Source organism: Dermacentor variabilis, chromosome 5 (assembly GCF_050947875.1).
Source record: "Dermacentor variabilis isolate Ectoservices chromosome 5, ASM5094787v1, whole genome shotgun sequence".
Taxonomy (NCBI): Eukaryota; Metazoa; Arthropoda; class Arachnida; order Ixodida; family Ixodidae; genus Dermacentor; species Dermacentor variabilis.
Genome location: NC_134572.1, coordinates 91,627,894 through 91,699,982, shown reverse-complemented (window position 1 = coordinate 91,699,982; position 72,089 = coordinate 91,627,894). Strand labels below are relative to the sequence as shown.

At 44.3% G+C, this 72,089-nt stretch overlaps 1 protein-coding gene across 1 annotated transcript; it reads right to left on the bottom strand.

Annotated features, from left to right (window-relative positions):
* Nucleotides 1-20,748: 20,748 nt before the first annotated feature.
* LOC142581925 (uncharacterized) lies at nt 20,749-54,633 on the bottom strand. Its single transcript, XM_075691366.1, has 6 exons — nt 54,465-54,633; nt 54,294-54,379; nt 29,123-29,500; nt 28,220-28,546; nt 21,719-21,828; nt 20,749-21,227 (listed from the first exon to the last, which is right to left on the bottom strand). Exons 1-5 carry the CDS (start codon nt 54,491-54,493, stop codon nt 21,743-21,745), a joined length of 906 nt encoding a protein of 301 aa, XP_075547481.1. The 5' UTR covers nt 54,494-54,633; the 3' UTR covers nt 20,749-21,227; nt 21,719-21,742.
* Nucleotides 54,634-72,089: the final 17,456 nt, after the last annotated feature.

Sequence of the window (72,089 nt, the reverse complement as noted above, 5' to 3'; positions counted from 1 at the left end):
GAAGCGCCCGCGTTGTCGTTGTTATTGTGCAGGCAATACCCAGACGCAGACGGTAAGCAGGTGTGTTGGCACTCCTGCTGGTGTTTGGAGCATGCCAAATTCAGTAAAGGGATCAGTATAAGAATTGACATCCTTAGTCTTATGGATTCCACCTAACCGCGTCCTTGTATTGTATTAGGCCCACATGTCTGTAAAATGCAGCGCAGTTATGATCCAGTTATAGGGAGTGCGGTGTTCATATGCGCTTTATTGCTCGTTTTGCAACTGCATCAGATGCGCGATATCTGGGTAAACTACCGTCTCCCAGTGTCCAGCCAAAGAAAACTGTATTCTTCAGCCCAGTCGCTTTAGTAAACTTTTTGAATGTATCGTGCACTATTTTTTTGTTTATAAAACTTGCGTGTAACTCATACACGGTGCAAGTGCGGTGCTGGAACCACTAAATACAAACCTTCGTGCTATTCCTATTTTTGAACCACCTTGCATCGTGGCGAACCGGACGCTCTTCTGGTCGAATTCACTGCTGTTCAACTGCTTCATTTCTCTTTCTTTTTCTTTCTTTTTTTCCGTTGACTCACAAATAAGTACCAAGACAAACAAACCATTAGTACGTGCGCAAAAGAACTGTGTGTGATTAATCGGGGCACGGCCTAGAGCAGGTTATTTTCGCGTTCCCATCAATCAAGAGAGCAACGGCGGAAATGGCCGACAGATAAAAAAAACCTCACAAACATCTAACCTTGATGCAACCAGCAAATCAAGCACACAGTCACGTGCTCACGCATCCACGTATACAGGCCCACGCACAAAATTGTAGCTAGAACTCTTTCGAACAGAAATGATCCATGATGGCAGGGCGGAACTTAATAAGCGATAAGTAAAGGAGAAAGGAAGAATTGTGGAGGGATAACAAAAGAAAAAAAATATTGCGGCGCAGAAAGGAACAGCGCTGTTGCAGGTTGGACAAGCTGCGAAACAAACGCAGAAACGCAGCGTGTAGCGTCACCTACGGTGGCATCGGACGCAGACGAACGTCCATCCATCTCCGTCGTACCTCCGAGGAAACAAGGACGGCGGAGACCTGCGGATGCTGAGAGTAATGTTTCAAACAAAAAAAAAAAACAAACAAACATAAAGAATTTTCTGCAGCCTGGTACAGTCTGATCGAGCGGATCACGCGCGCACGCGATTCATGGGCGCAAATTCATCACCCCCGATCACCGAGCACCTGAAAACGAGTCTAAATATAGACAGCCGGGATCGACAGATAACGGCGCGTCTTTGATTTATATCCAGGGTGGTCAAGGCCCAATTTCTTGTTATTTCTATGTGCCCTTCTTGGCGACTCTTAGTAGCTTTCTCATCCGTTATATCGCTCAAAACATTTGCTTCCTTTCTGCTGTTTCTTTCCATGAACGCGCTTTACCGGTATTCTTCTTGCTTGCCAATCAGCGGCACTCTCCGGTAAACTTTGCATTGTCTCGAGTTTTTTCTTCTATAGGTACTCTTCCGTTCTGCATCGTACCATCGATCCTTTCAACCTCCCGCAAAGTCATTCTCCGCCTCGGGCGATGATGCCGCTGCCGAGAAAAAGCACTCAGCTTGGAGCTCCTCAGATTATGCATATTATTATGAGCCGATCCATCAGGCAAACTTGGCGCCACTGCGCCTATTTTGGATGCAGAGGTGTTCCATGCCTCCGGCACGGCGCGTGCGCGAGGGAACGAGAAGCGGTGTTATGAGCGATGGGGCCGTCGAAGAGATCATCGACTCTCGTTGGCACGCGCAGGCAGTTAACAGGGGAAAAAAAGGACAGGCGAGGGAAGCAGGTGTGTGCCTTGTGCTCAAGCTTCCTTCGGATGCCTCGGGCAACAACAAATTTTGGAACCTCCCGACAGCGCCAGCAATGGTAAATCACTAGCGAAAAGTTCCAGCCTGTTTATTAGCGCAGCCAACTGTCAAGCAGGTCATATACCTATTTGCTATTTATACTTGACAAAAAAATGCGTAACCGAACCATGCTGTGGTGGCCACTGGATCCGCAAGAATTGTTTTAGGAATTTCAGTTTCGTTTTCAATTGTTTAAGAGGTGTCGGCGTCGGTGTCTGCGGTGTCAAGTTGAAGTAATCGTATAATACACCATACACACGTTGTTTTGCTAACGTACCTCTTCTGGCGAGGAAGGTGCTTTTAATGTGCTTCCAAGAGGAAAAAATTTGCCCGTTCAAAGACTTTCAACTCCAACTTCCTAATGATATGCGGATCACAGGTATGCCTTCGTCTCTTATTATTGACATCAAATGCTCACGGTAACCACTATTTCTCAATAAAGGCAGCCCTCATAGGTGATCACTCTAGTCAGCACAGTAATTAGCTTCCAACCCTAGATGTCCTCCGTTGCCCGCTACAGCCTTTTTGAAGTCGATGATGATAGCTATGGAGGCTTTTTGGTATGGCATATCTTATTTTCTTTTAGCGCAAGCTAAACAAGGACAACACGACAGTGTGTCAGATGTGCCTTTCTGTTGTCCTTGTTCAGCTTGCGCTACAACAAAATGAGGTATACCTTTTAGAATCCACTTTATTAACGCTGTTCAGATACACAATGAAACAATTATATGAGTCCGGAAAAGTCACAGTGGCTTGCCTCCAGAATTGTGCACGCTGTCGCCGTCTCGCTTCCGGCTCTAGTGGCAATGCTCATTTTTAATGTCTGTTTTGTGAATAGGGATTAAAGAAATATAATCAATAGAAGCTAACAATATAAACACCGAGAAATAAGATTTATTCAACAGAAAAGGAGTTTCTAAAATAGGCTAAAGTGCGACAACGAATGAAAAACATTCGTATACACTAAAACAAATAACAACCTGTTCGATGTTTTCTAGCTTTCACTACCACGGCAGAAAGTAAGTTTCCTCGGGACGCTGTGTCCATTTCCTTTTTCTTCTCCTTTACAAGAGCCTTAAATTTTCGGCATCCTGCATACCTGTACATGTTACAGAAAAAAAAGAATCCGATTACGATCTCAATATCTTTTTTAAATATAATTGAAGCCCACGATTATAGGCGAAATGCCTGGGGCGGCCAGTCGGCGCAGTAATTTTACGTGCATTTGCAGGCTACTTTCATGCTCGGAAAAACACTTTTATGTAGCACGTATTGAGTAATAGAGAGCTGTATCAGGAGTTTTTCATGTCACTCTACAATTTTATCATTGACACTTTCATCTAATTATAATGTTTGAGAAGTTTATAAGTAATTAGGGCTAATTATCTAATTAGGCGCAATGAGAAAAAATAATTTGAGTGTCTCTAAACGACGACAAAGAACATGAACTGGGTTCTGTCCAGCTACGCGGCATTCAGATATTTTAAACTCTGGCTAAACTTCGCTGGGGCACTCTGCATATCAGACACATAAAAAAACGGTTTTAACAGCCAAGAACTTTGTCTTTTTATAGAAGCTGTTGACTACACTAAGTGAACAAGGGTAATTGAGAAACAGATCTTACAGCTTATGAAGGCCGCTTTTGAATGCCACATAAAAGCGCCTCCAGGAAAGAGAGCTTTATTATAACAGAAGGTCGGAGAGATGGGTCTTCCAAGAGACGTGTGGAAATCTGCGAGCCAGCCATGCTGCAGTTTGCATGCGGTGAGAAGGAGCCAACCCAGGTACCTTGTAGGTGTGAATATTATGACGCGAGCGTCAATCGCATTTTGTGTCAGCACCGTTACAGCTGCAAGGAGCGGCAAGATCGGCGACCGTCCATGCGGGCACGCAAGCCAATGCCATCGACTGCGCAATTTGCTTCAGCAGTGCAAGGCCACACAGTGCTGGTGCTACGCAGTGTGGTCGATGCTCACGGGACGTTAAAAAATGCAAAGGTGTACATGTTATCACCCCTTTGGACAATGTAGCTACAAACAGATTGAAGCATTCAAAGTTACGTCGCTTCTTATAGCTTGTTTCGTGAAAGATGTAACAGATTACATGCAAATGTATCATAAAAACATAATCGAATCACAGTGAGCATTACCGAGTAAATAAAGTGATCGGTAAATTACAAAATTAGCAAAAACACCAAATTATCATTTTGATTGCAAGTGATTAATTACATGTAATGTGTTCCGCACAAGTTTGATATCCTATTGGTGGTCGTTTTTATAAGGTTACACTGTGTATTTGAATAGGTTAGCACTAGCGAGGTTACAGTCACCTTTATGTGTGTCATTACATGCTGGTCTGTTTTCCGTTACTTGCAAGATTCACTCGATATACGTGGAAGATCGTAAGCGTAAAGAAACAATGGCGTATTGTTCGCAGTAGCAGATTACAGTTTATTTTATAGGAATAATATGAATAATAGTTGTACAGACTTTCTGAGACCTGTACAAATTCAGGAATGGTATTTCAATACAATTTCGATTGAAGAGGTTTTTAAGGAATAAACAATACTTGCGAAGTATAAGAAATTGGTTTCGTAATACTTATGGGTTTCCTAATTAACGTATTGAAGCGCTCTGAAGCTCTTTATGAAAGTGCGCAGTCCACATGTGGGCTACATAGAAACGAATGACTGCTCAGGGTCCTAATGTTTTCTAAGGTATGTCAGATAGCCGCGCCTAGTTTGACGCATCATGGAAATAGACCATAGTAGTGACAACTAAATAATCCGTCGGCGAGAACCATATAGTTCGATCTCATGTATAAAAGAACCAAATATGATGCTTCATTTATTTAGATGCAGCATGGAAAGGTGGAAACTATATGGATTTTTCTAAATGTTGGCGTGGATACGTTTAGAAGACGCACATCCGCTCACGGTACACACTGCGCTCTATTTGGTTCAGCTCGGTTGCCTCCTCGCCACACGTTTCGATACAGTAGCTTGCAGTTTTAGTTTCGGAGTCAGCTTTCACTGCTCATAATTAGGCCATTTTTATTGCTCGTCTTTAGATATGTAGATCACATTCCGAGTGTAACATGCCAAGCGTTATAAGGCGACACCACGTCGTTTTAGAAATAATTAGTTAAAATATTTTCCTCTTTGCTTGCGGGATGGGGATACAAATGAAGAATAACTCGAAAGGTATACATATAGCTTCCTGCACAGAAGTTCACAGCGAGCTGTTTGAGCGATCTCTGCAACTTCACAATCGATAAAGCGTGCTTCTATACATGCTTAGAAATTGCGTAGTTGAACTTGCATCACAACAAAAAATAATATGAGATGCTAAAAAATTCTGGCTACTTCATCCAATCACTATTTATGAGTCGCAACCATAACATGCCTACCTGAAATATTCTTCGAACGACAGTATTGTTTAAAGTACAATGCTTGGGTTCCAGTAGACTACCGAGTGTAGTTGGATTGGCCGCAATGAGTGAAAATCATGTGCTGGAGGTAGGGCTGTAAACGATTTGTGGACTTTACAACTAGCACTTGATGGTAAGGCAGACAGTGAGAAACAAGTCTAAAATTATGGGTGCATTAGCAGAATATGCGCACACCATTGCAAAAAAGAATATATATTGCATATGGCATCACATTCCACGATTTACACCTGGATGACGCCTTGTGAATGAAGAGGGACGTATGGAATACTGCAACACATCGTTGGTGGCTCACTTAGCGTCGTACTTGTTACCCTAGTGGCACCACACGCACTGTTATTTTACTGTAATGTTCTTAGGACCATGGAGATGTCAATTTCGGAGAACCAGCCCAAAAAGGACTGACTGAAGTATTTCAGGGACTGTTTCAGAATAAAGCATTACTCGTTTATACTAGGAATAACGTTTCATCCGTCCATTTAAGAAAACTATGTAACGATCCATGTAACACTGATGTCTTCATTTTTTCGATGGAATGACAAAACACTCTTTTCTCGTCATAAGTCACGTTAAAAATTCTTTAGAAACTGATACGACGGAAGACTAAGTAGACTGGAATTAGTCCGACTATTGTAGGATTCTGCTATATTCTAGCTTCGTCTGCAAAAAGCAACATTTTCTTGATGAGTACACGGTCTGTGCAACTGCGAAGTAAGCCATTTAAAGAGGGTATCCAACTTGACTGTAACATGATGCCATGAGAAAAAGAAAGAACGCAATCAAAACAAAAGAAGTACGTTTACCTAAACAAGACCAAGAAATCAAACTTTAAAGCACCGTGAAAACTCCGACTCAGTTTATTTACCGTGCATTTGGTGGAATCCTTCCTCCCCCCCAAACACAGCAAATACATCACACTATATGCCTTCGTTGGGAAAGAAAATATACAACACAAGCAAGGAGGAAGCGGATAGACAGTTTTTGTGCGGAAATGGGTTGCAGAGGCAGACCCAAGACAAAGTCAGTGACGCCATCCGGAAACCGCGATATGTGCGGGTGGATAAACAAAGCGGGCCCGGCCGACTAGAACAGGAAATACAAGTGGCAAGTAGGAATCAAAATAAACAACAGTGCCGCCACCGAGAGACTCAGAAGCCAAGAGGAGTGAAGTGGCAACAGGAAACGACGAGGTTAGTGGCAAAAAAAACGAAGCAGCAGTGAAAATTGCTTCAGGGATGGATGTGACATCAGTACAGAAAATGTCAGTGGCTGTGATTCCAACGCAAGAGGCGCAGGTGGAAATTAGAGGCCCCAGCAGAAACTTCTAACCATATGGTTAACTTGCGCAAGTGACATAAACATGGATGACGCGATGTTCACATCTTTGTACAAGTTCATAATACATACCTATGTATACCATGCTAAAGCGCAGCTCTTTTATTGCACACTGGATGCGTTAGATGCAGGTGATACATGTTAACTCACACAAGCAGAAATAGCTTAAGAGAGACGTTCCCCAGGGAGATATTCTTCGCAGATTTTGCGCTAAATGTGTTAATTTGCAAGCAAAAACCAATGTTGTGGGTTTAAACAACGCTCTCACATTGGTCTTCTTTACAGTTAATGTCGTCTGCTTGAAGCCGCACTGCGCCACATGTCAGCAATAGATTGTAGAGATACATCCAGTAAAGTTGAAGCAGAAGTTATAGCTTTCAAGTGGCCTCTACTGTAGTGTTAAGTCACAGTTCAGTCATACACATGCGCCGTAAGCTGTCATCGTGTTGGGAGAATCCTGCTGAAGCAGCGATCTCCACTCTCCGATTTCTCGACTTCTTACCTAATGTTATGATTGGTTTAGGATTCGATTGACGCTTACAATGTTCAATGTTGTTTGTTCAACTTTGTCATGTCATCCATATTTCTTTTACGCTGAAGGGCCGGTAATAGGGTGTTATTTAAGGGTAGGGGAAGGGGATAAACAATATTAAAAAGAATATATTATGAGACGACTACAATATTTACCGGTACGTCAACCCTTTCGCAGGCATTGTAATATGAAGCGAGTAGAAGAAGGCAGTAAATTTTAGTCTTAAAATTCACCGGACAGTGGAAATCACGGACATCCACAACAGTAGTCAATAATTTTGCAGAGACTTTACCAGAAGGGGCAAAAATTGCTTTGTCCAGAGAAAGAGAGAGAGAGAGAAATAGAAGATAGGAAAGGCACGGATATTAACCTGACGCATGTCGGGTTTGCTACCCTGCACTGGAGAAAGGGGTATGGGGATGAAGAGAGAGCACAGTTTCGCACGGAGTGGAGGGTTCGCACCGAGTCTACACATGGTTCCCAAGGCCTGTCCAGTTGAGGTACTTGAAGAGTGCTTTCGTGGCCTTCTGTGCCATCGACGCGAACGGCCAGGGTACAGAGATCTTCATTACGGAACATGGTCTAGAATCCAGCTGGTTTAGTGCTGTCCGGAGAACTTCGCGCTCGACGTCGTATTGGGGACATATACATAGGATGTGTTTAATCGTTTCTGTAGTACGTATCCCCCATTCTAATGCGGAACGAGTAGGCCTTCGTAAATGACATCCGGAGCCAGAGGCGGCACAGAACTGTCGCTTGAGAGCGGGAAATTTTTGATGGCACTTGTAGCTTTAGGGATGGATCCAGCCTATGAAGATGACACTTCGGGACGTTGGGAGAAGGTCAGTATTTGTTGGTCATAGCTTTAGCCACAATATGAACCTGTCTTGCAGCGTTGGTTCTTGATAAGGGGATTCGTACTGGTTGGGCATCAAGATGGGCAGACCGGGCGGCTTCGTCGGCGATGACATTAACAGCAATACCGATATGTCCAGGCAGCCACTGGAATATAATTTCATGCCCTTTAGTGATAGCTCGATGGTGATCTCTTATTTCATATGTCAGCTGCTCACGATTCCTATGATATATGGCAAAATGCAGACTCTGAAGTGCCGCCTTAGAGTCGCAAAAATGACGCATTTCTGAGGTGTATCTTGCAGGAAATATTTGACAGCAGCACGCAGGGCAGCGAGCTCTGCCGCCGTTGATGTTCTCATGTGGGACAGTTTGAATTTCATCGTGGTTTTCGTAGCCGCAATGGCAATGGCACCTGAAGACCTGAAGACAGTCAGTATAGATGTGTATTCGGTCCCCGTACGTCTCATTGAATAGCAGCGTCATCTGTTTCAGACCTGTTGTTGGGTGATCGGCCTTCTTCTTTACACCCGGAATACTTATCTGCAGCTGAGGCTGTTGGAGACACCACAATGTTAATGAAGGCCTTGTTAATGAAGGCTAGCGTAACTTCAAGCAGAGTGTAAGAAAATGTGTACAAAACAATGCCCTCCTCCTGGGCTCCTAAAACGAAAGATAAAGAAAGCTGCTTAGAGAAATATGGTACGAGGACGGCCGCTGAATTTAAGAAAGGAAATCGGTGGATCCCTTCCACTGTGGGAATTGTTGTTGTGAGAAATATTGTATAGGCAGCTGGCTATCTGTCATTGCTTGGCATTCCATAAAATTTTACCGGGTGAATCAACACGTTTGTACCCGCCGTGGTTGCTCAGTGGCTATGGTGTTGGGCTGCTGAGCACGAGGTCGCGGGATCGAATCCCGGCCACGGCGGCCGCATTTCGATGGGGGCGAAATGCGAAAACACCCGTGTGCTTAGATTTAGGTGCACGTTAAAGAACCCCAGGTGGTCAAATTTTCCGGAGTCCTCCACTACGGCGTGCCTCATAATCAGAAAGTGGTTTTGGCACGTAAAACCCCAGATATTATTATTCAACACGTTTGTGAGATTTAGGACTGATAATAATTGTGCGAGACGGGGAACTGACAACACACAGAAGAGGAACACGAGGAAACCTTGAGCGCAACCTACCAACTGTTTTGTTAAAACGTGAGGCTTTACAATATATGCCTGGCTGCAAAAAAAAAAAAAATTCAAGCAATACTCCTATGGAAGTTGACTAAGCATACGTATATGTAAGTATTGTGCAACTTGCTCATCTGCAAGCAGCAGCATTAGCAATGTCGTGAAACTTATGAAACCAAAACCCGCCGTGGTTGCTCAGTGGCTATGGTGTTGGGCTGCTGAGCACGAGGTCGCGGGATCGAATCCCGGCCACGGCGGCCGCATTTCGATGGGGGCGAAATGCGAAAACACCCGTGTGCTTAGATTTAGGTGCACGTTAAAGAACCCCAGGTGGTCAAAATTTCCGGAGTCCTCCACTACGGCGTGCCTCATAATCAGAAAGTGGTTTTGGCACGTAAAACCCCAAATATTATTATTATTATGAAACCAAAGTATAAACAACAGCACTGCGGAGATACGAACTGCTGCCGATGGCGGCGCAAGATGAACTGGTGACGCAAGAAAACTACTGCAGGAGGCAGCGCCATGTGTGCTGATGACGTTCCGATCCTTATAGGCCGCTATCGCTCTTTTGGGCCTTATCCATCCGCGTCGAACCATCATAACTCGTGATCAACCGTACTCTCGTGGCTGCTGTGTATGGCGCGGCCGCAGGGGCCCTATCTTGAAAGCGATCTGCGATGTGGACAGGGTGCACCGAGTGCTGACAGCTTCGTATGCGCTGTGTTCTCGCCGCTTAGTTCACGTTGAAGATAAAGGAAGCACGAAGGTTATTTCGCTCCCTGCTGCAGACGCTACCTTGAAAGCAATTGTCTTACGTGATGGACGTACGGACAGGTTTCCTTATTGTGTAGACATAAAAATGCTTGCGCATTTAAAAGATGTTTGCACGCTGCAGTGATATGGTCGTATCACTCACACATGTATTATTTCTAATCTAAGTATAATAGGCTTCCAAGACTAACATTCGCCGTCTCGTGCTATTCGTATCATTCCTGAATAATGAACCGAACAGGCCGGGAATATCCTCTTTGCGTTTATGGAAATTGAGAAGCTGTGTGCATGTGCGACCGTATGTGCGGGGGACGACACCAGCAAGGCGACAATCGACCGCGTTAGTCCCATTCGTATCACGGCAGCGGCATGATTTCTACTCTGGCCATTCGATGCGAATTTATACATGGCGATTGTTGGGTTCTACGTTTGTTCCGAAGAGGCGTTAGCGAGGGAAATTAGGATAGCGACTTGGTCTTCGATTAATTGTTATACAATCATGTATACCTGTGTTTATGATACGTCGTATATTAAAACGGCGATGAAATTTGTACTCCTGCCAAGGATAGGTAGAGCGTGATATACCTGTGCTTACGGAGCCGATACAACTTCATGGGAAACTGCGGGATTGAATCGCACAATTTCTGCGTACTGTGGCTGCGACGAGGAGAGTGCTGAAGCATGTGGGCCGGTGCCGGAGCCAGTGCAGACTACATAACAAAGCACTCAAGACGCGAGCTGTCACGACGACAGAAAGCCAGAAAGTGGCACGGGACGCACGCGCCAAAAGCCTAAAAGTACGCGTGCAAAAGTGGACTATTTCCCATAACAACACACTGAACTCGATTCTTGTCGGTAGACAAAGAGGACGGCGTCCCCTATGACGTATCCTGGGTCCCCACAGCCCCTAGAAAACAAGGGCGCGTGTGCGTCAGGCCGAATGTAACGCGCGATCTTCCAGAGAGAAGTTATTGAAAGCTTTGCACACATCCTTGAGGCCTACGAAGTGCAACCTGAGCCGCCACACTAGCTTGCTGTGTTATATGAGCTTGTGTGTTTGAGGAAGCTTTAACTACCGTTCTTTTTATTTATTCATATGTTTCGCCTTTAATCAAACTTGTATGAATAGGAACGTCGCAGTCATTCTGTATATATCATCCAAAAGTCACACGCGCCATCAAAAAGAAGAAAAAAGAAAACACGGCCTAGTGGTTAGAACGTTGTAACTGCCGTGCTTGATGGCAGAGCTTAGATCGCACTGTCGGTCATGCACATCTTATTGCAATGCAGCGAGACTTGAAGACCTACCCACATACCTTACTTACTTACCTATCAAGCTACGTACCAACCTGCAAAGTGCTTGGAATAAGGTAAAGAATGCTTCGCAATACAACGATATAGTGGGACCGAGAAAAAGGGGTTCCAGGTACAGCAATGCATTGGTCAAATCAGAGTGAGAGCTTTGCATACGGAGCAGAGGCTGCCGGGCGCGGGACAGCATGGAGAAACTTCACGCCGGGTTTCCGTCTTGGGCTGAGATTTGTCAAGCGAGAAAAAATTGTCGACTAAGCTGTAAGATGTCCGCTCTTCAATGGCTTCCCGGTTTCGTCGGTCGTGGATTCTATTGGTTTCGTTGAGGCAGTCTTGATGTCATTCAAGACCGTGTCTCGGGGGATACCTTTCACGTGGAAAGACGGACATACTACCATTCTCTCAGTCCACCCGCAGTAGAGGTTTTGCTCACTTGCTTTTTCGCCTCATCCTTTCATTGCTTTAGACGTATTATCTGTGTATTTTTTCACCCCAAACAATTTTTTTATCGTGCTCTTTATTGCTTTCCCGATGCTTTTCATTGTCTTTTTGCAGCCTCCCAATCATCTCCACATACGCAGCCGGTGCGCATGAGTATCATGCAATGGTGCTCGCTTTCCTCGGACTTTCAGCGTCGTTGTAACAGACCAATACAGTTCTCCCCTCGCAGCACGGCTTTCTTATCGCGAGCACCAGTGATGGTCGGCAAAAAATAATACATCTCTTTTTTTTTTGAGCAGTAGCCGACGTGTTTGGCGTGCTAAACGACAGCGCGAACCTGAGAAGCGAATTGACATTCACGACATATGTGCTCTGCGCAGTTGCGACATGCCCGTTTTCTTTATTTTTTGCCGCAATGACCACAAGAGAAAGGGAGAAGCCGTCACCTTTGGTATAGCTTCCTGATTTATGGCCGGAAATATATAGCCTCGCGGTCTCTTCGGGCGATCACGAGACGAGTCGGAAGGCACGTCGGTGGGCTCCTGTCTTTTGTCTCGCTATAGCTTGCTGTTGTTCTTTTCAAGTACTTTTCTGTTTGCTTTTCTCTAGCCATGCAAGATTACCGGTAGGATGACACTACTGTGTCGTTCTGATATTTTTTATTTGCTGTAACGTCATCAAGTGGTAGTACTTCGAACTTTTCCATTTTGGCTTTTTGATATTGTTAGAATTTGCAAATCTCTGTCAGGTAAATATTGTTTTTGGTTTGAGTTCATAGTGTGAACTACATACAGGGCGTGTCAGCCAACTTTAGGCAGAGTTTAAAAATACGCCGGTGCGCTCTAAGACGACGCTACCAAATGCATGTTTCTCACTTTTGTACGTAGTGTGTTACGCTATGTTTTGTATTTTGCTCAATAAGATAGTTAGTCAAGATTAATTAACCAACTTTTGAAGGAGCAAAGTTAGGGAGAAAATTCCCATTAGAATGTTGCAGAGCGCATTGCAGAACGTCCGCTTAGGCAGTTTGTAACTTTCTATCTATTAAGTATAAGCGTTGTTCAGCTTATTGCGGATTCCCGCGAAATATAAGAAATCACCCCGTGGCATACTCACTTGCGCACCGTGCCTGCAGCGCTCGCAAACTGTCCGCGTACAAACGAACATAGCATCTAGCAGGACGTGCTGCCTCTTAAAAGACGAGAGAGTGACAAAGGCGTTGGTTGTGCGATTTACGCCATCGATGTGCTTCCCTCGTGGCGGTTCATGATAGCGATAAGCAGATGCAGCGGCATCACACCCGGCTAAATGCTATGTTCGTTTGTGCACGGAACGCTTGGGAGCAGTGCAATCACGACGCGCAAGCGGGCATGTCACGCGGTGTTTTTCTTTTAAACGAGAAGAAAAGGGGTTAACCGAGGGGCCCTATTTTTATTAAGCATACCATAAGAGGCCCAACAAACATTGACACCAAGAACAACAGAGGCGAAATTACTTGTGCTTACTGAATGAATTAAGGAAATGATATATTAATGGAAATGAAAGTGGACCAAAAAACTTGCCGCAGGTGGGGCGTTAGGTTTCGGCGTTTCCGCGTCCGTAGATCTTGTAGCAGTGGCTGTCTGGAAGGCGTTTTGTAACCATTCTTGTATGAAGTTAGCACAAAACGTGCTACCTGTCACCTTGACGATTTTCGCATTTGCCATTTTTCTCCTTATGGCATTATGATTATGACTGTTTGGTCACTGTCCTACGTGGCAAGCTGTTGATGCCACGTATAGGTGTCGTTCTTGCATCGGTCTACGTGAAGTCTAGTGTAGTGTGTCCTTGCCTGTAGAAACAGATGTGTGAATGGGTCCCGCCCTCATTTAGAAGCTGCATGCCGCAATCGTACGTGTACATTATCAGTGAGCGCATTCTTAATGGGCGCCTTCGTGCACACACTTGAAGGGTGCCTTCGTTAGTACGGGAATTGGCTGCGCAACATGCAACATGCCTACCGTCGTCGTGGTGCCGTCGTCAACACGCCATCACCTTCAACGACGCTTCTTCACCCCATTGTCATGCCTTAGTCATATAGCCACCGTAGTTACTTAGTCGCGAGGGCGAAATTGCGTGTCAACGATGTTCTCGAGGGATCAAATTCCGGCAACGGAGGCCAAATTTCGATGGGGGCGAGCTACAAAAACGCCCGTGTACTGTGCGTTGGGTGCCCGTCCAAGAGTAGCATCCAAGAGGAGCGTAGTAGTTTAAACGAGTACACTACAAAACATCACTTAAACTGAGATGGCGTGGAAAAAACGGCACCTTGAGACCCCAAAGCGTTTCGCCGAGGTAGAGATCGTTAGTGAAAACGACTAGGCCACACCACGGCCTAAGGCTTAAACATCCGCGTTACGCACTCATAGCCACCCCGTTAGTTTTTTTTTTTTCTGTGGCTTTCACCGCACTACAACGCCTTTAAAACGAATAGCTTTCATTGGCTCTTGCGTCCGCTTTTGTGGTGGCCGGTGGTCAGTGGGGGTTAGACGTTCACAGCCGATAAGGCGCCATCTGCAAGGGCGCGTGCTGCTACGCAACCGAGTTGCTGGGTGCGTAAGTCGCCGAACGCCAGTGTCATAGCTATTTGAGATACACCTGCTGCCGTGCGAGATCTCTGGCGCGTGTGAACGATATTTTTCCATTGGGGATCCCAAAAACATGCATTGGTGGAGCACTCGAGAAGGTCAGGTCTCTCTCCTGCGGCGGCTACGGCAGATGAATACGGCAGTGGGAAAGGAGGATGACAGATTCCTTTCGATCCGGCGCTCCCGCCGTTCGAGCCTAAGCCCATAGGACGAATGAGCTTGCTCGTATAGCCACTTATAGTATCCTTACGCGTGCTCTGGTAAGTGGCTATATTCTTTACAGAAATGTGCTACGAAGTACAGAAAAAACAATATCTAAATATTCCCACTGCAAGACATATAAACCTTCAAGGGCATCATTCCTTTAATAATGCTAGTAGCTTCCGATAAACGATCGGCTTATTTTCTTAGACTGACGATCATCGTCGATGCTTACTACACTCTTTCGTTAAGCTTTACTATTTCGCCGAAACATGTATCCTATATAGCAACCAGTTGCTTTACATGACACAGGGACATCCAGTTGCAGCCTGCGCTCAGATTACGCCGTTCGCGTGGGTGATCAGCCCATTTCCCTTCGAGGCGGCAGCGATGACAGCGGAAGGGCCATTTGGCGAGCGATGAGGAGAAGAAGAGAGGGGCGAGGCTGCTTTCAGAGACTCGGGGGGTCACAGCCTATGCCTATGCGCCTCGGGGATGGCCCATATCGACCCCGTCAGAAGGCAAGAAACAATGGCGCGTGGACATAAATGACTTACTCCGGGTCGTTACGCGATATTTGGAGGAACGGGGGACATATAGGAGAGCTTGTCTCGCGCGCCATATTAACGGAGTTATGTGAAGACGTAACACACGTGCTGATGGAATCAGGGGATAAAAAAAATCCCCTGTGAATCGAAAATTTATATCGGCTGCGCCGTTTCCTATAGGCGCATCAGCTGCTAGTACTTTTATGTCTCGTGCAATGGCTGCTGCGCAGTGCAGGTTAATGTTCCTTTTGGGGCATTGACCCGTAGGCGCGAAGGAGAAAAGGGCTGCTTCTATGATAATGTAAAAAAAGAAGTATATAACATATCGTTTGCTAACTGAAAGCAGAAATCACTCCTCTGATTTTACACTGCTACTATCACTCGATATAAACGCGCCTCGAGATATTTCTCCAGGGGCGTTTTCTATTTGTGCCGCTACAACCGTTTACCGAGGCTGTGGCTTTTCATAAGCATGTGTTCATGTATTTCCTGCGGGGCAGTTGCTAGGGCTACAATTACCATTAGCGTTCTTCATCTATTGGCCTCTGTTGGGAACGGTTACCTTGGGTTTTGTATCTAACTCGCAGTTCTCTCGCAAGGGCCTCTGTGCGATTCTTCCCCTTTCCCACTTCCCAGGTGCAGGGTAGCCTAGCGGGCTCAGCCTGGTTACGCTCCGTACCTTTCCCTTATGACTCAGGTCTCTCTCTCTCTCTCTCTCTCTTGGTGGAACGTAGAATATATTGGATGCAATAAAATATAACCACCCGCCGTGGTTGCTCAGTGGCTATGGTGTTAGGCTGCTGAGCACGAGGTCGCGGGATCGAATCCCGGCCACGGCGGCCGCATTTCGATGGGGGCGAAAACACCCGTGTACTTAGATTTAGGTGCACGGTAAAGAACCCCAGGTGGTCGAAATTTCCGGAGTCCTCCACTACGGCGCGCCTCATAATCAGAAAGTGGTTTTGGCACGTAAAACCCCATAATTTAATTTAATTTTAATAAATTTTAATTTAACTTCTAGCTTGCGTATTTTACATCATCGCCTTATACTTCATTTTTCTCATGAATTCATTATCAGCAGCTGACTCCCAAATTTTCTTTGAAAAAGTTGCTATATCATTTTAAGGAGGAAGATCAGAGGCAGCGTCCTAAACGTACGGTTCAAACCAGCCGTTTAAACGTAATTCAATTTTGCTGTAGGCGGAAGGGGGGGGGGTAGTATCACCTGATTATTTTGACATTACCACGACGTTATTAGCATCTTTTTCCTATAAACCTTCAAGGCAGATGGTTGCTCAGGAGCTCCTCATTTTTCTGAACTCATTTCATTATGTCTTCAAAATTGTTTTCCTGGCTCAGCGTGAAGTTTACAGCGATATTTCCTCGCCTTATAATGATCATTCTAACTTACAAGAAAAGTGTACTTTAAGCGCGTTTTTATTGCTTTATTGACCGGTCTAGTTTCATCTCAGAAAAAAAATCGTATGCAATTGGCAATGTGTGTTACTTCACCGCACTGCTGAAGTGACTGACGTCTATAATGCATCGAGTACAATATATTTTGCGGAAGCAGATTCGCTAGACGAACATTTTAGAGGCATCTTGCATAAGTGCAAATACATACAGTGTCCCTTCTCCTGTTCTTAACCTTTTTGTTCGTTCGTCCACCTCAAATGGGTACGGGAAATACAGCGCAACTGTTTGCACTGTGTTACAGACACCAGATGGTCATGAAAAAGACAAAATCACCCTTTGTCACGAGAGCTTCGTGTCCTTGCCTCTGAAACGAAATAACCGCGCACGAGAGAGAAGTCCGAGCGCTACGACAAAGAGCTCAATAAGGAGAAGTTAAAAGGTGTACAGGAGGTACTTACGATTCCATGTGTTCCACATTCTGTGTTACATGGGTATTTAGCCAAAGCGGGAACTAAACTGTCTGGTACACTCTGCATAATGAAAATAGCTTAGAGGTGGGGGATACCTTGTCTTGCTGATATGATACTAACACGTGTACTCATTTATTCTTTTCTTGGGGATTGTATTTCACCCGCTAACAAATTAAACTTATTGCTAACAAATTAAACTTATCGCTCAGCGCAAGACAGGTCTGCATTATTTGCGACATACTTGAAGGTTATCATTGATTCTATGTCTTGGGTATCGGTTGTGTCGTGTTCCTGTTGTGCACCTAACCTTGTTTAATGTGATTATAGCATTTCTTTTTTTTTTGGGGGGGGGGGGATGCACCCGGGGTCAGCGATTATGCTGGAACCTTGCACTAACCATGTATAAACGCCGATGCGCTTGACCCGCAGATCAAAATTTTGACGATCGCCAACTTTACTCGCCCCTGTCATAGTGCCTGTGTGCTATTTCTTTCTGGGCAGAATTTCGCCCTTTAAAAAGTTAGTTACGTGTTCACAGTTGTCGCAACTGCGTCCTCCAGCGTCACTGCAACGTGACAATGTGGATATTGTTTTCATGTAGCTCATACCTTTATGCAAATACTATCATTTTAAGTAATAACATTGTTTTGTGCACTACTGTCGATAGGGAAATAATGTAACCGGCACAGACAGCCAGAAATTCTTGAACAAGGATAATTAATAATGGAAACGAGCGCAGATTATCCGAAAAGCCGGCGTTCTTGGGGCACGCAAGTAAATAACTTTTTTCTGGACTTTCACATGTACTGATATATTTGACGCTATAGTTCTACATTTCATATCAATATTAAGGAATTGACTCAGAGGCAGCAAGCCTGAAGCTAACTTCAAGTCCGCCTCACCACCTTTATAATGTTTTATTTCCGAAAACACAACAATTATTTATGACCACGAAAAGCTATTTAATATGTCGAAATTCAGCACAGTATGGTAATATTCATTTTTTTTTCTTAACGTATGCAACAAGGTATGATTTTTCATTGATGATCACTAACTGCGCACCTTATCATACTTGTGATTATTACGCAACTTACTATCAATGACGTGTGCCTATTCACCATGGGCACAAAAGCCCCATTGTGCTCCTTGAAGGTGACCGTCAGTGAACATTCCTCTGCTAGTGTGTTCAGACTTGCGGCCTATTTATTATTTTCTTTTCTGCCATTTTTATCATCTAGCTATCCTCGTTTACCCTTCCACAAAGCCAACTTGCCACGGTATTGCTTAACATCGCTGCCTTTCCTACCTTTTAATCTTTCTCTCTTTTTCTCTCACTGTTAATATTTTTAACGCTGATTCCGAAATCTAAAGGCTGAAGACAAGGACCCCATGAAATACTAGGCAAATAAATTTTGCATTGCTTACTATGCCAATGTTCAGCGTGACTTGTTTCGAGTTGTATAAATGTGTCTTAGTTATTCTGCAAAATACTGGTAACTTAGTTGCTTAAAGTCCACTGTGTCTTCGCCATCAATCTCGTCAGATCAAACGTCAACTTCACCGTCGCCTGTCCATCCCGTCTTTTCACGAACGTTACTCCGGCACACATAGACAGCCGCACCAAAGGGAAATCTCAGCTTAAATACATTCATTTACCTATATTCGTTCGTATCCACCTACCTTTCTCTCTCTTTCATTTTCTTCCCGTCGCCTTCAGTAGTGTTCTTTGCAGGACCATCAGACTGCTCGTAACTTTCATGGTTGCTGCTGTTTTTGTTTTTTCTGAAACAACGTAGCGCTCTGCACCTTCGTCACTTTAAGACTCCATTCATTGATGTTGGCGTGTTTGTCTAATTTTCTTTTCGTTGTTGCCAGAAGGTTGCGCTTCAACTTGATACCATGCTGACGAATCCATAACAGAATCCGTTTTAACGATAGAACTAGGCTATCGTCTGTATTGCTTATAGTCAGTGTGTGATGTGATGCGTTGTTCCCTTTTGCCTCCTTATTTCCGAACGGGGGGGCATGGTTTGCGATTCAGGAGAGAATTCCTAGTCTGAGCCTCTGTCTCTCTGTATGAAGAAACTCGTACTTGAATTAATAATAATAATAATAATAATAGTCAATTTCATGTGTCGAGGAACAACCTGGTGGTCTTGGTACTGGCGCGCTTGAGAGGAAAGGGTTTAACAGACACACACAGATATATATCTATATCTATATATAAATATATATATATATATATATATATACGGTTGATTGAAATGTGATATGATGTCATTTGTTTGTGCGTAACGGCGCGCATGCGCACCTTTCGGTAGTCAAGCCGAGGCCTGTTCTCGGAGGTCAAACACCGTCGTGGTCGCCACCCGCTGAATCCTCGCCTGGACCTTAGGGTGAGTTACATTAGAGGCCCATATGCAAATATGCAAACTCCGTTGGCTTACATTGAAGCACAAACTGTCCGCGATAAGTACTGACCAAGTCCTACCAGGAGGAGGTTGCACAACATGGGGCTCAACACTCGAGCCTGAACGATACCACAGCTGACCTAATATTACGTAGTTGGCCGTCTTCGGTCTGTAAGAAAAAAGTATCGTTTTGAGTCAAAAAGTACCGAATCCATTTATACAGCTGATAACCAACTCCCGCACTCTCAAGTGAGTTTAGTATAGCCTAATGGTTGACATTGTCGTATGCTCCTTTGACACCCAGAAAAAGTGTCAGTCGTAGACGCGTCAGGATTTTTTGTTCGTGAGCCCACGTATAGAGGTCAATGGCGTAGTCGATGAACGAAAGAGCTCGACAAAAGCCTGCCATAGCATCCGGATGGATGTAGAAGCACTTGAGGTACCATTCCTGCCGAGCAAGAGTCTTTATTTCCACCACTTTGCCGTCGCATCTTAAAAGCACAATCGGGCGACATGGGGATAACACGAACGGAGACTTCCACGGTTTCAGATTGGGCATCAAGCGCCTCGATCTCCTTTGGTACTTAGCCCGCCGCATGCGTCACGTACGTCCAAGCTGGCATAGAGCTGCGTGCGTAATGCCATCTGGCCCCCTGTGACGAAGAACGCCTGCAGGTCGCCAACGCAACGTCGAGTTCCTGGAGTGAAAAAAGGGCACGTTCATTCCTAGTACACATGCCTCAGTGACGTCACTCAGTGCTGCGTCGCCACTGAGGACTATGGCCCCAACAACTCGCGCACAGAACATTTCAGCTGCTTGAAGCTGCGAACGGCCTTGGTGGAGGGCCAGAACAGCGAAAGGCTTCCATCCCGCAGGGTAGGATAGCACACCGGAGGCTCGCCTGGTTGACTACCTGCGTTTCCTCTCCTTACTTTCTCTTTCTCTCTCACTGTAGTCAGGCGAGTGACTCTGAACGGCATTACTATACAAACAACTAACCCAGTACTCCGCGAATTGCATACTTTCCTAGCCTTATGAAATAACATAAAGCTATGTTTTCAGACATTATTGCTGGTGTTACTCGAACTTTCGCGCCTCTTTCGATGTTCACGACTTACAGTGGTGAGAGTGAAATAATAGCTTCCGCCAGCTATCTTATGCGGAGTTGTCTTGGCTAAATAAAACAACTCTAATGGCTATAATTCAGACATGTTAATAGTGCTCCCTTTTTTGTGTAGTCCTGAACTGTTCTTTCTTTTCAACTAAAGCTCCATTTGTTTGGTGCTTAAAAAAAACATGTGTCGACTCCATCGAACTTTTGTCGTCACCATTTAGGACGAAAATAATCCAAAGAAAAAGCAACGCATTCATAAATATGATATTTTTATTTTCACCTATGCATACCTTTCTTTCTCATTTTAACAAGGCGCTACCTTATTTGCACAGCCGGTATGATCATACTCTGAATTTATATCCTCCGAAACATTTCGTAGAAGTAAAACAGGAGAAATTAAGCAGAAATAACAGGGAATTCTTTGTGCACGTTCATTGAATGGAACCATTTCTTTCTTCAGCCTTGTTCCCGCAACTTTATTGGCTGTCGTCTCACTTAGCAGTTGATGGTGCAGGACGAGGTGCCCCTAAAGTTGTATAGGCTCCCAGAGAACGTTTTACTACCGCTTGGTTTTGATGCGGTAGGAGTGTACGACGTCTCTCTTCTTTTAATCCGGGCTTGGAGTTTTCCCGAACAAAGCTGACTTGGTCTCGAAAGCAGGTCACCGGAAGCTGCAAAATGTCAATAAAAATTGCATATTGTATCTTTCATAAAGATGGTTTGGCAGAAATACAGAAAACCGGCTTGTTAGAAAGCTGCCACGTTAAATGCAATCACGTTCGTACGGAAGAATGGTTGCTATGACGGTTCCTATAAACCGTAATAGCTAGTATAACTGAATGTGGCTGCGAGTCGCACCTTAGACCACTCGGTCATCCTGACACTGTGTTAATATGGCTGTGTATTGCCAAACAGTCCCCAGGCAGGAAACCTTCTTGAATCCCGCTATGGTATTCGGTTGCACATGTATATCGCAAAAAGAGAAGGGCAACTCCGCACTCGTATATCATATTTATCAGAGCTTAGCGTGGGTTTGCAAGTATGTAAAGTGTCCAGAATAAAACTTATCCGCTCTTGGGAACTTCGTTATTCATTTTCCACTATCCGTATTTACCAGTATATAAGAGTGCTTACCACAGGTTGCCCACTATGAGTTACTTACCTCGTAGGCGGACCCTTGTTGACTTTATCGTGAGGCCCAGATCAGTGCAAACATAGCCATTGCGAGGCACCAACTCATCTCCCGGCAGGTTGCGCTGTCCATGTAGTATTCTGCGAGATGAAAGAAATAAGATGCGTGCAAGAACACTTTCAAAGTTCAAAGACTTATCGATGTTCCTGTTATAGAAACACTTCCCTTCATAAGAAGTAAATTGGCGCCCTCCGAAAACGCCTTTCGAGGAGTGTCCACTAACCCTACGTAGGATAGAAAAATTTTATGCCAAAAATGCAACAAAAATGCATTTGTTTGCATTTCTCATAAGAACTAGCAAACGGAGAGTGTCGTGTTGGGCTTACTGCTGACCACCTCCTTCAGGCGAAAGGTCATTGTACTAGTATGGTGTGGAGATCTGAGAGAAGGAAATGGAAATTTTTGCCTTTCCCAATAGAATATAGAAATTTCTGCACAGGACGAGTCTTACGCTGGTTCAGATCACAACAAATACAGGAACACTTCCGATAGTGAGCGTGTTTTCGTGACAAATAGCGCAATGAAGTATTGCATACTATCTAAACAGTTAGATAGGCAGTTGGCTAATGAAAACTATATTTGGGCAAATAATAACCATTGTGAATTTGGCCTTCGGTTTATGTTAGCATCAGTTTGTCTGGATGCCAAGGAGTGATACTGTTCGGAACAGATTGATCAGGTGGCGGTTTCTTTCACTTCTTAAAGCCTAGTAAAGCTACATCAACGCATCCTAAATGAGGAAAGAAACGGAACGAATAGGTAAAGGAAGGAAAGACCGAAAGGATAAAGGAAAACTAATCCTTACGAAGTGCGACGAAAAAATCATTGCTGAGTGCCATCGTTCTCAACAAACGCGAAGGAATGTCGCTTGATAAGCATTGCGGTTCTATGAACCTGACTAACACTTCTGCTTAAACTTTCCTTCCCCATGTTGATGACGGGCATAACCAGCCTAATAAAAACTAATCAAGCAGCCAAAAAAAAAGCAAATTCCTGGGCAACAGTAGGGCGATGCAGCCGAAAATCGATACAATCTGGCATCAAAAGCTCATCCGACTGTCGCACCCATTAGGACATCACCAATCACTCAGGAGTATAATTGAATTGGAGCAAATACACTCGAGAAAAAGAAAATCGTGGAGACTTCGGTAGAGGTTGAAAAGAAATGATAACGGATAAAAAAGAAAATGTTGGTTTCAGTGGCGCCACTGACAGCCATTCGGTTGTCTTTCCTTTGTTTTCTGCTGGCGTCTCTTCATCCATAATTCACAAGCAGAAACTACTTCCTGCCTTCACGCTTTCTTCTACGGTCAGGCACTAAAAATACCGGGTGCGAACCAACGGCCACGCACGTAAACGAGAACAGCTATACACCGGCGATCGTTTGCAATGGGGCCCAGGGGCACCGCTTATACGGCTCACACACTCTTCGCCTCCGTCATTATCCGTGATGCGCTGAAAAGCTATTCCGCCAGAACCCTGAAGCCGTATAGTCCCTTCAGCCTCGGTGCTAAATGTGCTGCCAGTATCACGCGTTTCGTCATTACTGGGAACCGAATTTCCACAAATTCCACTGAGCACGCCACGCTTTAAACCTATACATTTGCCTCGAAAGTGGTACACATTTCAGAAGGCCGCTAGGGAACTGATGCAACATATAAAAGCGGTGCTCACTTCCCAATAGATCAACTTGGGCTGTTGCTCATCTGCACACAAATGCGCATTAAACATCGCTGGTTAGGAAAAAATAAAGAAATAGCGCGACAGGGACCTTTCGATTTACTGGAGCGTCTGCAGTCTACTCAAGCATCTGCAAAGGGCATTAAAATATTGCATATCTAGCATTTAGGTAACCCATCGTGCCTTGACCAAGGATGTAGATTTGTTAACGTTATTTCAATGCCTGGCATCAGAACCTTGCTGGTGAGATTGCCATCCTCATTAGATATCAGGACATTGGTAATGCTCCCCATGCATTTCGTGTCAGATGGAATACACAAAGAACACGAAGTTTTAGCTCTGGGGGAAAAGAATCAACGAGTAATTACTGAGCTGAAGGGCTGTAAAATATATAAATGAGGAAATGAAGTCATCAATGAAAGAATCGCGAAGCAGAATGAAAGTATAACTTGCTTTAACAATCGAAACTTCTGAACTATTTACTCACCTTCTTTACTGTAAGCACAGACAAATACTAGATAAACAACTTTCTTCCATCCATTATATTGCAAGAGAACAAGGCGCACACACATCGTTAATCGTGGTTGTTGTTCGGGGTGGTGTTGGTAGGGATTTCTGGTTACAAATTTTGAAAAAATCTGCACTCTAAAATGAAGTGCCATACTACCCTAAATAATAATTGAATCTTTGACTGTTACAAGAAACCTTAAAGCCTGGAATCATTCAATCGTGAATGAACGAAACTTGTCGAGGGGTTCTCGTCACCAAAGTTACCTGCGCCGCACTTGTGACCAGACATTATCTGCTTATGGTTGCAATTTGCGTACCCCTGGGCAATGACATATTCATAAAACTAAAATTCTCCATTTAACAGAAAGCAGAGATGCATGTTTGCGGAGCGTTCAACACTAAGCGAATACCATAAAACCACATACAGCGGTTGCACACAGTCAGAAACAAAGCCTCGCTTTTGCGTCATCGGTAGCACGAATCCTCACGGGCAGTACATTGTAAGACCGCCCGCTCTTGAATAACGAGCCGACTTTCATTCCAGCAAAACGATGGGATGCGTTCTATTATTCATACAAGAATACGAGTGGTCGTAACGACGCCGATTAACGCTCACAATAGCGGCGCGTGCTACGCGTTCCCATCGTTTGTTAGCGCCAGGTTGTTTTTCTAGCCCTCTTCACAATTCATTTGCTTGGTTTGTGCCTTTTTCTGCAGGCCAGCAGAACGATTGTGGCTTGAGCTGAGAGGGCCTAGAGAGCCCGCCATTTGCGACGCGCGCCCGTAGCCGCCTACGGCTCCCTGAGGGCCCAATTGCTGAATCTCTTAGCAATTAGTGGCGCTGAGAACAGCATATCTCCGCCGCGAGGACGTAAATCGCAAATCACATTGTGCGGCCCGCGCTCCTCTCTTTGTGTGTGCAACGGTTTCACTTGAAACGAACTTTTTCGTCTCACTCTCACTTTAGCTTCCTCTTTTTCCGCCTCAACCTGTTCCTCTTCAACGTTAGTAATGGTCTTTTCGGGTCTCAAACCCTTCCAAAATTAAAAAAGAAACAGAAAATTTCCGCTCTTTCTATACCCTTCCCTCGAATTTCGTTCAGCCCTGTTTCCTGCTCATGCGCACTTTTATAGGTCTTACCTCTCTTTTTATTTTCTTTCCATGCAGTGCCATGTTCTGAAGAAACAGTTCTGGGCTTTCCCCAAGTTTCATATGCTCTTGGTGCTTCCTTTTCTTTCTGGGCCGCAAGGAATGTGTAGGCACGGACTGCACCGTAGGCACGACAGCGTTCATGAATCTTCGTGTTAATCGCGTTTGCCGCCGCCACTCCTACGTTCCTCTCGAAAGCCGTTAGGACGGCCTAGAGGATGGTGCGGTACGTCTCCCCCGTGCGTGTGTACATGGCGTACGAGGCGGCGCATAATTATACGTCACCTCGCCTTTGTCTGTGCGTACCTGTACACGCAAACAGAGGCCCTACACAGTTCAGCTGCCACGTCGCGAAGGCCCCATATGAAACTTCGGTTCCCTTGAACGTGGTAACCCACAACGCTTGAGCGTGGCGAGGTGTGTACGGCGCTGGGAGAGTGCGTAATGCGGGCGGGTTGTAATTGATTGAGCCGGTTTAAAGGAGTTATATCGCAAAAAAGGCTCATGCTTCTCAGCGCACCAAATCGCTCCGCTCAACTCGTGGCCGGTTGCAATTACCGACCCCACACCTCCTATCCTTTTCAACCGCTCTTGTCTCCGGCGATCCAGCGAGCAAAGCTGTGGAAAGAGAGGAACGGGACGTAGCGTGGGGGCATTCTTCTGCCTACGCTCTTGAGGTGCAGGTGTTGTTTCGCACTAGCGTGGCTACGCTATGGGCGAAGCAGCTTTGGGAAGTGTTGGAGGCTGCGTTAATGAAGAATCGTGCCTGCCCATCGGAGAAGTATTTCCAAGCTCATTACGCAGGAGCACAATTCTGCAAGTGCTCTTTCTACTCATTATGGCATGCCAGTGCAGTAGTCACAAGACTCTCGGTGCAGTTGCGTGTTCCACTTGGAGCACGCAACATTTTTCTAACAATCATGTGCTCCTGATGCGCGAGCAAGGATGATGTAGCCCTAAAATAGCTTAGATTGTTATTGCACGTTGTAGTCGCTGTAAAAGCGAGTCTGATAAAATTAATTTGCATGATTTTTTATATCTTAAGAGATATCAAGACGAACACAATAAATTGTGGAATTTTTACGTAGCAGAATTATGATCTGATTATGAGGCACGCTCAAATGCTAAGACCACCGTCTGCCATACATTGGGTTCATGTTAGAGATACCCGGGCGGCAAAATTCAATGCGGTCCCCTCTCCCCCCTCCCCGCCTCAGGCGTACGTACGTAAAGAACAGATATTAAAAGTGGTTGCAATATTGCGCCTGTTAGTACGTGAAACTAGCCAATACGAAGAAATTTTCACCGCAAATCAAGTTTCATGGTTATGAGTCCCTCGCTGTAGAGATAGACAAAATGGAATGAAAGAAAGGGAGGTTAGCCAGTGTAAACACCGGCTGGCTACCCTGTGCTGGGGAAAGGGGTAAAGGGAATAAAAGGAGAAGGAAGAGAGAAAAAAAAGACAAGAAAAACGCACACAGTAACGCGATGTTAACCGCAACAATAGTCAAAGGCGGTCACACAATTCAGACGTCCTTAAGAATTTGAGCAAAGCCCTTAAGGCCTTGAGTGCTGAAACCCGTCTGGACCAGTGTCCTAGAACTTTCTCTTCCTTGAAGGGGCGATTGTGCAGTTTGTCGAGTGTGGTCACGAGCACTTTTCTTTGCACACTGTAACGTCACAGAGGTCACACTGTAAAGTCACAGAGGAGTTGCGCGATCGTCTCTTAGCTGCCGCAAGTGTCGCAAGCAGGGCTGTCGGCCATGCCAATGCGGAAGAAATAGAAGTTCGTGAATGCCACGCCGAGCCATAGACGGCACAGAAGTGTTGCTTCCGCTCGTGGCAACCTTCGTGGAAGACGGAGTTGCAAACTTGGATCCAATCTGTGAAGACGTGTGTTCGTGAATTCACTGGTGTTGCACAGAGTTAGCGTAAGCTCGCGTGCGAGGGAACGAAGTCATAAGGCTGCATCTGTTCTTGAAAGCGGTATATGGGCGTCATCTGGGCACCATCATGGGCTGACCGGGCAACGTCATCCGCATTGTCATTTCCCGAAATTCCGCAGTGACCTGGTATGCACTGGTAGATGATGTTGTGTCCTTTGTCGATTGCGTAATGGTAGCTGTAGCTTTACGCAAGCATGAGCCAGTGCCAATAACAAGCGGCAGGTGGTAAGTATTTTGCTACTTTAGTTTTGGCAAATTATCCATAGCCCATGAAACCTTCTAAATGGTGGGTGCGTAGTATTTTACAGCACACAGATTGTCGCACTGGTTCGTACTACGCGCATGACGTTTCGCATTCCCAAATTATATGTAAGGTTCACAACCTATTAGGGAAGTTGAGCACTCTCACTCAATTATACTCAAGCTGGTGAGACATGTTTGAAAAAATCATAAACTTTCCTTCTAGCACAAGCTCTTCTTTATAGCTTACCTTTTAAGGGAAGCAAACTATGACAGAAATTGCCTGGAGCTGTATAGAGTAAGAAGCTGCACAGGGTGTCCTGTCTCACTCACACACGTTCTTTAAAAGATATAGAGTACGCCCACTGTAGTGGAACCCAGTTGATAACTGCATAAATAAGACCAGTTCTGTAATCTGGAGACATTTACCTTCTTTTCCATTTTCCACTTACATTCTGTACCATTTTTCTTATGTTGCCCTAGTCGAACTAGTGTCCACAGCGGGTTTGCTGGTGAAAGAGTTCTGCAGTTCTGACAATGTTCTTCAATTATACCGATGCAAAGACTTCCCTACAAATTTCGGGCATCATCCATGCCTACATCATTTCGCGTCACTGTGACGCTTGTATATATAGTTGGTTGTGTTATCGATAAGTTGTTCGACAATAAACAAATTTCACAGTTTTCGCCTGTCATGTGTCCCGCATTATGAAATATGGGTGCCGACGAGCAGTTTCGCAGCTGCCATGATTGAACAGCTGTACAGATTTGAGTTGCACCAGACGTCAGTTCCGAACCACTGTGTGATCTTATGCGGCTAAGCCGAAGTCCGGGCTGTCCCGCTTAATCTGAACCCTTAATGACTCTGGTACGAACTATCTTTTAATGCTAAACATGAATCAAACGTGAGCTTAGACCAGACATGAGAGCGACGACTATGGCTCACCTGGATAGAACTCGATGAGTCGCTGCTTCTTGAAGTCCGTGCCCGGTATGGAGAGTAGGCACACGAACGAGTGCCGACCGGAGCGCGAGAACTGTTCGTCTGGCACTTGGCTGGAGACGCGAGTGACGTAGGATCCGTCCTGCTGGGGCGTCACCCTCTGCGTTTGGGCGAGGGTGTGGCGCCGTGGTGGGGAAGCAGAAGATCCTTCGTCTAGCTGGTACAGCGACAGCGTGGGCAAAGGAAAGGCGCCGGTCGCCTCGCACACGAAGGTGGTCGCCGATTCTTCGGCGGTTCGAGAGAAGTTGAACACGAAGTGCTTTGGGCGTGCTGCAGCGGAATGTACCAAAAAAAAGACAAAGAAACTATAGCTGTACACTCTGCGTCAGAAATCTACGGAAAACGCTACTTCTTTAGCCAAACAAAGCAGCCTGCATTTCAAATTATAGGCCTGTACTCGCGCATGCGGCCATCATTGTCATGTACTGTTCTGCTGGCACCAAGCTAGAACTGTACGGTGATTCAGCTATTCTGTAGATTCGGTATGTAACAAACTTCTCAAGACTAATGAAATAAATCCTCTCAACAATTTTCTCTTCCTTTTGCTGTGTGCCTATTAACGAAACATAAAGTCAAGAGAGGGCTTTTCTTCCTACATTAGCGAGCACCAACCGTTTGTGAGAAAAAAAGATTTGAATGAGGCAGTCAAGTAGCCACAACTCACTTCTTCTGCCTCATAGTGAACAGGTTGGTGTGCTTTGTCATGCACTAAACTAATACGGCTCTTTTGTCTTCAGAGCTTACTTCGTCTTGGTGAGATTTGAATAACATACGCATACAAATTGTTTGCATGCGACAGTGCAAAAGAGGAAGTAATCTAGCTTAAAAAGAACGTGCAGTGCTCACCATAGATGGTCATGAGTTGCGACTTTTGGTCCTGGCTATTGTGCGAAGTCACGTGACACGAGTACCTGCCGCTCAGCTCGGTGGTCGGTCGCAACAGGTTGAGAGCGCGGAACTTTGTGAAGTGGTTCGCGGTGACCGTGAAGTCGGTGTTCAGGCGCCCCTTCAGCCTCTGAGAGACGTGGCGTGTCTCCAGCTCGGGTATCCACTGGTAGATGGGCTTTGGGTCGTCGTTAAGGAACCACTTGACCACCAGCTGTGAGTCGTCGCGCTCAGTGTACGCGTACTCGCAGTCCAACAACACTGAGTCCTCGGTGCCGTTCTCGACCCACGTGGGCACAGATAACCGCACGATCTGCACACCACTCGTCGACTGGATTGCTGCAAACAGAAAATTGAGGCCATCTCGATTACGCTCACCAAACTAGTTTTCTTTTTCTTTAAATATTGTCGATTAAGACAATCGTTGTGACAGTACGTTGCGGAAGAAGAACACTATGTTATCGCCGTCGCCAAATTGTTGCACCAATGAAACCGAAAGAAAGAAATAAACCTTATGGCCCAAAGTGTTACGAGAGATTTTGTATGGCAGTACCCAAAAATGATTTTTATGTAACCCAAGCCCAGGGCCTTCCTTCGTGAACCGTTCTTTAGCGACTGGCACACATATGATTGAGGGAACAGGGTTAAATATATGGTTAGTTCCGATGTTTCCGACATTCGCGCCTGGACTCATGAATGGAGGCACGATTGAATGGTAATATATGAATTCTTGCAGCATCCCTTGTGGGTGCGGTTTGTGAATATCTTCTCTACGTGAAATTAGATTTGCACACTCCAGATACTACTTAGTTACAACACTCTATTTACCTGAAATGTCATATTTTGCTGTAGGGGTAGTTTCGTAAATTGTCCTCCTTTAAGGCAGTTACCTGATGCCACGCTATCTAAAAGAAAAAGCTGAGGTTAGCTGCCCAGCAGGACAAATGACGTTCAAATTAGCATGTGGCTTAAGCACTATATAAAAATCAAATTAGGGGTTTCACGGGCCAAAACCACAATCTGATTTGGAGGCATGCCATAATGGGGGACTGCGGATTAATTTCTACCACCTGGGGTTCTTTAACGTGCGCGTAAATCTAAGTACACGGGTGTTATCGCATTTTCCCTCCATTGAAATGCGGCCCCCGTGGCCTGTATTTGATCCCGAGGCAGTAGCATAACACCTAAGCCACTGATATATATAGATTACACTATATAGGGTACGCTATATATAGATTCGAAAGATAACGACCGTTACAAGACAGACATCTTTTCTAATCGTGCATAGGTGCTACACTTTATATAGTTTTCTCGAAAGCTAATTCAGAGCACGCTTGAGTCTCTATTTGTATTCCGGTGAAAGCTTCTGAGACATATATAATTTTGTTATTAAATAGAAGAAAGAACAAAAGAAGAAACACGATCAATTATGACATGCTCATTGACACGTTTCATGTTCAATCAACCTTACATACGTTAAAAACCACATGTAGCACCATCAAGTATACAAACAATTCTGCGTCACTTTAGAATGGCGCACGATAGACAGTCATTGGGAATGGAAGTTGCAAACATTGTTGTCAGTAAGCAGCGTTTTATAGATGTTGAGGTTGAAATAAAAATATGTGTAGAGGCAAATAAGCATGTCAGATATTGTACTCGCAGCTTCACTTGAGGCTACCAAGAGCGTATAGTTATTGAGAGTTCTCTCTTACTTAGTTATCTGATCCTTTGGTATTCATCTACTTGACCCTTTTACGTCATTGGAAGAATTGCACAGCACTACATTATCGCTAGATTTTATGGGTATGCGCGTCTGATATCACTGTTGCTTACAATTCGAGGCACAAAGCGAACGTTCACTTATAGAAATAAAGGGCAGACTGCTGTTTCTTTTTTTTTATTCTCGCAGGCTCTTCCAATTAATGTTCGCAGCCAACGGTTGTTGAATATGAAAGCAAAATAGAAAGACTAAGGCGTACTCGCATTTATGTGGAAGAACTACGGGCAAGCAAAGTGAAGCACCCAGGACACGTCCAAGCATGAGTGACCCCAATACTCAGAACTGTCCACGCGGAAACACTGTTGAAACAGTGCCATGTACATTAGTAAAATAATATAGGTGGCATAGGATTCCCCTTTCGCGCACAGATCAATTAGGCGCACTCGATACCGACATACATCAGAGTTAATTAAGATTGCTCATTTCGGCGCCGAAAGTAATCACCACAAGTGGGCAACAATTTAGCTATGGTACTTGGCTTCCGGGAAGGGAAGAAACCATTCCTGTGATTATGAAGCCCACGGCACCGCGTTTTCTTGCTATATATACTGAGTGGAGCTAGACAGATCAATAGAAAGGTCGTACAAAAATAGCCCAGGACAGGCTCATCGGCCGGAGCAGAAAAAAAAACAGAACAAGTTTGCTAAAAAGCCTTAGATCAAGTAATTTGAAAAATAGCTCGCACAGTTCTTACAAAGAAAAAAGAATAAAGGCAAAAAGGAAAAGAAAACATAAAGTCTAAGCACTGGGAAGATGAAAAATATTTATTAATGTACATTTTTCAAATCGCTCTCATAGCGCAAAACCTTAGATTATTTCGATTTCTAATTTGGAGCAACGTAGAGCATGAGCCCGCACCCTCATTCGAGCTGGAAGCGGTGCCCACTCGATTGCTACCGAATGCCTAATGAACGGAAACTTAGGGATCAGCAAAATAGAAAAAAGAAAGGAAAAGACCAAAGAGAATCTTGCGAGTGCATAAGCGAAAATCAATGAATGAACGCCGCTCGCGTAGAGGTTGCGTAGTCACCTTCCTACCGTGCGTCGTACTGTCGGCAGAACTATAGCAAACAAATTATCGGGTCTTAGATTACTACCGCCGACCAGCTCACAAATTTGAACGTGCTTGGTTTTCCGTGAGCATGCCTACAACGTAAAGAATGGAGTCAATCTGGCTATTCACTGCGAAAATTGCGGATTCGCCCTGTTACTTGAAGACGCAAAAGTTCCGCGAAGGTGTGGCGACAATTGCGGACAGTGAAATCTTTGAAACCTTCACGATGATGTGCAAAGGCCCGTCATGCGTGAGCACCTTCTCACTCGTCGTCACCGACAAGAAGTACAAATTTCTCGGGGCCTAATCCTGATGTGAACGTATAGGGGGCTCCAGCAAGTGCGGGCGCGAGCGAAATTAAAAGGAACGGACGGCACAGCGCTCTGAAGTTTAAGTTTACAACTGAAGTTTAAGTTTACAACTGATCTGAAGTTTAAGTTTACAACTGAACTAAACTTCAATTCTAAGTGCATCGTCGTCCCGTCCATTCCTTTTAATTGTGCTCGCGTCCGTACTTGCTGAAATCCCCTACGCGTTCACCATGCACCATGTGGCCCTGCAAACCACACTACCAATCATGATGTAGTGGTTCGTTTTGATCTTCAGACCCATGCGCGACTGAAAATTCCTGCCCTTCTTTTGCTTCCTTCCTGCTGCTTTTCTTTTCAAGGTATTTATTTGCGCGCACGCAATAAAACCAATCGTTGGCAGTCAGAATTCGTCTTGTCTTCATCCTTTATCGTCCGTGTCTTTAGCGCTGTTTTCTTCGATATAACGTGGTTTCCACTCGTCCCTAACGTTGTTGTCGCCATCTACAAAAGCCTACACATCATAGCTTCTGAAACACCTAAACTCTTACCTGTCATAAAGAATTTAATTATCTGCAAAGTATTTTATGCGAAGCCTTCAGTGACTCCTTCTTGGCACTTCGTGAAAGCTGGCTAGCTGGGTAGCTAGATTCCTGGCTTGCCTCGGTTTAATAAAAAAAATTATATTTCGGGGTTTTATGTGCCAAAACTATGTTCTGATTATGGGGCACGCCGTAGTGAGAGTCTCCGGAAATGTGGACCGCCTGGTGTTTTTTGAAGTGCACTCAAAGTTTTAATAAAAAGAAGATAATGTGGCGCCGATGATGGAATTGGACCTCTGCCGTTGAGAACAACAGTCAGATGCTCTAATCGTTAGGCCACGAGCGGTTTTTTATTAGGTGTTTCTTAAGAAGAGGCATGCACTTGTTACATTAAAAAGAGAAAACGGAGCAAATACAGTTACCCACTTCATGGCGGGTTTTGTCATTTAAAAATTCTTTCGTGTATACCTCGGCCTCCCGCCTATAGGTAGCCAATCTGTCATTAGCCCACTATAGCATGCGTTCGTCTCTGGTCCCAAAACCACCCACTTCTTTGAAACCATAGGCGCGTACACCTCGTGCCACTTGGTCGTCGTATTTGCTTGTGACAGCTCGCTCTCTGAGGAGCCGTGTTGGATTTCACTCTCTCCGATATCGGCCCACTGTCATCAGTACTTTCATCGTAACACGCCACAAATTTGCGACGTTGTACCAACTTCAAGACACCCCAAGTGCATCATGCTTTAACATTCATTCATCATCATCGTCGGCCTATTTTTATGTTGACTGCGGTATCAAGGCTTCTCCCTGCGATCTCCAATTACACCTGTCTTGTGCTAGCTGATTTCAACAAGTGCCTGAAAATTTCTTAATTTCATCACCCCATCTATTTTTCGGCCGTCCTCGACTGCGCTTCTCTACCTTTGCACCCATTCTGTAACTCTAATGGTACACCATCTCTTTACCCTACGCATTACACGGCCTGCTGAGCTCCATATTTTCCCCCTAATGTGAACTGGTATATCGACTATTCTCGTTCGCTCTCTGATTCATAACGTTCTGGGCCTGTGCATTAAAGTTACGCCTTACATTTTTGTTCCATCGCTCTTCGAGAGGTTCTTAACTTGTAGCAGAGCTGCTTTGTTAACCTCCAAGTTTCTTACCCATACGTTAGAACTGGTAGAACGTAATTACTGTGTACTTTTTTTCAACAAAAGTGCTAAGCTCCAATTCAGGATTTTATAGATACCTGCCGTACCCACACGAAGTACTTTTGTTCTTTAAATTTGCTTATCTTGATTAGAGTCTCCTGGAAGTAATTGACCTACGTAAACATAGATCCTGCACAATCTTTAGAGGGTGTTTGGCGATAATGAATTCACGTTCTCTTGCAACGCTAATGAACATTACCTTTGTCTTCTGCACAATAATTTTCAATCCCACTCTTACTCTTTCTTAGCCAGGTTCCACAATAAGTGGTTGTGATTCGGCGCAGCGTTGCTGAACTGGACAATGTTATCTACAAACGAAAGGTTGCTGAGATATACGCCGTTGATCCTCACTCCTGAGCCTTCTCAGTCTAATAGTTGAATACTACTTCTAGGCATGCAGTGAATAGGATTGCAGGGATTGTCTCCTTGCCTTTCTCCTTGGCTTGTGGTCCGCTTATTGATAGGCAATTTTCTACTTGCAGCGAACCAAGGTAGCTGTGGAAGGCTTTTAGATGTTTCCGAAGATATTCATGTATTCCTCCTGTACTGCTTGATTACGCAATGCCTCTGTGACTTCTGGTATCTCTACTGAATAAAATACCTTTTCATAACCTTTGAAAGCCATAGGGGGAAGTTGATTGTACTATGTAGCATTCTCAGTTGCTTCAGTAAGGACATGGATGTGATCCTTTGTAGAATATTGCTTCCTAAAGGCAGCCTGTTCACTTGGTCGATAGAGTGTTGCCCTGTTTCTGTTGGGATTATCTTCGTGAATATCTTATAGAATACAGAAAGTCAGCTAATGGGTTTATAATTCAATTGTTTAAAGTATCCTTCTTACCGATCAGTATGACGTTAGTATCCTTCCTGCTCTGTGCAGCGCTTGAAGTCCTTAAGCATTGCGTATAAAGGGCCGCAAGTTATTCAAAAATGATATCTCTTCACCTCTTGACTAAATCGACTGTTATTCCTTCTTCTCATGTTGCATTCCCCCTGGTCATGTCTTGCAAAGCCCTTATAAATCCATCACTAGTTTTAGAAGGCGCCTTTGCATCCTGTGAATCACTACCTCGAATGAAAGTAGCGTGGCTGCTCTGGGTACTGTGCAGGTTAATATAGAATTCTTCTGCTGTTTTTACTATATCACCAAAATTGCTGATGACATTATCCTGCTTATCTTTCAGTACGTGCATCTTCTCTTTTCCTATGCGAAATTTCTTACTGATATCATACTGCGGTCATCTTTTACTGCTTTCTCAATCTTTCCCACGTTATAATTTCGAATAACTCTTACTTTCTTCTTGTTGACCACTTTTGACAGTTCAGCGAGTTCTATCTGATCTCTTGTGTTAGACACTTTCATTCTTTGTCGTTTATTTATTAGGTCCCTTGTCATTTTGGAGAGGTTACCTACGGTTCGCCTTGGTACCTTGCTTGCCACTTCAATTGCTGCTTTTAAAATCAGCCTAATTATAGCTTCATTCACTACATCAACATTATCTTCATCTTCGTGTTCCAAAGCTGCAAATTTGTATGCGACCACCAACTTAAATTCGTCTGTTTTCATTGTTACTGCATCTAGGTTGGCTGGTTTATTTTTGACTAATTTTACTTGTTTCAAGTTGAGAGAAAAATCCGTGGCCCCTGTCCTTAACCCTACCTAAAATTTCTACATTATTCAGTATGCTGCGATCGACAGAAAGTATAGAATATATTTCTCTTCTTGTTTTTCCATTAGGACTTTTTCAGTTCCACTTCATGTTACATGGGCTTTGTGAAGAAGGCATTCACTATTCTAAGTCTATTCCTTGCCACGAATTCTACCAGCAGCTCTCCTCTAGTCTTCCTAGAGTGCATGCCGTAGTAGTAGTAGCCACTTGGTTTTTCCCCTTCTCTGTTCTTTTTCCCACTTTGTATTGAAGTCGCTCATGACTAGACTATACTGAGTTTACATCTTCATCATTGCTAATTCAACATCTTCAAAAACTATTCAATTTCTTCATCATGACGGAAGGTTAGAGCGTAGGCTTCTACTGTCTTTATTCTATACCTCAGATTCAGCTTTATTACGATAACTTTTGCCCTCTAATAATGCTGTAGTTCATCAATCTTGCCCGCCATTCCCTTATGGAGTTGAGATCCTACCCCGTATTCTCTCTTACTTGGAAGACTTCCGTATCAAAGAATGTGATCGGCAGTTGGCTCTTTATAAGCCTCACCAGTTCTAACCTCAATAAGGAGAATAATAGCCGAGGCAATGCCTGATAATTCCTCGAAGACGCGTGCTAAGCTTGTCTCACTCGAGATAGTTCGTTAGTGATAGTGGCTATAGGCTGTCTACCTCTATCGTTTTGCGGTATGCCGATGTTGCTTACAAAAATACAAATGTTATTTGCGAAAATGTTATAAGGAAATACAAAAAAAAATAATTCAAGGTACCCTGAGTGTGTAGTCATGGGAAAATGAGACATCCACCCAATCGTAGCAGTTGCTATGAAGTAAACCGATACAGTTTCTTTGAAAGAAAAGCCTAGCATTTGAAGAAAAATTCGTGCTGGTCCGGAAATTGCTATGATTGGGTGGGTGTGTTATTTTCCATTAATTGATTACTTCTCTCCACATTGCAGGTTTCCGCAAAACTTTTACGTAGCACCCTGAGTGTATTTCAACTCAGTTCTCACAGAGAGACTGTCGGAAGTTTACCTCTCAATCGCTAGTTTCCTTTTACTGTGTGTTATAGAGCAGAAATTACCATTGAAAGAAAGAATGATATGAGCGAATTATTGAGTATCTTCCCTTGCACGGAGGCGCAGACACATACAAAGCATCGCACAAAGTTACTAGTCATCCTTGTTCGGGCATGATGTTCAAAGAAATGGAAGGCAACACTAAACATTTAGCCACTCCACCGATTGTAACGCAGCGACAATCGGTTACCTCGAGAGCAGTCTTACGCCGATAGCTGCTTTGATTGACTGCTGCCAGTCGTAGCCACTCGCGTCTGTAGCTTAGCTGTAAAGCAACACCGAGGTGAAAAGGTTGAAACAAAGTATGCGACAAAATATGAAAGAAAGACAACAAGGCGGAGGAAGAAGCGTACTCGTTTCGTCTTTTAAACATCCAGAGTGCGATAGCCACGCCATCAATGAAGCTTTTTCTTCGCGAAACGAGATTGCTCGCACGTACCTGCGAACGTTTGTTTACTGCAACCGATACAGGGCGAAATAGTGCAAGAGCTATTGCGTCAATTACTGCGCCAGCCATCGCATCGCTGTTTCGTAATGTGGACGACACTTGAAGTTGTTCGGTGTAATGCATTTCTTTTACTTGTCATAACGACACTTATTGCAACAACACAATCACAAGACTACAAAATAATTCCCTCTGAAGACATTCTTCACGCTACTATTCTTTGAAAAAAAAGGTCAGATGCCTGTGGTCGCCGCCCTGTTACTTCCTTATGAAAAAATACCGGTTTGAAGTTCTCTCTTTGTGGTCAGAAAAAAATGTTGCGCCATCTAGGCACGTAGGGTGTTTATTGGAATAGTTTTTCGTCAAGCGACGCTGCATGCAGCCGAAATACTGTAATTTGGCTTCGCACTTAAGAAAGTGACTGTGTGTTCCGCTATACAACCGCATTGCAACAGGCCATAAGGATTAACGAGTCTCTAAGTGAGTAGTCGAAAAGCAAGCGATCTAGCCATGGGCGGGATTGCGGAAAGAAAGCAAGAGAGCGCTGCATACTTTGATTAATTAACTCTCTTGAGTTGACACTGTTTGTTGATTTTGTTTGTTGCTTCTACCCGTATAGAATGACAAAAAAAAAACAAAATCTATATTGGGTGCAGTATCGGTGACCTCCTAATGCAGTCTATATGTGCAGCGTTCAAGGAAGCCGACATCGAATTTATGCACCGCTCTCTTTGCTACCCGAACGCCTGCAGCTTTCATCGTTTCTCCAACACAAAAGAATCCTCTTGCGAGCAGTTATTACGTTGCTGTGCTCTCACGAAAACAGTAATTTCTTCGCACTTTGTGTGCTTTCTTTTCTTTTATGTCTGTCTTGCTTAGATTCCGCGCTGACAAAGAAGCAGAGTAAATTTTTTAACAGAAAACTTTCTTCAGCGCTTCTTGGCCCTTATTGAAGTTAGCGAAGGAAAAGTATTCGAGCGCTGGGTTGTATATATATATATATATATATATATATATATATATATATATATATATATATATATATATATATATATATATATATATATATATATATATGTCACCTCAATAATTTGGGCGCAGTACTCGGAAAAGGTGTGTAATGTTCAAGTTTCGCGTTCTTTTGAACACAAGCTCTGGGAATGTATACCGAATGCGCTGGGAACCATACGTCGGTGTGATTTGCAAGTTTAGAAGAAACAAAATGATTTTTATTGAACAAAGCAAAAAAAATGACATATTGTGGTCTATATGGATCTCTTGTTCATATTTGAAGGCAGGCAAAACACATTGTTCGAATAAGCATCGTAGAGCTTACTACATATAGTAGTTTTCAATAGCTTTACTTGAAAATCAGTGATAATGCCTGTAAACTGAAATTTAGACATATGCATCAGGCCGTAGGTTTAGGTAGGAGCTGCAGAATGAATATACATTCGATAGCCGCCACATGCGATTCTCCACAAATAAAATAAACTAAATGCCTCTATGAAATCACTAGACTTTCCTTTTTCTAGAATAGCACTAAACTGTAACCTTCGACACTCTGTTCACAAGCGCTCAAGCAACTAGCAAGACCAGAATGCATGGGTAGCCGAAATGCTGCTTTCAATAAGTTGATGAAACGTGGCTGCAAACAGTGTGTTTTATAGGATTCAAGCCAAGCCAATCAATTTATATTTAAGGTTTTATGCCAAACTAGCCACAACTGTTGCTTGTGCTTTCTCCGTTCCATTGCTCAAGTCAGGGCCGTAAGGCAAGTGCGTCAGTTTAACCATTAATAGAGAATGGCTATCGCGCGCCCCTTTATAACAGTGCTCTTTGGCGAAACCGCAACCAAACCTTCATAGCTCGGAGTGTTTTTACAATGCGTGCGAAAATATCGACCTCCAAGTATGGCCAGCGAGCCAGAGCCCGGCCTTAACGAATGCAATTTTTTCTCCGCGCATCATGATTGAATTATAGTACAATATAGTGCTGAATATTCACACTACCCTTTCTTTCGCAAAGGCTGTAGCTCTGGCTCCCGATTAAATGCAACCAAGCTCCTGCCTGCTGCCAGGCAAGACGCCGCTTCGTATCGCAATGGACGGCAGCGTAACCGTGGTGCGAGTTGTTCGATAACTCCCAGGTGCCTGAAGAGGCTAAACACGGCTGACTTGCTGGTTAAGTGCACTTGAACATTTATATGACCACGTTCCACCAGTTAACCAGGATATGCGGCAACCAATTCACATCTGTCCCATTTCGAAGGCCACCACATGCGATGGAAGAGTTACTACAGCCAATCGGAGGCTTCAGCCCAATGTGTCAGAACACTGCTGGAGGCAAAAACTTCCGACAGGGGGAGTCGCAATGGGAACGCCGCCTCGCGGGTGCATAACCAATAGGAGAACGACAAGAGCATGGAGGAGCTTTTGTAGGACTGAAGGGAATGACGAAGTATGTGCTGAAAATGTTGTGGCTTTAGATCGTTGTATGTGGACGGCAGCGGCACCATTTTTCCCTGCTTTCGGAATGCGTCCGCACTCGCATCTGTTACGCCAGCGATTCCTCGAACGTTGACGTTGCTGCTCATGCTGTGCGCGCACTTTCGTGTTACGGAAAAAATCGTCGTGGTTGTTGTTTTGTGCCTTTGGTGTTGCGCCGCTAAGCACGAGGTCACGGGATCAAATACCAACCACGGCGGCCGCATTTCCATGGGGATGAAATGCAAGAACACCCGTGTACTTAGATTTACGTGCACATTAAAGAACCCCTGGTGGCCAAGGTTATACCGGAGTTCCCTACTACGGCGTGCCTCATAATCGGATAGTCATTTTGCCATTTAAAACCTCATATTACTTTTTTTAATGTTCTGGAAACTTCGAAGCTCCTCATCACTTCTATCTGGTTTCATAGAGTGCTTAAGGCATCGCACCAAGGGAGAAGCCGTAAGCTGTATGTTTTAACACAGACTACTTATTTTCTAGAGTTCGCACAGCTGTTTATTTTTTTACAGTGACTGGCCTGTGTGAATATCTTTGATTTGGTGAGAGCCACGGCGCCCATGCACGAATTCACTGCGTCTTTCCTTCCCTCCCACACTTCTCTCTATTTCATCTATTCCCCCTTTCCCGTCCGCCAATGCAGGGTAGTTAACCAGACGCATTTCTGATTAACATCACTGCCTTGCGTCTTTCTTGCCTCCTGCCCTTCCTTATTCTTCCTGTTAGGATTATTCCGCTGTTTCTCCCTAAATTGTATACGTTATATGTAAAAGTGTCTATAGCTGTATTCTGGCTTGTTTTCTCAGTTGTCCGAATGACACTTAGGATAATCTTACTTCCCTTGCAGACGCAAATACGTTGCAGCTCGGGTACCTGGGCATTCGTATTCACCTTGGTGTTGAATTATTTCTCGGCATGCCAAGAACAGCTTGAAATTTGTGGGCATGGATTATCGTCGCATCACTGGTGATAGTTTCTTTTTTAATGTCATTCGGCAGGCTGAAAATGAACAAAATGAGGTAGACGAATAATTTGTTCTCAGCCCCTTTTGTTTTGAGACTCGCGGCTGCCCACAGGAAACAGGGTTCTTCGCTTCCTGTTCTCCCCGAAACGGAAAAGCTGTCACGTCTAGCCCACTGTATTGGCTCTGTCATCGAAAATCGGTGCTGCTAACTTGTCACATCCATCCCATGTGACGATGGACAGACACTACTGTTTTACAGCCAAGCTGTATTCCTCTAACTGTCGATGCACTTGCCGTGTCTGTAAGCAAAAATGTGAGCTGATCATGGAGGTAGTGCAATACCAGGCCGACCTGCGGCGGACGTGAAGCAGGCTTCGATGACTCCGCCCCTAATAATAATAATAATAATAATAATAATAATAATAATAATAATAATACCGACCATGATGATGATGATGATGATGATGATGATGATGATGATGATGATGATGATTTAAATACCAAGATTTCCATGTATTTTTGGGGTTTGTGCGTCAACAATAAAATACGCGAGTGTGGGCCGATCCCGGAGATATTCCAATACCGGGCAAAGATGAAACAGGCTTCAAGCTGGCTCTGCTTCTAATAATAATAATACTAATAGTAATAATAATAAGTAATATAAAATAAAATAAATAAATCAAGATCCGTTGTTCCAAGTCGATGGATGTAGTGGAATCATTTGGGAACAGCACATGGACTCATGAGTACCAGGTATTGCGATATACGCAATGGACAAAATGTTTGTACAACCATACACCCTTGACTCGCAAGATGAACGTGCCGCCGACTGTGGAGATGTCTGTGCCGTGTAAACGAAAGAGGAGATTGTGAAATCCATTGTGTATACGCAATGGACAAAATGTTTGTACAACCATACACCCTTGACTCGCAAGATGAACGTGCCGCCGACTGTGGAGATGTCTGTGCCGTGTAAACGAAAGAGGAGATTGTGAAATCCATTGTGTATACGCAATGGACAAAATGTTTGTACAACCATACACCCTTGACTCGCAAGATGAACGTGCCGCCGACTGTGGAGATGTCTGTGCCGTGTAAACGAAAGAGGAGATTGTGAAATCCATTGTGTATATATTTATCGGCACGCCCTAGACGTTCATGACCACCCACTTTGCATGGGTTAGCCGTGATGACTACCATTTCGAGATCAGAAAAGAGATGGTTTATTGAGTTCGTGCTAGATTTTGGCTTGAAGTGCCACACCAATAATACTCACTTGACTACTCAACAAAGGTCATGTATAGATTTAGCTTTGGCCAAAAATCTGTTTTAGGTTGTAATCAAACTAATCAATGTATATCACGTAAGCCCAAAGCTTTCGTCACTTCTATTACCAAATGATGCAAATAAGTGTGTGTACCCATGTCTAAACCTTTGTGATTTGCTACAGCTTCGCAGGCTATCCACCTGCGCAGAGTGGGATGACCAATATATATATATTGCGCACTGCGACCAACCTAGACAAAATTCAAGAGTGGCAAAGCGGCTGCTCTTTTGAAACCGGAAAAGCCGATTGTACATCGCGGTGAAGAAAATGAAACGACAGGCCTGCACTTCAGAATAAATAGAATAACGTAGAGATGCTGTTCGCAGTGTTTGTATAAGGATTTCTGAACTCCAAAGAAAGCAATGAGTAAAAATATAATGCCGATTGGAGAACGCTGTGGACCTTCGTAAAATGGAAACTTTGGATGGACATTCGAAATCCAATGAAACTAGAGCGCCCGCCTGCGGACAAAATGAAAGCTGGTCGTGACTTTCCTGTTTCTATAGAATTGAAAGAAGTCGGGTCCGAAACAATGTTTATGTGGCTTTAATAAAGGAAAGACAACACCGTTTAAGCTGGACAAAGAAATATAGTAATGTGAAATGAGATAAATAACAAATTACTAGATGGGCAGACCTGCATTAGAATAAAGCGGCGACTTTTGTGGGGGATAAAGATAAACATTGCACCATGGTGAACGTGACATTGAATGATAGCAAACAAAATCGCACGCCGTGACGCTCAACAGTGGAATCGTGTTCCCCGCTGTGTTTAAAACGGGGGTTAATCACATTTTCCCTAAAGTGAAGAGACATATTTGCGCGAAATTAGAATTACACAGACAAAGCGCCAACATCTATCATCGCAGCAATAGCTACTCATATTCAATATCATCTACGATTACGTAAACATCCTAATGCATATCACTGCAAATAGCTTTGTATATATATATCGAAAACTATCCAGAGCTCTCTTCCAGGTGAGATCTTCACGAAGAAGGCGCTGCTGAGACTAATTGCAACAGTAAATGCGCCAAGGGGCATGTGTACGCTCTAGTGCATTGAAACAGCCTCAAGAGGCAAACTTTGAAAACAACAAATTGCTAAATATAACGTTTCATGCACGTCTACATAAACATGGCGATTGCGAAGTCATCTCACCCAATACGTTTGCTCGGCACGGATAGCGCCAAATCATGTCGTTTTCAGTAAATAGCGAGCTGCCGAACGTATTGACTTTGGACGCCACGGAAAATCGGTAAACACGTCAAGGCGTCGTAGCGAGTGCAGTTGAAGAGACTCGTAGCTCGTACTTTACCTTCCTTTTTTCTCCTTTCTTTTTCATTGGTAGTACCGCGGAATATACCATCAACTTGGCAAGTTGAGAATATATCATGAATTTTATTTTTCAGATTTGCAAACTGTCAGTCGACGGGGTACAAAAGCGGTCCTATGTTATGGAGGCGTGAAGCGCTTATTCGGATTTTATCAATTACATACCAGTCGAAACTCGGACGGAGCGTACTCCGTGTGTTTTCTGCATTGACGTGCGCAACGTGGACCGAACTGATGCTCCAGGACAACTGCCGATTACTTCTTCCTAATATACAATAGCATCAAACAGTTTCGTTCGTGCACACTGCTTTGAACAATACATTATATAAAACGCTAATTCTGGAGAAAATTGAAAGAGCTCATTCCGATCATTACGGCTCATGTGCGACATCTTGTTGAACTTGGAGACTAGACACTCGTGCACCGACTGCAGCCTAGAAAGACTGACACTACTTTTATGCTGTCACTGTTCCCTCGCAATTGTTAGAGACAGCAGCGCTAATTGCTTCTTTAGACATGGTAGCATTACATAGCCGTTACGAGTACGTACCAAGCAAGATACGTTACAGCGGAACGGCAATGACCTGCTTCTAAATTCGGGTTCTTGTGATTTCGCGAAAAGCGAAGCTGTAAATATACATTTTCAGCGAGTCCTAATATTCAACTAAACAATATGCGCGAATAGTAATTTCCGTGCTCTAAATAAGTAGTGGCTTGATATCTCCTTTAGACTCATTACAGTAAGGGTTTAGAAAAGGACCGTGAGGTTAGACATTTAGGTATCTCTTCTGAAATGGTTTGATGACGCTTTCTCCACTTTCTCCTGTGGGTGGAGAATTCTTCGTTTACTTCGTTCACAATGTGAAAGAAAAAGTAAGGATGCAGTCATATACAAAGACCACTGCCGTATTTCGTCACAACTACCCCCAGCCACGCCATACCTCCTGCAGCCTTCGTACAAAGACAGAGAAAAATGAAATGAGGGGAAAATTAGGAACAATGTTACTCTTGAGCCACTTTATTTTGCTCCAACTGTTTCCGCCCCCCACTCGTGGTTATTGACGAGCCCAAACACGGACGTCAAGTCCTCCCCGCACCAGCCTCACGAGGGCAGTTGGGCGTTGCACTTTGAGACTTCGATCGCCGGAACCATGACTGAACTTTTTTTTAAAAAGCAAATCGGAAGTACGCGGGAGGGGCAGGTTGAGAAAGCGGGGAAAAAACAAGTAAGAAATGGCAGGATGGGGGAAGCCAGTGAAGCGCGGCGGTAAGTTCAACGACGCCCCTTCTGTATCGGAAATCGACGGAGAACGCACACTGAAATCGAAGCAAACTCGAAGATGGCAGGGGTGGGGCAAGCCTCGTCTCTCGAAGTGAACCCACGGTATTTTGGCCATCGCACAAAAGCTCTAAATTGGAAAGAAAAAAGCTAGAAAGGAATAAAAGTAGGAAAGCTGTATAATAGGCGATGAAGGCTGCTTTAGGCCGGACGAGAAGCGAAGAACGGCGAGCAGAACGCAAAGCCTGAGGAGCGAACGAAGCACCGGCTCGAAGGTGGTCGAGCGAAAACGATTCGCGCAGGGCTGGCGGGAATGAAAGGAGTTTGCAGACCTAGAAAGGAACAAAATATAAAGAAAGAACAGAGTGACGGCAACCATTTGCGCAACTACTCATTAAGGAACACAATTGGAGCGAAGCCAAATTAGCATGTGTCCACTAAGTTCTCATGACGATAATGAGCTTCCAAATTATTCGCTTTATCTTGTGAATCACTCCGATAAGACAGTTACCGCCAGCTGTTAAACTGCCCCACTTCTTCCGCCAGCTAGACATTCGAGCTTGCCACGCCGTACTGTTCCCTAGACATTGGCTTTCTGATCCCTCTTGGTCTGCCCATGGATACGAGCGATGAGGCGAAAACGACGGCGTGTGTCGAAACGGATAGCGCCCCGGCACATTCCGTGCAAGCGTGTAGAGAAAGTCACTCGCTCACAAACGATCATTGGGGTCCTATTAGCTCGAAAAAGCCGTTCGGAACAGCGGTATCTGCAGTGCTGCTGCGGAGAAACCGGGTGATTGCTTCAGCCACTGGGCTTCTGGAACCGACGAGCACCCCTTTGTTCTCACCAGCCGTTAACAAAGTAGCCGCTTCACTTGGCTGATCTCGTTGATCTCGTGAGTGGTCACCGATGTAATTACGGCAGAGGAACCGAAGCGCCTGTCTCTATCGTGAAGTCGCAAAATCGCGAAAACTCACCATTTCATAGTGACGTGTACGCTTTAAATATGCAGTATTAAGGTGAACAAAACAGATTATTCCCTTTTCTTTAGAATAGCTGGAGATAGGGCCCGTCCTAAAATAATAGCAGATGCATGCCCATCAATCGCTCTGACACTGGCTACTCGGAGCTGCAAGGGAGAATATATTTCTTTGCACGTAGTTATTTCGTTTTCTTTTTGCGTGGAAGTATTACATATTTGAGCCCTTTAGGCACGTATACAGCACCGCTGCGCGGACTCTTCTTCGCTAAGGATACATTTCAGCGGTATTTTTAACTTTCTGGCTTGCACGGCGCCGCGATTTGCGTCGAGCCCGCACAAACTAAGTAAGGCGAAGCCGGCCAACAGCAGACACCAGCGCCACTTTTCTCATCCAGTTATCTACTTTCACTGGGCTAGCTCAGCCGAACCTAAAACCTCTCTACTTCGAAGTGCTCCTTTTCCGTTTTCAGATCATTAGAAAAGAACAACTGGCCCAGGTAGGCAATGCTATTCGCTTTGAAAGCAAACCGAACTGACCTGAACGAGAGGACCGTGTGACTGGGCGGTTCATACAACGCTGCGGGTCACTGACCGATGCTTGCTTCAACGCTTGAGTAAACTTGATGTCAGAAGATTGACATAAGAGACATATTGGAGAATTTGTACGTTATATGACACCATGCTACCCTAGCAATGCCAATTCTTACAAAAGGAATCCCATTTGTTATATCTGTTAGTTAGCCACGTGGTTTAGTTACAAATCATTTTTTTTTATTGAAGTACGAGTAAAGTCAGTTTTCAAGTGAAGACAAACAATGAATAAAATAAGTGGTGTTGTAGGGTGGATAGAGAATTAATTGTGGGGAAAAGAAAAGAAAACATGTCCTTCTAACATATTCTCGTTGTGGTATATCAATGTCTCTTCACTGCTCATGAAAGCTGCCAATGTCATTCACGTCGAAACGACTACGTGTCAACTATACAGCACACAAAGTCAACAGATGTCTTGTCAAAATGCCTGGCATAAAGAAAGACTATTTACGCTTTCCAGCTCGTATAGGGTCGTTAGGCCCTTTGCTGTCATTAATCTCGCCGTAGCAGAGAAGGGACATTTATATTTATCAGCGCACTAATACCCAAGCGTAACGGGTCCTGGAGCCCACGTCACAAGGCAAAAAATGAACATGACCGCAAATGGTACACGCGGTTGTTCTTGGGAGCTTGCCATAGCTGCTGTTTATCGATTTAACCCATTTGAAATGAAACGACAAATAATGAAACGCTGTTGTATTTGAAGAAATTTTTTGACGTGCAAAAAGAAATGAGCGTTGGTGATTCTTCTTCGTTTTATCAGCTGACTAAAGCAAGCCACGTTTTCAGTTTTCTTCTTCTATATTGAATACTGCGCTTCCTGGGCTTTTTCTCCCTTCGTACTCAACTTGTTTGCCGCAGGAAATTATCCTACGTAGCCTCACCACCTTATTATATGATGCCAACTTTGTTTCTCTCGGATAGGTAGAGTATTTTTATGGTCCGTGTAGCTTTTCTGTACTTAAGTTGTGCGACTCTTGAAAGAACCTGCTAGAGTTTTTCTATTACAGGGCTTGCGTCGTTCACTGTTCAACTTGTGCGGTTTGTTTCACTATTTCTAGAGTCTGTAAGAAGTCCCGAATAACATGTCTTCTCTGCATTAGGAAAGAAATCAGCTGTCTTTTATTTCGCTTTTGTTCAATGGAACGTCAGCCTTGGTCAAACACATAAATAGCGTAAGTTTCTTACCTTTCAAGTTGAATGTTTTCGTGACACCGGACACTTGGGGGAACGTTTATTTTTTCCATGCCTTTTTGATAAGCGAGTTCGCTGCACCATTAAGTTAAATATTCTAAGGAAGATGACGAACGTGCGCACAGAGTCAGCAGCAACGGCAGCATCAACCCCAATAAATCTCCTTTATGATATTAATAAGGCTCATTCACATTTGCGTAAGCAGAAAGCTTCTGGCGTATGTTCACGTTGTTATTGGTTGGCGTTCAGTCTCCCAACTGCTATACTTATTACGTTACTAGAGATCTATATCAGAAAGCTGTAAGGTATCGTAGAATTCACAGCTCAAACGTATTTGTTAATGGTTAAGCATGTTTACGTTTTACAAGGCATAACAAAGTAGCTATTAAGACGGCAGTGTTCAAGCTGTGTTAGGATTAGCAGTAATGTATACGATGCATTGTAATCAGCCTCGCGCGCAAGCTCCTTAGACGGCGTTGTAACAATACGCGAAAGCGACGTGATATCGCCAGGTCACACATGATAGACTCACTACTGCGCCACAGGAACAGTGCCGCGGCAGATACCAGGCGTCCCACAACGCTAGCTGATAAGGAACGGTGACTGCTTCGTTACAGGCGTCGCACCATGATTGATCGCTAGACGGGAAACCATCGGCGTTTGTCAGCGCCGAAGTGAAACATGAGATAATTATACCTTGACACATACTGTACGGTCCACTCAGATCAGCGTATGCACCATGCATCGAGCTGTATACACGACTCGCCTCAGCAGAAACGTTAGCGTGTGCGGGCACAGCGCAGCAGAAGGCAGGACGCTACACCTTCGCTTAGCTGCAGTTACGTTGAAGTGGAGCGTTACGGTACTTCCACTTTTACGTTTTTTTTCTTTTTTGAAGCCAAGTGCACTACGTGTATAGTCATGTATTTCGACACCTTCTCAGCCTCCGCGCGTGTGTGCACGTGCACGGTCGAAATACATCTCAAGGCGCACGGCGTAAATACAGCTCAAGCACCCGCCTAAGTAATGGCGGTCACAATAAAACAACAACAACAACAACAACAAAGAAAAAGAAACTCGTGTGCCATGTTTCGTTTGCTTGTGAAGGAGCCTCACGTCGTCAAAGTCAACCTAGAGCCCTCCACTAGCGTGTATCCCATATAATTTATTTTTCAGCCCAGCGTCGACCACGCGGTGAAAGTGTCGCAGAAAGTTTTGCCAGGCTAAGGCCGAACGCTCCTGACCCGCTCGTCGATAAGCCAGCCCGTACAGACATCTCATTATTGAAGATATTGCGCCTATATCGAGCGGCTCAAATATATTTGCCGGGACTAAACAGGACATGACATATTTCCTAACCACTTCCCCGAAAAAGCGAATCGATTTTATCGTGGAGCGCCTGAACCTCTTTTCAATCATTTTCTTTTCTTTTCATGTAAGATATTGAACATATAACACCAAATAAAATTTAATGTACTGTTTAGAAAAAAAATGCTGGTAGCATGACGATACAAGTTTTCAGGCGACCCATAAAGCAAGGACATATCAGCGCTGCCTTAATGAGGTTTACTGCTGCACACTGCGTAATATTAGAGAAAGGCATTGCATATATGGCCGCGTTTGCTTCCGCCGGAATGAACACCGTGCCGGAAACGGAGAAACAAACGATCTCCCCAGAATGAAATTTCAGGTCGCTGCTCCAGCTAATGCGATTCCAGAATGTGAAGGAGCTTAACGAGCTCTTTTCGGCATTCAAGTCTTTTCAATGTGCGCCGGAGGCGGCATTCTCAAAGAGAAACTATTGCTGTTTGAGCAGTGTCCATGTTTTTTTTTTGTTTTGTTTTTTTTTTGGGGGGGGGGCGATCTAGTCTGGGCGCTCTGTTTTTTATCTTCATGATTCCAATAACGATTTCATATCACGGTTCATTCACAAAGTCGGTTATAAGATTTCTCGGCGAATTATCTGGTTCTTTGTTTAAGAATTTTCCTATAACTGGCAATGTTAAAAGAAAATTACAACACATACCTGAAATGTGCCTCCAAAAGTACATTTTGTGTAAAACGTGTATTATTTTTAGCGGCAAGACGAAACTGAAGCAGAATTGAAACAATTTTTATCGCAATCTAAAAGCGACAAACGTGCCCTCAACTGTACCAAAAAATTTTAGCAACAAGAAAACCTTTCATTTTTCGTGTCCATTTCATGTTGGCGCTTTGGGTGGGTGTCCAACATTTATTTCATTTTATAAATTTTTAAATATTAGGGCGGTATAGTTTTTGAGCACCCAAAGGTACGAAACGCAAAGCACCGCGTGTACAAAAAAAAAAACGCGTGAAAGGTAAACGAAAGAGTGGGAAACGAGTACAAAAGCACAAAACTGGTGTCCTGGGACTTTCTATTTCTAAAAATGCCTATTCTTTTCATTTTCTTTTAATGAGACCTCTTTTTGCGAAATAATGGAGTGATTTGCTTGAGCTAGTTGAAATTCTTGTAGGTTTCTACGTGACAGACGAATGTCTTATTGTCCGAAATTCCGGCGATACGTTCTGTGCTGAGCCAGCGTTCAGATTTTGCGAAGAGGGCCCTTTATGAATATGCGCTATAAGGGATAATTTTCATCTGTGCGATAGAAATAACCGCTTACGTTTAACAAAACTCACTTGTGCACACAAGCTCGATTTCAGAACTGTGCTAACAACGTGGGGTCGAATTAATGTAGCTCTTCTTTCGTATGTGCTCTTTATCATCGTCTGGCTGGAATCTTTTCTGTTATTTCTATTATAAAAAGTGCTAGCAATTTGCTGTTACGAACAACTATAACGCAAAGGTACATTTAGTACACAGGGCGCTCCTAACACAGCTAGCAAGCAGCTCCATGGAAGATTTAGAGCTGAGAACTCAGCAGCATGGGTTTACGACGCTATAGGCCGCTTTGCAACACTTACGACTCGAACGAAATAAAATGCGGTGAAAAATACCTCCATCTAAATGTACGAAAGCAAAAGCTCCTTCCACAATCGCAAATCACCGAGAAAGAGCGGTGGAAGCCTTCATCTCATATAGAGTGCTGTGCTTCGTTAATAACTTGTTGAAGTGTGGTTCATATAGCTCCTATCAACAGACAGGAAAAAAAGGAGTTCAAAGCGGGCCCGAGTTCAATTATTTCCGCCAGCTTTCAGCGCCTACTTAGTGTGCGCTAGAAATAAATCTCTAGCTAAATTGTAGGACTAAGGTTTCCGCCATGTTTTTGAGTATATATGTATAGACCACTCCAGACATAGGCAAAGAAATAACTGCCCCTCCCTCGCCTCGGCTCTGCATTTTTATAGCTCCTTCGGTACGCCCCACCCAGTGTCGAGAATTTATGATAAAGCCCTGCAATTTATGTTTTTTTACCGCCTACTTTAAGGCTGTGAAAAACCACGTCTCTTCTTTATGCTTTATTGCTTGTGTCCAGGTTACCTATCACGTGGACCAGCGCCGTTCTTTGGATGCCGAGTAAAGAATAGATTCAAGAACAAAAGTGCCTGAGGCTAATATATTGTCGACTGCTGGCCTAGTAAATTTATTGCTGCAACTTTTTACAGAGCTCAGTACTTTGAAGATAGGGCGGATCGCGAAACTGCAGCAGTTCTCGTTCAACGCATTCTTGCTGAGTAAATTGTCTTAGGATCTGAAAGTTGAAGCCAACGTTTTTAAGCGAGAGTTACCACCATAGCTGGCAATATTACAGAATGGCACAGTGAATATAATTAAGGTTCCTAATTATCAAGGGTTCTTCTCGTAGTAATACTTGTCATGCAGTTACGTGGATTTACACGTGCCAAAACCATTGCAAAATTATGGGGCACGCCGTTGTGGAGAACTGCTGAATAATTTTGACTGCCTTGGGTTCTTTAACGTGCACCCAACGCATGGTACGCGGGCGTACCGGCATTTAGCCCCGGACCAAAATGTGGCCGCCATGACCGTAATTTGGTCCCGTTCCCTCCGGCTTAGCTGTGCAACGCTAAAATGAGCATGCCACCAAAGCGGGTCATTAAAACTGAAACACATTTTATAGAAAAACAAAGAGGGCAACGTGAAATTCACGGCACTCATTGGGAGTGTTGGCTTTCAAGAGGTGTTTATGATTGCAATTTTGTAACACTCCCAAAATGCCTGTCTTTGCCCTTTCAGAGACGGAATAAAGTTCTCTCTCCTGCCATGCTTATTCAGTATGTAATGTCATGCGCTGGAAAAGAGGATGTTTTTCTTTCTAAATTCGTGTGAACTACTAGGGTAAAGTTTTGAGCTAGCTGTTTACGTTTAATTTGAGCATTCGAGACAGTTTCATAAAGGTCTTCCTTCTTTTTTTGATTCTTGCTTAAGATTTCTAGTGTGCATAATTTAATAAAAGTGGGACACTTGAAGTATTGTAAGTCGCATATAAAGGAATACAGAGAAATGCTAGGTGGAGCATCTTTTGAAACAATGAGCATTGAGGCTCGTCTGGACCAAATTATCTGTTGTCGAGCCAGAAATGTTCATTGGGAAAAGATTGAGGGTATACTAAGTGCAAGCTAATATTATTGCTTACTGAAGACACACTGATGCAACTGAGGCTAAACATTCTCTGGTTTTTTATTCAGACGTGCGCTATGCTCAATTTTATGTGTACTTAGGAAAAACACAGGGCCTTCTGGATTTCTCTTGGTAACAAGTACTTCAGCCGCCCGTATACGTTCCACTTAAAGAGCCTACCGCGTTCTAATTCGTAACAGTAATCTGAGCGCCTATGTTCTTTCACCATAATCGTAATCATTTACGCTGAAGCATTTCTGAAATGTTGTACTTCTCACAAGCCACTCTGAGAATAATATTTCCGAGAGCGTTAACTGACTACAGCGTGAACCCACTTATAGCGCATTTCACCATGCACATGGAAGTTTCGCGAAATATTATTTTCATTGCGCACTTATATGGACATTCCAAGCGAATTTTTGCCGCCGTCGTCGCCGTCCGCACTACCGTCAGATTCCGTGTATATTTAGTATATGTATGCCATATACAATGCCGTGCTATATGAATGTGGTATAAGCGAGTTACATTGCCACACCATTCTATCACTAAAGTTACTCATGCCAGGTGTTACATTCCGGACATCATTCCTGAGAATTATGGGAATGGCAGCCCAAAAAAGAATGTCATGAAACACAGCGCGCCTGCCTTTTATCTGAAATCTTCTAAGACTTAATTATTGAAAGCGCGAAACAATAAGAGCTGAAACCTGGAAATGGCGCAACCTTAATGGCACGGCTGTGCACGACCTCTGGGATCAGCCGAGGAAAGTGCTTAAGATATACTCGATGCGGACAAGTGTTAGGAAAATCTCTAGCTAAGACGTTGGCTTTAATTATAAAATATAAATGAAATTATCCGATGACAAGATAAAGAAAACCCTTAAGCACTACTCGATTTTGCTTTGTCTGCTTCCGTTTACTTCGATTCATATTCCCACTACAGCTACGAGTCTTCTTTTTCGTGTAATATTCTGACATGTTGTCCAGGGTAAAACGAACGCCGACCAAAAGCATTAAAAGAAACCAAGACGTTACGGCTCCCATACGGGGGACTTGTTCACAATGAAAGTAAACGAAAGGGGGGGGGGGAGAGATGATTATGTACAGGCGCCCAAATCTTTTACTGGCGTGCGCGAGCGGCGACTTTTCCGTGCGTCAGCGCCGTATGACGGGGCGCGGCTGGAAAGAGTCTGAGGCTAAGCGCATGCGGACAAAGCGCGCTCAGCTGGGCCCATCGTCTGCTAAGCTGTTTCCAGCCTCGCCCCGTCATACGGCGCCGACGCACGGAAAAGTCGCCGCTCGCGCACACCAGTTAAAGATTTGGGCGCCTGTACGTGTGAAGAAGTGGCGCAAACAGTGGGCATAAACGGAAGGAAGGCTGCCGTTATTGCGGTTCAGCGTGGTACCACCAGTTTAGATTAGTTATTATTCGAGCCATTACTGATACTAACTACTGATACCACGCTGAACCGCAATGACGGCAGGCTTCCTTCCCTTTATACCCGCTGTTTGCGCCACCTATTCACACGTACATAATCATCTCTCTCCGTTCGTTTACTTTCATTGTGAACAAAGCCCCCGTATGGGAGCAAAATCGCCTTGGTTTCTTTTCTTTTGATGTTTTTGGTCGTCGTCCATTTTATCGTTGACTATGAGCAATCCCAACTAGATGAGTTTTTGTCTAACTCTTGATTGATTCTAAAATGTTACCGTCGCTTTCATTTCTTCGTCCTTACAACGAAACTGTGATATGTTTCGTTTTTCACATTGGAGGTACAAGTACTGTAACATGCTCAACAGGCGATATCATAATGTTCTATTACCGACCTACTAATTCTTTGTTTTAGTGTAGCTTGCCATTAACTTTGGTGAATGCGTATAGATGAATTGCAATCATCTGTATTTTTCTGCCGCGCACCCTAATTACTCGACCTGAAGTCCACCATGTAGACCATGTACATGTTTCATTCATCTACTAACAAAATGTCGCCGACACGACTGGGCATCGAACCAAAATCCTCAGGTCCAGCTACCCCTAGCTTTTTTTTAAGTGCACAAGAAATTGAGCGGATCGAATGTCTGAATAGAAAACCCACGAAGGATTAGCCTCAATTGCGTCAGTGTATCTTCAATAGCTTCGAACAATGCAGATTTTTAAGTGGGGAGCAAGCATTTCTTGCGCCTCCTAGGCATTACGCGCCAGTTGTATATGTCTTGACTACAGAATTAGTGTAAGAATGACACGCAGAACTCCCTTTAAATAACAGTCGTTGCGAAGTATTCTCCACGTTCACACTCACCAACAATGCACATGAGCATCGAAATAGCGGTGACGGCGGAAGGAGAGTGCACGATGCCAGAGTTTCCCAGTCGCATGGCTTCAATCCTGCACAATATAGACGTGTATGTAGAGAGAGAGAGAGAGAGAGAGAGAACGAACCGCAGTACAGTGCAATGTTGCCGGCACTCACGACACCCTATCCGTTGTCGTCGCCGTCATCCGCCGCCGTTGACGATGATCGCGTGTGCCGAAGGCAACGGAGGTAAGCGTGGCCGGAATCAGCCGGCGAGGCACTAGCAATCACGGGGAGCCGCATATTCGGCACGGGCGCGCGTCTGAACGCGGAGCCGCGAGGAGCAGTCGCGGCCGCCGCCTCTGCCTGCCGACTGAAAACCAGGAAACGCAGCAGCGGTCGGTTAGGACCGCGCTCGGTTCCCGAAGTGCCCGCTAGGTGAGACGCGGCCATCGACCCACTCGAGGGGGATCCGCGGCCGACGAAGAAATCACCATTGAGTGCGACGGCCTAGCTGTGCGAGTATTTCACGTGCGCGTAGTGCCCTGCCGGTGGCGGGCAGGTGCAATTGGCTTCGCCTCATTGTGCATTCGTATGGGGAAAAGCCAAGGAAATCTTTATTACATTTTTGGCAAATTATACGGGGGAAAACGTTTCCGATAATATCTTTTCATTCTCTCTTCTGCTAGTAGCGTAAGAAACGGCGGTAACAAGATATATCACGCTGTCTGTAGTAGTACACACGTTCCTTCGGGCGCTGGTTGATGACGACGCGACTCCTGAAAACGACGCTTTTATGTTCCAACGCAGCGCGAAATTCGAAGTAGATGGAAATTTTATTGGGTGGACGAGGGCGACATTTGACTTATCTAATAGTATTATAAGAAAGCTACAAAGTTCGCATGCATTTATTCTGCCAAATATATTCGATGCGCTCTGGGAAATGCTGGAAACCCTAAGCTGACGAGCTTAGAGTCTGTTCAATATGTCCATTTCTACAAAAAAAATGCGACGGATGAGCAACGTTGTGCTGAAGAGCTTACAGTGACGCATAATTAACAGACATGTTGAGTATAAGTGTATCTTACTTCAGAAGGAGATGAAGGTGAAGACATCGATTCAGTATTTTTTTTGAAGTGATACGTGTGTTTATTAACCTGCGAAAGCTCAAAAACACTAGAGATTGCACCTTCTTCGGCCCGTCAAGTCCCTTCCTTTAGACTACGGGCCATGTTGGTATTCAAGAAAATCAGTCCGCAGACAGATTAGTGACAGCGGCGCATAATTTTTGATACATTTAGCCCTAGTGGATTTTCAATATCAACACCTAGCCTACGACAAAAGCTTAGTCAAGCAACCTCGTTTGACGGGGAGTCCAAGTAATCTCCCTTACGTGCCGAAACCCCGATAGGGGTTTTGGCAGGTAAAATCCCAGAATTTAGCTTAACTTTAGTCCTAAATATTTAGTACCCTGTTCAGCGGAAGAGAGAGATAGAGAGAGAAAGCTCTGTAGTCGTATGCAGCGAATTGTTTCGTAAATGTAATCATCCACATGCTACTCTGCATAGCGAAGGATATCGGACACTAGGAGGGAGGAAGACCATAGGAGGGAGGAGGGCGGACTCTCCCGTGCCATTTCTCCAGCGGGAACGATCCAGCAAAACGTTTCCGGTTTCGGCGTGGGAACGGTTGCTGCAAAGAAACGAATTCAGCAAGAAAAAATAAAGAAAATAAAAAGATGTGTTAAGCCGCGGATGGCAAGGGGAATTTTTTAGCAGCGCACATCTTTGTCAGCGATTTCCAATGAGCATGTCGCGCTGCCGACATCTGTTGCAGCTTCAGTTCACGACCTAAGGCAAGCATTCTTTCGGCGGCCGCACCAAAGAAGACGAACGAATATCAGCCAAAACAGATCATGGGTCAGGTTTGCGTTTACCACCGGCAAGGGGAGCGAAGTAACACGATTTGCGGCACTCTGCTGCTTAGTAAGTATGCCTCGGCCGCCAGAATCGCGCGGCTTGATTCGGCCCCCAGCCTTGCGACTCCTTCTGGATTACCCACCGTCGTTCTGGTCGCTCGTTTCTTGTGCACGAGTTCAAACTTTTTTTTTCCCAGCCGGCATCTCTACTTGTCGCACAGCAACTGCGGCCATGTCAGCGCAACGTTATTCTCTGAAATTTTCTTTGTGTCTGCATCTCGGTATGTTATTGTGGGCGTCAGTTGTCATCATGGATTCATGAATTCACGAATGCTGATCAAGGAAAACGAACCATGTTGTGCTATGGCACTTGAAGGACAAGCTTGCATAGGTTAATATTTCCCGTGTGTTCTTTCAAGTATAGATCAAGGAGCAGTTCTTGTGCACATGGAGGAAAAAGAACATTACGCCAACGTTGTGTCTGAGCTGAGCATCTCGTGCGTTCAAGCTTCGTTTCTACGTGGATTTTGTCTATTCTTGCGTTCATCTTAAAATATAGAAAGCATGGTTCGTGTCATCATGAAGTGGCTTCTAATACAACTCTTAAAACCGAATCCAGCCGAAGTGTGAATTGTATTCTCGTGCATTCAGTTCATATGTTAAGCAGTTAGGCAGAGTAAATTTATGCCGTCATCACGCTGACGTGTAGAAATTAATGATAGAAGCATAAATAAAAGAAAGCGCTTGTGCTGTACGCTAACTTGGACCCATTCATCAGAAAGCTAATAATCCAACAACGCCTGCTTCTAGCAGAATGACCAAGTGCAAAAATAATGAAATATCATCCGACAGTTACGAGTGTGTAGTGAGAATATTTAAGCGGTAGGGGTGGGGGGGATGTATGGGCTAGGCGTCTGAGCTCCTGATGTAGAGCTCGCCGAATCGATTGATGGTTGGAAGCTCCAGCTTCGTCCATGATATTTAGGTGTTGTGACGTGGCGACACATGCCCGCGCCACCACCGACTCACTAAGGGATAGGAGAAAGCTGGTCGCGGAGTGGCAAAACTTCCATGCTACTGCGAGAGCAATCCGTGGACTCCTTCTCCTGTGATACACGGAGGGCCCCACCATCTAGAAGAGCTGCAGGGTACCGAGCTTTGCGTCACGTGACCAAACACTCTTCTCTCATTGGTGGATGCGCAGGTAGCATCGCTTAGGGCTTATTCACACTAGGCCAACACGACAGCGATTTTGGTCTGCCGACAGTCGGCGACAGCGTTTTTTCCTGCAAGTCGGTGTCTCTGTCACATTGTGCCGACGCCGACCTCTCCGCGGACTGTTTGCAGATTGTCGGCATCGATACAGTGTGACAGAGGCGCTGACACGAAGGAAAAAGCGCTTTCGCCGACAGTTGACAGACAGAAATTGGTGTCGTCTCGGCCTAGTCTGAATGGACCGTTAGCTTCCATAGGAAGCACCGAGATCGCACAGACACCCTAGTACCTTGGCGTGCTCCCAAAGCCTGCGCGGCGAACAGACATATGATGCGATGTCTGGACATATGGAGAAGAGCAGCCACCCAGGACCTATCATGCCGAAGAAGAACCTACCTAAGCAGCGACCAGCACAGAAATAACGAGAAACTGAATGCGCCAGGAAGGCTGCAACTCAACGCCCGAGGCGCCAAGGACACGCTGTGCCTGCACCAGCTGATGACGACGCATGATGCGTGGAGTGTTAATACCTGGCAGAGCAGCAGCAGGACTGACAAGACGATGTCTATACGATTATATTGTGTTTGTCCTACTTGCAACATCGCTCTAGCTATTCATATCCCCACCAAGCACTGTGAAGGAAACTGCGATGTCTTTTTCAGCTCATTCGATTGCATACTCTTCGCAATAGCCCTAAGGTGACTTTGAAAGCGAAAAAACTCTTTTTTTGTTTTACAAAAGAAGGGGAGTACAGTTGTTTGAACAGGCCTAGTCAATATATTGTGACTCACAAGAAAAACATTTAATTTCCTCTATATACACCTGTGTCCATCTCAATACAATCAACCGACACTTTTTATTTGTTTCCTAATTTTTGAACATGGCTGCAACTCGTAGTTTATGTCTTCTTTCGTGGGCCTTCCTTCATCGTTCACATCAATCGTTGATCAGTTCTGTCATTAAATAAAAATGTAGAGGTTCACATGTGTGAACTTGATATACTAGCGTGTTGTTCTGCAATTGAGTGTTGTGGTTAACTTGCCGAGCTGGTCATGTTGACTGTGAGGCACAGGTACTTGATGCACTGTTTTTCGCAAGCGCAATCATGTGCGATAAACTGCGGTTCTGTGAAGTCTTATTATGCAAGTCGCTAAAAGGTTTTCCGATAAGCAACTCATCGTCACTTGATTTCTATGCTATGGAGAAGCGTTGCCTATTAGACTAAACATCGCCTGTTCATTAGTGAATATCACATGTTGGTATCACCGCATAGCCATGAATGACAAAGATGGCATGGTCTAAATCTCATTGATTGGTATCTACTTATGCTAGCCATTTGGATGGCTTGAATATCTGAAACATTATTTCGTCTCTTACTGCTCATCAGAGCAGATGCAGTGTCTCCTGATAAACATCTCCTGCACCGAAGTAGCTCTCTGGTTTAAAATTAAAGACGGCCCTTCTTCATAGTATGGGCGTAGTTCGACGAGAAGTGCAAGGAAAGCTCGTCAACACATCTTCTTAATAACCAAAAACGAGACTATGTTATAGCAACAAGACAAAATGCAGCAGCGCAGCAACTCAAAGAATTGTGAACGCTCGACAGTAGTGAAAACTATTCACAGAGAATGGCTGTGTTGCACATACTATTTGAAGCAGTGCATAGTAAAACAAAGGCTAATTCACTGTGACTCAGCTGGCAACGACGATACCAATGACCACGCTGAACCGCGACGAGATTATGAGCGCGAAATTCACCACGATTATTCCTTTCAAGTTACCGATTCACTTAAACCTTTTGGGTGGTTGTGGTTAGCCTACGCTCCGCGAATCATTTATAAGTCGACGTGGAATAAACGTAAAGAACTTAGCACCGCTGGCACTTAGGATGCAGAGCGTTGCGCTATAACTGTGTCAAATGGATTTTTGTTGTTGTTGTTGTTGTTGACGCTATACAACACTATACAAAGACGGGCACAACAATGAGATAAATTAATTTTAAAATATGTTATAAGGAGCAGGCCCGCCTTTGTATTGGCTAAGGAGACACTTTTAATTTTTGATCTACATTGTTATCTTTATTATCTTTGATCTACATTGTTATAGTTATAGAAAGTAGTCATATTGGGGTTATTATAATTAGACAAAGGTACTTAGCTCTCGTGAGCGGCACGCCTTGGGATAGTTACTCGGGCGAGCTTCCCACGCTAAGCGTGCCGCGCTCGCCTCGAACCTGCTTAAGCTTTTCCTAGTCTCTAGAGCCGCTCGAGTTGCCTCTCATCGACAGGCGGCCATTTTTCCCAGAAAGTATGCCTTCCAACCACTCGTGGATTCGCGGCCATCGCGGACAACATCAGTCCCTTCCCTCGTAAGCATGAGGCTCTGGACAGGAGCCATGCCATTTCAATGTAACCTGGGGTCTGACGGACCAACCGACTGAGCTATCTCTCCGGGCAACATCCAAGGGTCACGAGTTCAAATACCCTGTACTCTTCCTTTTTTTTCCCCTTTTCTTTCTTTTTATCTGTTTTCTTCTAGTTTATCACTATTTCAGGGAATTGTATATCTTCGCCACGACCATCCGCACGGGTACCCTCAAAAAAATTTTTTTTTCTTGAACAACTTGTAATTTTTTTTCCTCTATTATTTATGGCCACTCAGGTGCAGGTCATAAACTACCAGGTTTTTCCAGTTGAGTCTCTCTGAGTACCATCTGTGCGGTTTAACCGAGTTCAGATTGGTCGACCTTGACTGATCGAAGAAGGCACCACTGTAGGTTAAATGAGGCGTACAACTTCTGCGGTGGCGAAGACGTAGAGTATCCGCCTCGCGTGCAAGAGGACCGTTGTTCGAATCCCGGTGCCGTGCAATTTTCCACCGAAAGAAAAAAAATCCGCGTCTTGATAAAATTGCATAAACTGGCCTGGAGAGCGGCCTGATCCCGGTAACAGAATCTCTCACCAGAGGAGGATTGGCCACCTCGGTGCAGTACTTGGCCACAACCTCGTATATGAATACAACAATCAAACCCCGGCCCTCAGCCTCCAGCAGCCGCGAAGCTACTGACCACGGCGGCGGTCAGACCCGTGACACAGCTGAGGGTGCTAAGAATCTCTGGCTCCTGACAGCCCGCCATTGGAATCTTAACCTGGCAACGCCTAACGTTAGAACGTTATCGAGTGAGGCGAGTCTAGCAGTGTTATTGGAGGAATTAGAGGGTAGCAAATGCGATATAGTAGGGCTCAGTGAGGTTAGGAGGAAACAAGAAGCATATACAGTGCGAAAAGCGGGCACGTCCTGTGCTACCGGGGCTTAGCGGAGAGACGAGAACTCGGAGTTGGATTCCGGTTTAATAAGGATATAGCTGGTAACATACAGGAATTCCATAGCATTAACGAGAGGGTGGCAGGTCTTGTTGTGAAACTTAATAAGAGGTACAAATTGAAGGTCGTACAGGTCTACGCCCCTACATCCATTCATGATGACCAGGAAGTCGAAAGCTTTTATGAAGACATGGAATCTGCGATGCGTAAAGCCAAAACATAATACACTATACTGATGGGCGACTTCAATGCCAGGGTACGCAAGAAGCAGGCTGGAGACAAGTCAGTGGGGGAATGTGGCATAGGCTCTAGGAAGAGCAGGGGGGCTTTATTAGCAGAGTTTGCAGAACAGAATAACATGCGGATCATGAATACCTTCTTCCGGAAGCGGGTTAGCCGAAAGGGGACGTGGAGGAGCCCGAATGGCGAGACAAGAAATGAACTAGGCTTCATACTCTGCACTAACCCTGGCCTCATACAAGATGCGGACGTGCTCGGCAAGGTGCACTGCAGTGACCATAGCTTAGTAAGAACTCGAATTAGCCTAGGCTTGAGGAGGGAACGGTAGAAACTGATACATAAGAAGCCAATCAATGAGTTAGCGGTAAGAGGGAAACTAGAGGAATTCCGAATCAAGCTACATAACAGGTACCCGGCTTTAACTCAGGAAGAGGACGTTAGTGTTGAAGCAATGAACGACATTCTTATAGGCATCATTAAGGAGTGTGCTGCCGGTGGTAACTCCGTTAGACAGGATACCAGCAAACTATCGCAGGAGACGAAGGATCTCATCAAGAAACGCCAAGTTATGAAAGCCTCTAACGCTACAGCTAGAATAGAACTGGCAGAACTTTCCAAGTTAATCAACAAGCGTAAGACAGCTGACAGAAGGAAGTATAATATGGATAGAATTGAACATGCTCTCAGGCACGGAGGAAGCCTAAAAGCACTGAAGAAGAAACTAGGAGTAGCCACAAATCAGATGTATGCCTTAAGAGACAAAACCGGCAATATCATTACTAATATGGATGAGATAGTTGAAGTGGCTGAGGAGTTCTATAGAGATTTATACAGTACCAGTAGCACCCACGACGCTAATGTGAGACAAAATAGTCTAAATGGATTTGAAATCCCACAAGTAACGCCGGAAGAAATGAAGAACGCCTTGGGAGCTATGCAAAGGGGGAAGGCAGCTGGGCAGGATCAGATAACAGCAGATTTGTTGAAGGATGGTGGGCACATTGTTCTAGAAAAACTGGCCACCCTATAGACAATATGCCTCATGACCTCCAGCGTACTGGAATCTTGAAAGAACGCTAACATTATCCTAATTCATAAGAAATGGGATGCCAAAAACTTCAAAAATTATAGACCAGTCAGCTTACTGTCCGTAAATCGCAAAGAAAATCAGGAACATTTTAGACTTATGTCAACCGAAGGACCAGGCAGGATTCCGTAAAGGCTACTCAACAATAGACCATATACACACTATCAGTCAGGAGATCGAGAGATGTCCGGAATATAACGAACCCTTATATATAGCATTCATTGATTACGAAAAAGCGTTTGGTTTAGTCGAAACCCCAGCAGTCATGGAGGCATTACGGAATCAGGGTGTAGACGAGCCATATGTAAAAATACTGAAAGATATCTATAGCGGCTCCGCAGCCACCGTAGTCCTCCATAAAGAAAACAACAAAATCCCAATAAAGAAAGGCGTCAGGCAGGGAGATACGATCTCTCCAATGCTACTCACAGCAAGTTTACAGGAAGTATTCAGAGACCTGTAGTGGGAAGAATTGGGGATAAGAGTTAATGGAGAATACCTTAGTAACTTGCGATTCGCTGATGATATTGCCTTGCTTAGTAACTCAGGAGACCAATTGCAATGAATGCTCACTGACCTAGAGAGGCAAAGCAGAAGGGTGGGTCTAAAATTTAATCTGCAGAAAACTAAAGTATTGTTTAACAGTCTCGGAAGAGAACAGCAGTTTACGATAGGCAACGAGGTACTGGAAGTGGTAAGGGAATACATCTACTTAGGGCAGGTAGTGACCACGGATCCGGATCATGAGACTGAAATAATCAGAAGAAAAAGCATGGGCTGGGGCGGCATTCTCAAGTCATGAACAGCAGGTTGCCACTATCCCTCAAGAGAAAAGTATATAACAGCTGTGTCTTACCAGTACTCAGGTATAGGGCAGAAAGCTGGAGGCTTACGAAAAGGGTTCTGCTTAAATTGAGGACCACGCAACGAGCTATGGAAAGAAGAATAATGGGTGTAACCTTCAGAGATAAGAAAAGAGCAGATTGGGTGAGGGAAGAAACGCGAGTTAATGGCATCTTAGTTGAAATCAAGAAAACGAAATGGGGTGGCATGAACAGGACATGTCATGAGGAGGGTTACGGACTGGATTCCAAGGGAAGGGAAGCGTAGCAGTGGGTGGCAGAAAGTTAGGTGGGCGGATGACATTAAGAAGTTTGCAGGAACAACATGGCCACAATTAGTACATGACCGGGGTTGTTGGAGAAATATGGGAGGCCTTTGCCCTGCAGTGGGCGTAAGCAGGCTGATGATGACGATGATGATGGCGATCATGATGATGTTGATGATGATGATGTTATAATACCAGTTCACTAGCCCGGTTCTTGTCGCGGCACGGTGAGGTGTCGCATGTCATGGCGTTAGTAAAATTGTGTATTGATGTCCCCGATGACATTTCGGTGACATGAACTTTGGCTGACTATTTCTCCGTAGTTCATTAAGCAGAACTAACTTTATTTTTATTTCTTTTGCAATCGAGGTTCGTCTCAGAAAGAAGAGAATGGCTTATTTACACGCAATGCTGTGACAAATATGTCCTTTCTCTTATACTGCGTTATGTGCCAGTTTACTCTAACTGGTGAACAGTGCTTACGATATTTCTTTCCGCTGCCAGGGGCGCAGGTTTTGCTAAATGATTATGGGGCGAAGTTGCCTAGGACGAATCGGGCTCAGTAACGGGCTAACATCGATCGCGTCTTCGCTTGTGGCTATACAGAGGTACATGGCGAGTCGTACCTTTACTTTCCCCACTGAGGCAATGACGCCTACGCAGTGAGGAATAAGAAGCGTTCTTGAAGCCTAAGGGGCAACACTTTTTTGTATTCACCAAGATAGGCTGTTGTGTATTTCATTCTATTCATTCCGAGTTTTTAGCATAAAGTGCGCTCTGCTTCGTGGGATCAACCTGTGTTGACGGAATGCTTAACTGGTATGGTCATAAAATCCTGAGGCTGGCTTCCTTTTCAATAGTAGAAGAAATAGCGCAGATTATTATCCATATGTTATTTGGAAAATGAAGCAACCTTAGTCATCTGCAGTTACTTGTAGAAGACGGCAATAATGTACATAAAGTGTAGAGTGAGTGAGTGAGTGAGTGAGTGAGTGAGTGAGTGAGTGAGTTAGTGAGTGAGTGAGTGAGTGAGTGAGTGAGTGAGTGAGTGAGTGAGTGAGTGAGTGAGTGAGTGAGTGAGTGAGTGAGTGAGTGAGTGAGTGAGTGAGTGAGTGAGTGAGTGAGTGAGCGAGCGAGCGAGCGAGTATGTTGTGCGTGCGTGTGCGTGTGCGTGCGTGTTTTCCTTAAAGAGAAGTGGTGTCAGCAACAATGTTAAAATACATCTACGTATATGGAAACCAGAAAACGTACGTTAAGGAAAGTTGTTAAAGAAATTACGCTAAGCGATTTTCTCGAGTTCTATCACAAATAGAGCCTGTGATCACAAATATTACAAGTAGAGTTGACAGAAATAAGGAAAAGCCTGTCAAGAGCTGGAAAAGCAGTCGTGCCTTCTTTCTTTAGCAATCTCGAAATGGGTTTAGATGTTCTAACGGCGCAAGAGATGTACGTTGAATGAATATTACACTAGCAAAGCTATAGATGCAAAATGAGCGCTTAAGAAAACAGCAGGGGACGTCTGGCAACAATGGTTCACTCGAGAGAAGTGGTCGCCGCCCAGCGGGGTGGCAACGGTAGGAGAAACGAGGCTCCGCAATATGCGAGAATGCGTTTCCGTCTGTGTGGATCCCGTGTGCGCTTGTTTGAAGAAGCACATCCGTGGGCGGCTCTTCTTAGATTGATTATTTTGCGTTCATTTTGTGTGAGAACATTAGCTTCTTGCCGTATTATCTTGCAGTCGGCTCACGAGGACGGTTTATTGCACATCAGGGATGACTGAATCGAAAAAAATAAACATGAAGAAAAAAAAAATGGCGGCAAAGCAAGGAAAGCAATGAACGAAGATATTGCAGCTCCCTCCTGCTCTCGGCAAGCAAGCGTTACCAAGTTTTTTTTTTTTTCTACAAAATGGCTTCCTTTCCTTCCCGACAGCATCGTTGCTATTAGGTCAAAAATGAAATGGAGAAAAGACCGACTTTTACAGAAACGCAGTGGTATAGTCTAGGGGGCTAGCCACGGCAATAATACGTTTGACCAAACGCTGGAGATGCCACCCGCAGGCACATGAAAAGGGTGTTTACTCGTGAGAAGAGACCGTGAGTATATTTGGTCAAACGAATCAAATAAAAGAAGTGCCGCTTGCGAAGTTTCTGTTGCTCTGTTTGTTTTTCGACATGCCTCGCCTGTTTTCTCCGCGTCGGCGCCTTCATCTTCGAGAAAATTTAATCGCCGTTCTCGACATTGAAACGCCAGTTGGCGCGACGCTCGCGGTCCGATTGCGCGCAGCGGCCGTGGCAAATTGGATTCCGGAAATGGGGCACTGCTTTTACGTCTTATACTTTGATGTGGAAGATAGCGCACCCCAGTACGCTAGGAGGAAAAGAAAATCATAAACAACCTTGCAAACGTGCATTTTTCTTCTGTAGTTGTGTACAAAATACAACGTGAGTAACGAACGAAATTGGTCAAGTTGAGTTGACATTTCTGAAATGCGAATTTACCACTTCAGTGACTTTTAAAATAAGCTTTAACAAAAAAAAGTAAGGCTTAACTTTGTTGCGGCTAGTTATTCCACATAATAAAAATGATGCTAGCTAATAATTTTTTATGCCACAGCTAATATTAATCACGTTGAAGATTTATAAATGATTGATTTATTTTAGTTCAATTGACCCGTTAATCTCCGTGTAATCTCCGTGTAAAGTCCGTGTAATCAACAAAACAGACGGGAGGAAAATATCAGCTGGCTGTATCGGGGATACAGCTGCAGTGGGGTACATAAAACGTTTCGTGCTTGCAGCTGAGGGGTATGGCCACAAGGGCACAGAACCGACGGGACCGAATACGCAAGTGGCACTTATTCACTCATTAGAAAGCTTCCATGCAGAACTTAATAATCCAGCTAGTAGGGGTCCTGCAGTCTAACGTTACAATCGTGCTCGCTCTCTATTCGTAGTCGGCCCGCAGTTCTCAAAGTTGGTGGGCGTTAATTGGCATCCTTCTACGTTGCTGCCCGAGTCTCTTTACACTAGTTCTGGGTCCTAAGTGGCAAACGTGAGGGGGTAGGCTTGATATCTCCTGATGATCCCCGGTTTGAATTCGATGGTGTATACCTACTACATCCGAGTGGGCTTTCTCAAACGTGACCGCGCCCACTCAGGTCGACAAAGGCATTGTCGGTCTATTCTTGACTAAACGGCGTGTGAATGGCTAAGGTTATCTTCGATTGCGTAATTCTTGGCACGAAAACTGTGCCATCTGTGTACGCTACATATGCATGCTCGAGTAATGATTGCTTTCCTTTGCACAATGATACCAAAACAAGCTGTGTCGGTAATATGGTCCTAAAGATACAAACAATAATATTACATCTTTGCTTTAGGTACCTGTAACTATGCATGATATTTAAGAAGCTATAGCCCAACACATGCTGACCGAAGTTAAAGATGTCTCGAATCAGAAATACATCTGCAAATATTGGGCAGTTATATTCTTTATGGAACCACTTTATTCCTTTTTTCCTTTTTATCCTTCTTCGTCTCTCCATTCTTATTTCCTTTCCTTTCGGTGCCATTGCTTGAGCGCTGGCGCTCCACACAATGCATCGCAACTGCGAGTTTCCGACATCATCGATAAATGGCATTCAGCGGAGTTATTTGTTCCTGTGTACACGAAAACAGAGGAAGCGGGGTATTGAGCACGATAAATGAAAGCTCAGGTTCTCTATCTCAAATTCGTCGTTTCGATTCGCCACCGACGTGTTTTTTTCTTCTGTCTCCTCCCACGAAACCTCAGATTGAGAGCCTCCCATACAACTGTACTTTTTGCGTCCACCACGGTACCACCCTTAACCTTTCTTTTTTCCTCTGAATGTTGGAGGTCATGAAGCAAAAACTTTTCTTTTTGGAGCATTGCGATTGTTGATGACGTTTTTCGTCGTCGTGGTCGTCTACGACAAATGCTCTCGCCAACCTGTCCCGCACAATCTATTCATTATCTTGCTGTCCAGTGGGCACAACAGTTAGCCTCACGTGTATCAGCAAACTTTTTCCATCGCGGCAACAATCACCGGTGCGTTCCAGCGTGTTGGGCAGTGGCCCGCGGGGCAGCTTCATAAGGTAAACTGATGGACCCAAAGTTTCAATAGGTTCAGCGTCAGTACACATAGAGAACACGGTTGAAGAGTTTTCCTTAATGTTGCTTCTTTGATTGTTCTTGGGCACTGTAAGCTTGAAACTGTTATTGAGAACTAGTACCGGAGAGAAAGCTTAAGGAAAAGAAGACAGGCGAGGAGTGAACGCTGCTGGTAAACGATGTTATGGGTTGCCAAGTGCCATAGACCAAAGAGATTTTGAAATAAATGAAATGTTGCTGATTGCTGATTCTAGATCCAGGAAGCACTAATGAAATTCGCTCGTGGAACCATGTGTCATTATAAAAGGAGCAATGGTATTAGAACAACATGGCCTTCTGTGACATGCGCGTTAAGGCGTGACCATTTCAGGAGCTGCTTCTAAGGAACGGCACTGAAGATTCATTCAACCAGCATCTGGCAAAAATGATTCAGTTGAAGGAACAAAGTTTTGAGCAATTATTTTGCCTGGGCATATAGTAGTTAAGTCATCATGGTAATTGAAAGCAGCATCAAATCACAAATACATAAACGTTGGGAAGAAAGAAAAACACTTTATATAAATATTTATCAAGATAAATTTCAGTAGTTTATTGGCTTCATTTTTCTATTTGCTTTGCTTGTGATGCTTGTGCTTATCGGCTCATTCTACGAAGCGGTTTGCTCGAGGATGAATTTAGCAAACATTTTGAGAAAAACTGTAAAAAAATTTACCGGCAGTTACGATACTCTCTAATGCGAAATTTCAACACAGCTGTATACGCGTTTTCATTCGGCGATGTATTGGCTGGCGCGGACAATCTGTCACGTGCGGCACGTTGCAAATTGCCTCGCAAATCGCACGTGGGTGAAACGTGGGAGCCATTTACAAGAGCAGCTGCAGACACACCTTCTCTCATCCAGCGCTTTGTTTTCATATATAGTATCGGTGGCGTCATCGCTGAACAGACGACGCGCGCTACACTAGCGCCATCCCGTACTCATCGTCGCCGCAAAGTCTGTCATGCGCGGCACTAGGCTTTTCTTCTCACGCTTTTGCCATGCCCTCCTCTGCCGCTTTCCGCCTCATGGTTCCGCTGCCCTTTCCTCTTCCGCTTTCCTCCTCGCGAACTCTTCGCTATCGCTTTCTTTCATCCGCGCTCCGCGTTCGCTTCTTCATCCTTCTTTGTGCTCGTTCGCTCTGTTACGAGAACGCCGAGGGACAACGCTCATGCTTTTGCGCTTTTTGCCAGGTTTCATACTTTACCAAAAGTAATTAACTCAATTTATCGAAAACCTAGCGAGGAACAAAACTTTGTTCTCATGGCGACGTCTTATTCTGAACTGAATGAAATCTATAAGAGACTGTATACTGTGTACTCTGCGCATTGTCTAGAATGTTATGAATGTTCGAGACAAACAATTAAATAAGAACTGCACTGATATTAGGGCCTTGCATTGTTTCCTTACGCGAAACGTATGCCTGCATGTTATACTTATCAATACGACTTTGGGAAAATACCAGTTTTGCCAGTAAGAGCAGTGGTTTTGTTTACTCATAATGCAGATGCAACATATCAATATTCCTAGCTTCGTGCTTATGAGGTAGGGAGGATTGCTTCCAAGAGGAAGATAAATTAATCCCGTGGTCTGTGTGCACATCGTCAATAATTTGGCGTACAGCCTTGAGCAAACATTGCTGGATGCATGTGATAAATAAGTACAATTCCTTGCACCAAGAAAATCAAAAAGACTGAATGAGAAGACTCGCATTAATAACGCTTTTTATATTAATGCGAACGCTCCAAACAAGACTCCTTTATTTTACCCATTGTTTGTCCGACCGTTCCATGGCGTTGTATATTAATAATTCTCTCTATTTTGTGTTTATAAAAACACCCATCGCGCAAGGAATGGTGGAAGATTGTAATCTATTTTACGGTAATGCTTATTCACTCACCGCAATTAAAGTATTTATACTCGTCCGATGGTTAAGCTATATCACGTTGATGTCACCCCACAAAATACCTTGCTTACATGGTTGGACTGGATGTGGAAACACTCTTTTTGCACTCTTACTTCCTCTGAAAATTTCTAAAATGCGCGCAGCAGAACACCACCAATGCCCCCTTTTAACTATTTCAGGGAGATCATAAGATTTTTTTGTTCGAAACATACACCTTGCAGAATTTAAAGGCGCTCGGGCAATTCAACATTTCGAGCAAGTAAAAAGCCATGAGTGCGTATTTCTCAGCGGTTTGCATCAAATCATTGTTCGAGCGCGACCAACCTACTTATTCTTCATATAAAAGACATTTCTGTTGGTGCAGTGGAAAGCTTTTTTTTTTCTTTAATTTCCTACCTTGCCCTTCGCTTTTTACTACTGGCTTCGTTTAGGTAGGTTCAGGTCTTTGTTCTTTTAAAGACTAGTTGCCAATAGTCCACGAATTATTTGCCAGTCATAGTTCCTTAGCTGCAAGTTATTTCTGGTGTAGCATCGCGGTCAGCGCAATATCATGTGCCGCAAGCGCAGCCCTGTTTCACGCAGTACCAGCTGCAATAAACATTCGCAGCTGCATGCTGAACATTCTGCTACCGATGACCACACAACTTCCCACAGTAAAATGAAAAGACACAACTACTTTGCCCACTTCTCACTTTCCTGCCATTCACACATTCCTTCTAGCTTCGCTTAAATTATTTCACCTTTGGTGCTGATTTATAGATAAACTGAAGCACTGAAGAGCGTCGTGCCAGCCTATCAGATCATCTGGAGGCACTAACGTACTCTTTAAGTACTGTGTTTTTCCCTTTACTTGTCTCCGGAGTGATCGATAGCTAACAATTCCGACTTCTTCCATTATGATTGTGTCGGAATACCCTTCGGGATTATTTGAGAAAACGGGCGAAAGACTAGGGCTGTGATAGCATAAATTACAGGGTGTTTCAGCGAACACTATCAAAGCTTTCTAAAAATTGCCTGTGGTATATAGCGCAATTCTAGTCCATAAGCTTGTCTATGCTCATAGAGGCGGACATCAATTGTACGAAAAATTCAAATGCATAATCGACTAATTACCAAAAATTCACTAATAAAGTTTTTATGTAATGGCCCTATGACACATATTGCAATTTACAAATTCTAGCGGGTGGGGCTGCAAGACATATCCGTTTGAAAATAATTGTGTGGATGACCCCATTTGCAAAATATGCGCGGTCAAACGTGCGGTAAAAATGCGCTGTCGTTCAACTTGCGTTCTCAACAATACGTGGTTTTATACATTGAACCACGAAATTATCTGTGATGCCAGTGCTTCTCCCTACAAATTTCGGGAATTATTATCTCGAAACTGGTGTCATCCTGTGAATTCGGTCCAAGTGGATCCACCTCACAAGCTCCCCTGCTAGAATTTGCAAATTGACATATGTGCCATTAGGTAATCCGTTGAAATGTTTATTAGTGGATTTTTAGGAGTTAGTCAATTACGCATTTAATTTTCTTTGGATCAAGAAATGTCCGGCTCAAAGAGTAGACCAGCTCATGGACTATAATTTGGCTATCTGCCACAGGCAATTTAAAAAAAATATATAGTGTTCGCAGAAACACCCGCTATATCGCCCTAAGAATAAAACGTAGTATCCGTTACGGCAAAACGCATATTGGGGGAATATTTGCACTTGCAAAAGATCACCCTTTCAAATGTGTGTATCAGTTCACTTAAGCTCTCATTTTATGCGGTTAAAACCTTTGTCCTATAGACATGAGAAAAACCCTTAGGAATGCAATTTTCCTGAGCTTGTTGCAAATAAATAATTGAATGCGCACCACATGTAACATAAAGGGTGGCGTCAAAATATGCAATACATACGATTGTCGAAGATTAACGAAAAAGAACTGATGTTCTTGAACTGAAGAACTGAAGATATTGAACTGATGTTTTGATTTATGATCTCAGTATGTGTCACGACATGTGGGCTCGTTCTTGAGCAATTTCGCAGTATGGTTATCTCTCACTGCGAATTCTGCATAAAACCTGGAGATGTAATGTAGGCTTAGAGATATCTCTAATGCACATCGCTCTATTCATAGGTTGGCGGATTATGTGTCACAGATTCTTTGATTTGCTTTACTTTAACTATTTCGTATGTATCACTATGGAGGTGGTATTTCTCGGCCTACACCCCCCCCCCCCCCCCAATAAGTATGTTTTCCTGTGGCATAAGAGGTAGAGAATCCCTAAATGTTGGTTTATAGGTGTCATACTTGTCTGTGCGTGCAGCTTCAATCGCTATTCTTCTCTGAAAAAAGAAAGCATCATACATCGCCTCCACCCTTGCGACATCGCTTCGTATACGTATGATATTGTTTATACGTTTGATTTGGAGTTTTTGTTTCGGCATACATTGTGAACAATGTCGAACTCCAAGTTCACGAAATTTTGACCCGGTGGAGGTTCTCATTTTGGTAGGGAACACACTGCTACACATGCGAGTGTTAAATGCAGTGTCCAATGCATTCAAGAAGGTGTCGACTGCGTATTTCCCACGGAGCAAATACGTGCGCCCAGTCAGACCACCGTTATCAAGTCACTACGTGCAGCGGACCTCAAGCGTCTCCAAGCGGCTAAGAAAGCCGGCTCTGTTCTTGCATCCACTGTCGTCTACAGCTAGAAGGCCGACGCTGCCGTTGCAAGCAACTTTCAAGGGGCCAACGTCAAGCCTTCAAAGGTGAGAAGCTAGCGTCTTCACTTCGCTAGTTGTAGGCCTTGAGCATATCGGTCTTTTGGTCGAAGATTTACA

Bases quoted from the DNA above. Each gene is read 5' to 3' on its own strand.
- LOC142581925 (XM_075691366.1), bottom strand. From the start codon at position 54,493: ATGACGGCGACGACAACGGATAGGGTGTC. The intron at 54,380-54,464 runs GTGAGTGCCGGC...TATATTGTGCAG, and splicing joins ACGACAACGGATAGGGTGTC to GATTGAAGCCATGCGACTGG. The intron at 21,829-28,219 runs GTGAGCCATAGT...TTCATCTCGCAG, and splicing joins ACTCATCGAGTTCTATCCAG to AATACTACATGGACAGCGCA.